At 38.8% G+C, this 72,089-nt stretch overlaps 2 pseudogenes; both read left to right on the plus strand.

Moving 5' to 3' along the window:
• The first annotated feature begins 27,226 nt into the window (after nt 1-27,226).
• On the plus strand, nt 27,227-28,671 carry LOC149209611 (asparagine--tRNA ligase, chloroplastic/mitochondrial pseudogene; annotated as a pseudogene).
• A 3,176-nt stretch (nt 28,672-31,847) lies between these two features.
• Nucleotides 31,848-33,733, plus strand: LOC149209612 (asparagine--tRNA ligase, chloroplastic/mitochondrial pseudogene; annotated as a pseudogene).
• The last annotated feature ends 38,356 nt before the right edge of the window (nt 33,734-72,089 follow it).

Consider the following 72,089-nt stretch of genomic DNA (forward strand, 5'->3'; position numbering starts at 1 on the left):
GCTTCCTTACTAGCTTCAACAGCACCATGATACTCTACTTCTGTTGAAGAAAGAGAAATGGCACTTTGTTTCTTGCAAGCCCATGTAATAGGTCCAGAACCAAGAGTGGAGACATAACTTACAGTAGACTTCTGATCATCAAGGCCACCAATCAATCAGAATCAGTGAAATCAACCAATAGAGGGGATGATTATGCACTGTAATAAATCCCAAACTTAATTATACCTCGAACATAATGAAGTATTCTTTTAGCTGCTTTCCAATGAATTTCATGTGGGTTTTGCATAAACCGAACAATAAGGCCAACAACAAAGGAAAGGTTAGGACAGGTATGGGTTAGATACAAAAGTTTTCCAACAAGCTTATGGTATAAGGTAGAATCAACTTCAAGGGAAGTATAAGTGACTGAAATTTTGGCTCCAGAATGAAAGGGAGAAGGGGTTGGCTTATAGTGTTCCATGTGAAAGTGGCGTAAAAGATCACAGGAATACTTGGAATGGGAAATGGAAATACCTTCTTTCTTTTGCAAGACTTGAAGACCATGAAAATAATGAAAGTCTCCTAAGTCTTTCATTTCAAACTGCTTTTTAAGGTTAGACTTCACATGGTTTATAAGGTTTGGATCACTACCAGTAAGGATAAGATCATCAACATAAAGAACAAGAATGATAAGATACTTACCCACTTTCTTGGTTTAGACAGTATTGTCACAATGACACCTAGAAAAGCCAGTATCTAAAGAAAGCTATCCATTTTGGCATACCAAGCTCAAGGGGCTTGCTTGAGACCATAAAGGGATTTCTTAAGCTGACATACAAGGCTGGAGTCTGTTTGTATAAAGCTAGGAGGTTGTTCCATATAGATTTCTTCATGCAAGTCCCCATGTAAGAAGGCAGATTTAACGTCCATCTAATGGACTTCCCATTTGAAAGAGGCAACAAGGGAAAGAACAAGGCAAATCTAGTTCATTTTGGAAATAGGGGAGAATGTTTCAGTACAGTCAATGCCTCAACTTGTGAAAAACCCTTAGCAACAAGATGAGCTTTAAGTTTATCAACTTTTCCATCTGGTCCAAACTTGGTTATGTAAACCCATTTGCATCTAACAAGTTTTCACCCCTTTGGAAGAGGAACAAGGTCCCATGTATCATTTTCCAATAGTGAACGATATTCTTCATTCATAGTTGTGTCCAAATTTGGATGGCTAGAAGCTTTTGCAAAGGTGTCAGAATCATAATTCACTAAAGCTTGAGCCAGTAACGAAGAGGCTCCATCGAAGTGAAAACATGTATGACGATGATTTGTAGGATCACCCGCAAGAGCACTTGCTGCATCTTAAGTAGCACAAACCCATTTTGGAAGCTGAGGAGCTGAAAGAGGATCCCGAGAAGGTGGGGGAGGATTGTCATCCTTATTGTCATCATCTGGAGAAGGAATATTTTCAGAAGTAGAAGGGATAGAGAGAGGTGGCACATCTGCCAAACTAAGCTCGTAGGCCGATATATTTTCAGCAAATTTACATCTCTTCTAATGATAACATTTTTGGATTTAGGTTGAAGAAGTCTATATCCTTTTACATCTTCAGAATATCTAACAAAAATACATTTTTCACTCTTAGGTTCTAAGGCTTTATGTTTCTCATCTGGAATATGGGCCCATGCTTCACTTCCAAAAACACGAAAGTGACTTACATCTGGTTTAATTGAGCTTCATGCTTCTTCGGGAGTGATATTCTTTAAAACCTTAGTAAGAGTGTGATTTACTATGCAATTTGCACAGTTAATTGCTTCTGCCAAAAATTAAGACTAAGTCCTTTAGATTGAAGCATACAATTAGCTATTTCCTTTAAGGTGTTATTCTTCCTTTCAGCTACACTATTTTGTTGTGGATTATATGGAACAATATGTTGCAATTGAATTCCATGCTCAGTGTAAAAGTTGATGAATTCGTTGTTAAAATATTCTCTGCCATTACCACATCTTAGCTTAAGAATTTGATGTATAAATTGTTTCTCAACAAAGGCCGTAAAGGCCAAGAACATGTTAAAGACTTCACTCTTGAGTTTTAAGAGATATACCCAAGTGCATCTGGAGAAATCATCAATGAAAGTTAAGAAATACTTGTAGCCAAAGAATGAAACAACTGGAAGCAGACCACATAAATCATTATGCACAAGCTGTAAAGGGGTTGAGGCATGCCAAGAGGCATGTTTTTCAAAACTATCCTGATGATGTTTTTCGAGTACACATCTGAAACAAACACTATCTCTACAAGGTACCATAGGAAGACCTGTCACTATATTTTCTTTACATAGATTTTGAAGGGAGCAATAGTTTAAGTGACCAAATCGTTCATGCCAAAGTTTGTTCACTTCATCATTATGAGAAACAAATATCGAGGGAAGAGTTTATGACCCAAAGTTGTTAAACTTATATAACCTTGTAGAATCATCAGCAATGCCAGTAGCTAAAATATGTCTAGGATCTCTTAGGTCCTTAATTACAACATCATGAGGTGAAAATTCAACAGTTTTACCTTCACTTGAATGAATTATCTGATATATAGATAGAAGGTTGCAGGATAAGGTAGGAACACATAATACATCATTAAATTGACCATTGTCTAGAAGAATAGTTCCAGTCCCTACAACACTAAGAGATCTATCATCACCAACATAAATATTTTTGGTGTTACAATCATTTAAAGAAGAAAACATGGCTTGGTTTTCTGCCATGAGATAAGAAGCTCCAGAATCAATGAGCCACTCATGAGAACGAGAAAAAGAAGATACATTTAGTGCATAACTAGACCGAAATGCTTGAAAACCACATGCAGAAAATGCTATTCCTAAAGATGAAGTTGAAGTTGAAGAGTGCTCCAAATGGATGTTATGCTTCTTCATGGATGATTCCAAGACTTCCATCTTCTTAAAGAATTTGGATTCTAAGTGGCCATCATGATTACAAAAGTTGCAATGTCTATCAGTCTTATTCCCTTTGTTTTTATTTTCCTTATCATTTTGTTGAATTGATTTTTCATTTTGAGACTAAAATTGCTTAGAACCATTGCTTGATTTAGGACCATTATTTTTAGGATGTTGCTTCTTAGGATTCTTTGAATTTGGTTTCTGCTGGGCTATTAAGACTTTCTTAGAAGAGTTACCAAGATTAAGAAGACCAAGATGTAATAGTTTTCCTTGTTCTCTTATTAAAGAATCACAAAAGACATCAAAAGAAGGGGACTTGTAGGCTTGTCCTTAAGAAATAAAGACTTCTATAGTAGAATGGAAGGTGGAAACAAACACAGAGTAGGTTGATCCTAACTTAGTAAGAATGGAATAGATAAGGTTACCATCTTCTTTCTTGACCTTAACACCTTCCAAGATAAGTATAAGGGTCTTGAACTTGGAAAAAAATATTTAATTGAAGAAAAACTATAGGGATCCAATGTAAACAACTCATTTTCAAGTTGATTGGATCTAATTTCATTTTTAATTCCAAAAACTTTATTGAGTTGTTTCATTGTTTCATCAGGGGTATCAAGTTCTGCGATATGGATTCTAAGTTCTAGAGAAATAGACATCTCTATCAACCCATGTTCTTATTCTTGCTTATTTTCCCATTTGGATAATTTATCTTCATCTTTAGGTTTAGATTCTTGGCTTGAGGCTATTCTATAAAGACCTTTACTTCTAAGTAAATCCACAATGTAGAATAACCATTGGAAGTAGTTGGTGTTGTCAAGAATAACTAGGCATTGAATTTCCATTTTAAAAGAAACTGAAGCTGAAGATGCTAAAACTAAGTGTTCCAATGGAAATATCTCAAAAAATTGGGTTGATTAAAAAACAATGGCTTTGAAAATGGCTTCCAGATGAAGAAGTTATGACTTTTTGAAGAAAAGTTGTTGAAGATGCCGACGAACTATGTGAATGATAATATTATATTAAAAAAAATCTCCCCTCTCCCTTTCCAAACTTAATCTAATTAGCTCACTTTTTAAAAAATGTTATTTTATGTGACCCACTTTTATAAATAAGTGAAAATCACTTTTACAATGGTACTTTATGAACTACCCACTAAATTGTAACTTAAATAAAAAATAAAGTGACTTCGGAATTATAAGTGACTCAATTTTTATAATGGGTGAGAACACTTTCACATAAAGTAACTTTAAAACATAAGTTACATGTGTTTTTTGAAAAAGTAACTCAACAAAAAGAAAGACTTAAATAAAAGATAAAGTGACTTATTATAAGTGACTCACTTTTTATAATGGGTGAGAACACTTTTACATAAAGTAACTTCAAAACATGAGTTACATGTTTTTTTTGAAAAAGTAACTCAACAAAAAGAAAGACTTGAACCCAAGTCCTCTATTCTTATAAAATAACTTTGGACCAAGTGAGCTAGTTTAAAATGTTAGTAATTTTTGGACAGGAGGAAGGGTTTTTTTTTTTTTGGCTCACTACAGCTTTGGACTACGTGCTTAGTTGAAAAACCTCTTTTTGTCTACAAAAAAAAAAACCACACAACCTAAAACGAACATACAAAAGAAATCCAAGCCTTACGGCTTAAAGTTATATTTGCTCGGAAACTAAATATTTTCCTCAATGTTTTTGATTTTTCGAGATCACACTAAGGTGCAACAGAAAACAATATACACATGAGAAAATCCTTTCTTTCTGTTTTTTGGTTTGACTCGATCACACAGAGTCACAGGGCAAAGAGCATACGCAGAAATGAAAGGTAAAGATCCAGTAATAATTTTTTTTTATATAGGACTATAAGCAAATAAACACTGTATACCTCCAGATTTTAAAAATGACGTAGCTAGGGCTACCAAAAACATTTTCGCATGAAACAAAAGGGGTTCCTCATAGGAATAGATGCTTCTAACACAATAGAGTATTTCTCTTGGCCTGAAAGCAATCAGAAACAATAGAGCTATGAAACGACAGTCGGATGTAGTTGTACCGCCTTTGGATTTGGATCACCAACAGATGCGACATTTGAATAGCTCTGATACCATGTAGGAATTTACAGGGTGAGTTCCTTAGATAGAACACCAAAGGAAACTACTCACATACAGATCATAGATTGGTACACCAATATTCTTGATGTGGTTAAAACCCTCAAAGAAGGAAACATTCCACAACCTGAGCCAACGCTGCCACTTTAGGCAATTTATTAATGTAAAAGAAAGAAAATTTACATAAGCTTCTCCCATGAACGGTCACCTAACAAATGATCCTCCGTGCTCTTTAAATAGAGATCATGGACCAATCGGGTGTTAAGCTACTGATCAAGTGTCAGTAATACTGAGGAAAAAATGAACCGTTGGATCACTTCATGTCTAGAACATATCATGACCGTCAGATTGTAAGTTACAAAAAATAAATACTAAAGAAACACACTTTACCTAACTATACACTAGACCAAGTTGTACTTAATTATTTCCTATTTGTCGGAATATCCCAGAAAGGAAAAGTTTTATTAACTGGTTTCTATTGTGATTTCGAGCTCTCATACCATGTAAAAAATTAATAGAAATTTTCTACTACTGATGAATTTGCACTGAAAACAAGAGATTACAAATTTCCTCTACAATTCTGCGAAATGGAAATCACAATTTAGAAATACATGCAATGAAATGCAACCATCAAAACCACAAGAACACAATGATTTTACAGGGGAACCCAACTAGGAAAAACCCCTTCGTTTCTTTTCATTAATCAGATGAGAATGGGAAACTATTACAATCTCTTGCTTCAATCCTGAAGCACACCCTGCACTATAAACCTGTTCTTCCACTAATTGTCCCTCTCTAGACAACACTTGTCCAATTTAAGGCCCCAGTTTCCTCCTATTTTCTTGTGCAATTCAGGATAAATTAGGCTCCTAAATAATAGGGTAATTACCTATTTCCTTGCATAAATCCCGAGGAATTGATCACATACATCAATGCCAAGATTGTACACTCAAATAATATACAATTTATAATTACAATGTCCCTTTTCCTCCACTCCAACTAGGCAATTCAAATTCCATGCATGTATGGGCTATTTTTAACTGATTGACTAATTTAACTGAGAGATCATTGAGCTAACAACAGTTCTACTACTCAACTAACCTTCAACCGACTCAACTAATGACTTGAGCTCAGTTAAATGAGTTCAATTGAAAATAACTGAACTAGATTGCCAAATTTAGCAATCACTACATGCACAACTCTAATCCAAGCCTATAACTTGAATTTACTGAGTTAACTAGTAGACAAGGCCATGTCACTCTAGCTAACTGCCATCCAAGCCATCTTATTGATGTGGAAAATTGAATTACTCAATTTGACTAAGGCACAAGTCAAACTGACCTTTTCTTGCTACAATTTCTAACAATCTATGTTTATATACTTTTGAAGTACACTACACTATATGTGCTAGGAGATTAACTTTTTAATTTGAATGATAAAGAATAATTCTATCTATTAGAAGCAAGAAACAAATGACCAAAGAATAAAGTGACAAATCTTAATCTAAGAAGTAGCGATAATAATGAAATTCGACTTATGAGATGAAATCTAAGCACACACACTTGTTCATGAAAGTAAAGGCAATAAAGATGACTATTTCAATTATCGAAAGCAAGGATAATCTATTTTAAGAAAGCGATAAACTTCGAATCTAGGCAAAACAATGAATTCTTAATCTAATATAGGAAAACAATAAATCTTATCTAACCATTTAAACCAATGAAACAATAAATTAGTTTTAGGAAAGAAATTTAACTTTTGCTCTATGAAAGGTAAAGACAATTTACATTGTGAAAGCAAAAACAATTATTCTATGAAGGAAATGACATTCTATCTAAAGAAGAAATGAAAATTATCTATGAAAGCATTTAATTCATTCTAAGACAGCAATACAACTAACTATGAAAGTAATGAAACTCATCTTGGGAATTTGAGAACTATGAAACAATTTTGAAATCTTCAGAATATGTGTGTGTAGAACTTAGAATTCATTCATTATTAAAATTAAAAACCATGATATACCTATAAATGTTGTGAAATTACACTAAGCTATGCAACAAAATTGAATATGCCTATGAATGTGAATATAGATGAATGGCTGGCTCATTCCGAAGGTGAGTAGAAATGAAAGTGACTGTAACGAAGAAGAGGCATTCGACCTAAGGCGGACAGCGGAAGCGAGCAGCTAGGGTTATTACAAGTTGTAGACACTGTTTCTAATGGAGGGCGGTAGAGGAGGGAGCTCGACTCCGTCTTATAAGGATGCTGTAACTAGTAAAGGAAAAACATGGGTGGTGAACAACAAAGGTTTTGTAGATGAAAGGAACAGGGAGATTGAATGAAAAGGAGACAGTTGGGACCAAGACCAAGGAAGATAGTGGCACAAAGGACAAGGAGGAAGAAGACAAAAATCAAGGTTCAAGAGACAAAAAACAAAAGGGACCATGCAAACCAAAAGCATAAATCACTCCTAGAGTAATATTAAATGATCCTGCTTTGTAGGTGCACATGGAACACATGGGGACCTATGCCATAATCTATAAATTCATGGGACTATGGCTCACTGAAAAACCTTTACAAATGTGGATCAAATATCACTAGAAACCGAAAGGAAGTATTGACCTACATCTTGGGTCAAAGGGATTCTTCACAGTGGTGTTCTCAAACATCGAAGATAAAGACAGAATATTCGAAGGAGGACCCTAATTCTATGCAGCAGTCAGTCTCTACATGAGGCCTTGGATGATGAACTTTGTCCCTGAGCGGGAGACTTTCACTTCGGTTCTAGTTTGGGTAAGGCTCTATTCTCTACCTCTTGATTATTGGCAAACTAAATCGCTGGCTACCATTGGCAATAAACTAGGGCGTTTTTTCAAAGTTTCTGAAGCCACAAGAAGAGGGAAATATACCTCCTTTGCAAGGATATGTGTGGAAATGGATCTATCAGGAGCTCTTCCGGATGAAGTTATTTTGGAAGTTTTTGATGAAGAGTGGGTACAGATAGTGGACTACGAGAATATCCCATTCAGATGTCGTAGATGCCATGAGCATGGACATCTGTTCAAAGACTGCCCTCTCAGTAAAGCAGACAACAAAAGGAAACTCAATACAATGAAGGACTCAGAAAGCTTTCAGAGAGTGGCAAGTAGAGGAAAAGGAGGAAAAAAGGGGCTAAAGCAACAACATAACGAGGCGCAGAAGGTCAGTCAGAACAAGTTTCAAGTGCTGGAAGAGAATGAAGAAAACACGAAGGAAAATCAATCTCAGGAAGTAGGTCCTAATGAAAAAGAGAGAGAAGAAAACAACACACAAACTCAAGATATTGGTTATCAAAAAGAGACGTCGATGAGTGAAACAGAAATGGAAATGGACCAGGAGATGACCCAAAGTGAAATAGATCTGGAAGATCATGAACTACAGGAAATTCTAGATAAGGAAAACCTGGATCTAGAAGGATTCTTAAAGCAGGGAACCAAGGAGGGAATAGATTCTCTACCTCAAGAAGAATGCAACAGAATACAACAGTTGTTTTTATGGAAAACTGAGGAAAGAGAGTTAGAGAAAGGTAAAAATATTCACAAGCAGGAGCACAGAGGTGTGAAAACTATGAAATCAACTCCAAGATTAGCAACTAGAAATCCAGGAAAGAAGAGGGGTAGGAAAAAGCAAAATGAGCTCTTGATGGAGTGTGGAAAGCTAATGATAGATTCGGGTAAGATGAAAGATCTAACCAGTTACTCCTTCAAAAATCTTTAATTATGAAGTTCATATCTTGGAATATCAGAGGTCTAGGTAGTAAAAGAAAACAAAGAATGCTAAGTAACAGAATGAAAACAACAACACCAGATATAATCTTCATTCAAGAAACAAAATGCTCCATTCAGAAATTAAAACAAATCCATAGCAAATGGCTTAATAGATTTGAGTTTCTTGAAGTTAAAGCAGAGAACATAGCAGGAGGCATCCTCACTCTTTGGAACCCCCAAAAAGTTAGCATAATAGATGCGGAGGCATCAAGAAATTATTTATCAGTAATTATTCAACCAGTGGGGGTAGTGGATACCTTCCTGGTCACAAATGTGTATGGGCCTCAAAGAATAGATGAAAAACTCAGATTCCTAAACTCCCTGGTAGATCTTAGAAGTAGACATGAAGAAATACCTTGGGTCATAGGAGGAGATTTTAACATGATTAAATCTCTTTCGGAAAAAAAGGAGGTACCAGATTGCTAAGAAAAGACTCAGAAAAGTTTCTATCCTTCACAGAAGACATGAAACTGGTTGACTCAAAAATGCATAATGGCATTTTTACTTGGAATAACAAAAGAGGAGGTGAGGCTCAGGTAGCCTCCAAGTTAGACAGATTGTTGATCTTAGAGGAGCTATTGCTCGCCAATAGGGAAATAACAGCCAGAGTTCTCCCTTTTGGAGGCTCTGATCACTGGCCGATTCAATTAGAAATCAAGGGGATTGATTCTCCCAGGAATAGACCCTTCAGGTTTGAAAATATCTGGCTCTCCCACCCAGATTTCATCAGCAACATTGAAAAATGGTGGGCCTAATATTTGCAGATCCAGGGCACAAAAATGTGCCTCCTACATAAAAGACTTCAGCACATAAAACTCGGACTCAAAGAATGGAACAAGAAGGATTTTGGTAACATTTTTGTGGACAAAAAATCAGTGGAAACCAAACTACAGGAACTCAATCAAGCACTGATCTCAGATGGTTTTGATAAAGTCAAAAGTGAGCAAGCTGATAAACACCATCAAGAATGGGAGAATCTATGCAAACAGGAGGAAATCTTTTGGAGAAAAAAGTCTCGAATTCAATGGCTCAAAGAAGGGGAACGTAATACAAAATTTTTCCATAGATCCACCATGGCCAATAGAGCTCACAATAGAATCTCTTCATTATTGAATGAGGAAGGGGAGCTTCAGACCTCTCATAATAATATCGAAGTTGTGTTGGTACAACATTTTAGAGGCATCACTAAGGAAAACAATCCTAACAGAGAACAACACATCAAGGAAATTACAAAAAATATGCCTAAGCTGGTATCAAGAGAAGCCAATTTTAACCTGAATAAACTAGTAATCGAAGAGGAAGTCCGTGAGGTTATAAAAGACATGAAAAATGGCAAAGCTCCAGGACCAAATGGCTTCAATGTAGACTTTTTTAAGGCCTGCTAGAACATTGTCAAACAAGACATTCTAAATGTTGTGGAGGACTCCAGAAGGAACAAGACTATTTTGAAAGCCCTAAACACCTCCTTCATCTCCCTAATCCCTAAACAGGATTAAGCCCTGACTGTTGATAAGTACAGACCCATTGCTTTATGCAATGTGGTATACAAGATTATTTCCAAGGTTTTGGCTAGCAGACTCAAACCTCTGCTTCCCTCTTTAATTTCAGGGGAACAATCTGGTTATGTAGAAGGCAGACAAATCCTAAATAACATTATTCAAGCCCACGAGGTAGTTCACACACTAACGAGCAAGAGGCAGGCTGTTATGATCATGCAATTAGATATTGCCAAGGCATATGACAAGGTAAACTGGATCTATATCAAGAAGATCCTTACTGCTTTTGGGTTTGATCACAACTGGGTCAGATGGGTTATGGCTCTGGTTACTTCTTCCAGCTTTTCTATTTTGGTGAATGGCTCACCCTCTGAGATCTTCACTCCTTCTAGAGGACTCAGGCAGGGAGACCCTCTCTCTCCCTTTCTCTTTATCATCATGATGGAAGGACTGGGCAGGTCCATTAATCAGGCTAAAGCCTTGGGTAAGATTAAGGGCCTCCAATTAACGGAGCAGGGTCAGACAATGACTCACCAACAATTTGTGGATGATACCATGCTGCAAGGAATCCCCACAGTCAAAGAAGCTTTAGCATACAAATAAATCCTAAATGACTTTGCCTTGGCAACAGGTATGGAAGTTAATCTCTCCAAATCAATTTTTTTTTTCTTTAATACTAACATTGCAATTCAGAGGAACATCTCCAGGATTCTGGGATTTCAAAGGGATTCCCTCCCTTCAAAATATTTGGGAATTCCCCTTACAGCCAGACCTTTGCACAAAAGTATATGGGAACCGGTGCTCAACAAGATGCAAGACAAAGTCAAAAAATGGACTATCAGATCGTTGAACCTAGCTGGTAGGTTGATTTTGACAAAGTCTGTTCTTCAATCTATCCCTATTTTCTTTTTATCAGCCCTCCCAGCTCCCAAAGGTGTCTTACAACAATTCAGAAATATCTAGAGATATTTCCTTTGGGGCAAGGAGGAAACAAGGAAGAAATGGGCCCTTGTGTCTTGGGATAAAATCTGTAAACCCAAGAGCTATGGGGGTTTAGGCTTAGATGATCAGGAGATTCTGAGTAAAGTTTTAGGAGCCAAGCTCTAGTGGAGACGGGTTAAAGAACCAGAAGCTCAATGGGCTAAGACCTGGAAAGAAAAATATGCAAGCTTGTGGCAAACAAATGATCTTATTAGAATGTATGGAAACATAAAAGGCTCTTACATCTGGAATAAAGCCTAGGAAAGCAAAAGCCTAGTACAAAACAATAGTTTCTAGGAAATCAGAGCAGGAGATCTAGCTCTCTTCTGGGAAGACAAATGGCAACAAGAACCAATGTTGTTAAAAGAGGACTTTATGAGCCTCAAGCAGGAAACAGACTCCCAAGGATTAATAAAAGTTAAAGATTTCTAGAATCTTCCTCATAACTCAGGAAAGTGGAGAAACTGGAAAAGCATAGAATGCAGAGATGACAGAGCCATAAAAATAAAAGCAGAGGCAATCATGAGTATGTTAAAACAAAGGAAAATCTTGGTAACAGAGGGGTAGGATCAGTTAAGATGGGGCCTCAATAAAGAAGGCACCTTTAATCTTAAGGAAGCAAAAAGAATTATTCTGAACCTTGATTCTTGTGTACTGGAGAAATCCTGGCAACAACTTTGGAGCCACCAAGGGTGGATGAAAATCAAGCTTTTCATGTGGTTAGTTCATCACAAGAAAATTTTAACTTGGGAAAATATTCGGAAAAGAGGTGTTATTGGGCCTTCTAGATGTCAGCTATGTGAAGCTCAAGAAGAAACAATGGAGCATATTCTCAACAGTTGCACCTACACCACCTGGTTGTGGGATTCTTTTGCCACCATTTTTCAACAGACAAATAGAGATAAATAAAGTATCATTAATACCCTAAACAAGTGGAGAAGAAACTTTTTGGAGAATGAGCTCATTAATTTGGCCTAGGCCTTTACGTCAAGCTTCATCATCTGGAATGTTTGGAAAGAAAGGAACAAAAGAATTTTCAAGGATGGAAAAACTATTCCTCTTCACCTGCTGGATCTGATCTTGAAGCAGATTAAGGTGACAGTTAGCACCACTGTTCACAATTATCCAAGAACCCTCCCACAGAAAATGAAACAAGAACACTCAGGAAACTAAGAATGCAAGATATCATTCCCAATGGACTAAGCAGAAAAGAAAAAGATTTGGAAATGGAAAAGGAGTTCTGGCATCCTCCACCGAAAGGGTATCTGAAATGCAATATTGATGGGGCTTCAAAATGCAACCCTGGAACAGCTGGTTATGGTGGGGTGTTAAGAGATGATGTAGGAAACATAATCTTTATATTTCACTGCCACTTAGGTAACGCCACCAACAATATGGCCGAGTTAATGGCCTTAGAGCAATGTCTTGAGCTACTTAAACTAAACCATAGCTCCAATGTCATTATAGAAGCAGACTCAGAGATCTCCATAAACACTATTAAAAGAATCAGTTGCGGAGCTGCGCCGGAGAAGGTCTCAAAACATTGGAGACTAATTCAAGTGTACAAAAGAATTCAAAAACATCTCTTGAGTCTATGAACTATTAGTTTCAGCCATGTTCGATGAAAATCCAATAAACTAGCGGACACTCTGGCCAACCAAGGAGTTTTTAATTCAGATTGCAGAATTGAGATGAAATGGCAGGAGATGCCTTAGGGCAGATTAAAAGCTCTTTGCGAGAACAAGCGACTGAGGACAGAGAAATTTTTAAATATTGGGCTAGTGAAAGGCATGGAATGATGACTTCTAAGCAAGTTCGATCTGAGTACTCTAGTAGATACCTCGAAGAAGGGCAAGCTCAGAATGGTCACATATTACCCTGGTGTAAGTGGACCTATCCCCCTTTTCTTTCGGACTGCAACTCAGGGTTATTTTCTCAGTCTGCAGCAGTCTTTGATGCAAGCTCCGAGGCATGCTCGCATAGGAAGGGCAGTTAGAATTGTCCGGTGGAGGCTACTCCCCTACTTTCCTCTAATGGAACGGAAAACCAGGTTCTAAGCAGTTACCCAGTGATCGCTTGGTTTCGAAGCGGTAAGTGGTTTTAGAATTTTGGGAGTGATCCCATTAGTCTCCTAACGCATGGACAGGGAGGGGTTAAGAATACCACCCTCCATTGTGCATTAAAGTTTGGAGATTTGGGCTATGCGAAATTTCACCACACCGTTCGATCTAGCAGTCAGAATCAACGGTCAAAATTGAACGTGCGGTTTTGTGGGGCCATCGGTCTTATCAGGCTTGACGCGACAGAGATGTGGGGAGTTAGCGAAGTTGTACATTAATTTTATGAATCATAAAGTTCAACCTAAGGTATTTTATGAGAGGATAGAATAGTATGATGTTAAGGGTAGGGGAAAATTTATGGCAGAAGGCCCTTGGTTTTCTTGAGTCCATGTTGGAGTCAGGTTTTTTGTACATGCTGTAATTTTATTTCTAATTTAATGAAATAGAAGGTCCGACTCTTGCTTCAGCAAAAAAAAAAGAATATAGATGAATGAAAATGGAAAAAATTAGACAAGTAAATGTTTTTGTACTTTTTAATTTTTATTTTAGTTGAAGTACTTGATAGACCTGTAAAACCAAATAAGGTACTGAGAAAAAACTACAAGTTGAAATGATGAAAAACAAAGCAATTGAGATAAATAACGAAACAAAGCAAAACAAAGTAAAAAGAAAACTATACTACCATTCTTGTAAGCAATAAGGGGCCCTCCTTGCGATGCATGAGATTTAGAAATGCTCAAAAAAGTTGACTATTCACTGGTGTAACCTTTTCATCAAAGTGTAATGGTAAAAAAAGACAATATTTTATATTAAATATAGATAGTGCTTACATAAACATAAAGTTTCAACATTGATAAAAGATAAGAGATACAAAATATGATCCCTCTTGCTTTTCAATGAGTCATATTTATAATGTCTTTTCAATAGCCAACTGAGAAAACGTTTGCTAGAAATCTGTGTAGATAAATGATGAATAAGTGTCCTATTTCTATTGAAGATTTAATCCCTATAATTCGCTAATGAGTAAGTGAATCATATAAATCTTTCTTGGCCACACCATCATTTTTTTGTTGATCTTTTACTTCCTAAATATTTATTCTCGCTCGCTTGAGGTTGATCCAATGCCAAGTAGTCTTGATACATGTTCCATGCACCACACAATGGTTGATCAAGTGTTTGGCTATGTGTTAGAGGGAAAAGTTCCCAACTACAATGATTAGAGTATTGGCTTGTTCAAGGTCTTAATTAGACCTCTTTTTCATTTAAATTGATTGTATAGTCTTCGGAACAAAGGCCCGATTTCCTATTCTAACTTAAAACTAATGTGAGAAAATGTTATAATTAATCTAAATTAGGGAAAATATATGACATAAATTAATATTTACAATTAACTACAAAAAATATACAAACTGTTGTGTGTATGAACGAGATTTGGCCTAGAAGACCAGAACAATGAGTGTGGGGGGATGGGGAATTCATTTAAACATAATATTTAAAAGAAAACATTATGTTTGTTTGAATATGGCTGGAATTTGGGTCCAGCTAACCACACAAGATACTTTTTTGAAGACTCCCTTTCAAGAGCCTGGTAATGATTGATTTATATATATATTTTAGATTTTCATATTAATTTGCATGCAATATAATGAAACAAATGAACTAAAAATAAATATATCTCAATAGTGAGAGCAAACTAGAATACTATTGTTAGAATATCAGTATTTACCATCAAACTTAAAACATGAACATATAATAGATATGTTGTACTTGAATAATTTTGATAGAAAAAATATACTATAACATATCATAAGAAATATTAATCAGAATATCCTAATATTCAATAGAAATAAATATGTAGATAAGTTAGAGGATGAGTACCAGAGACATCAATTAAATAATTAAAATGATTGCACGATATCAAATGCATAACTCAGGAACACATTCAATTTTGAAATTTGGTCTTCAAAAAGCTTAAAGTCAAAATATGATTATAAAATGCAAGTCTTGAGTTTGAACAATTTTCGACCCTTACACCAACATAATGGGTCATATAAATAACAAAATGAAAATAGGATAAGATATGTTTCTTAGCTAAAGATAGAAAATCTCCAAGATTTTCTTCAGAAAATAATAATGCTAAAAATAAGATCCAATTTTTATTAACAAAATCTTTCTCCTAGAATGTGGTGGGCCGTTTTAATATTCTTCTTCATCTTCATAATATTTATCTTCTGTAGGCAAAAAATTCAGAGCAGTCTCTTGGATGAAGGTTACCCAATCTGTGAAAAATGTGTAATTATAGAGAAATGAACTAGCAAAAAATGATTGACGTTAACATGACATCTGGTTACTAAATTTTGAACATATATTTTCCTTCTTTTTTTTTGTATTTAGTAGCAAATTTGGAAATTAATTTAATCTACTCAAACGTAAATTGAAGGAAATTCTGAAATTCCTGTAGGTTCCATATTTTTATTGATTTTATTGTTTTATCATGTTCTACTATTCTTTCCTCAACTTCTTGTTGATTTATAATCCCCAGTACAACTTTTCTTAAGGGCCATGAGCTAGGTAAATCAAATTCTTCAATGATATTAGATCTGGAATCCTAAATTGAGTCACGATGTTGAATGGCTCTTTTAGTCCATTCCTGAATTTATTTGGAATCAGATTCTCTTTGACTTAAAGAAGAAAACATTAATATTTTATCTCTTTTGGAAACTTTAGGAATATGTACAGGGTCCAATTGTTTTTCCCAATCTAGAACTAATATGAATATTTCTTTGATGTTTTTTCTTATTCAACGAGATACTCAATTCTATCATTTAGATTCATAATTTCTTAATAAAATCTATAGATTTTATCTAGCTGTTTGTATAATTTGACCTAACTTTTTTGTAGTAGTTGGTTAACTTGCAAACCTTGTTGTCTAAACATACTCATGCTCTGATCAATATCATGACTATGTTTTACTTGAATTTGAAGAGTTCCAATCTGCTGATTTAATGTTGTAGTCATTATCTCAATATTACTATCAACTTCTTCTTTTATAATTCAGATTTGATCATCATGACAATTCCTTAATTCTTCTACTTGTTTGACATGCCTGATTTCTAAATCATTTAATTTTCTTTGTAATTCATTTTTCTAGTTTGTCCTTTTAGTAGAAAAATATTCTTTAAGTGAGGCAGAATGAGCCTGCCATTGCTCTTCACCAAAAACTTTACTTCTCTCCAATTATGATTATATTTCTTTAATCCTTTGAAGTTTTCCCTCATTGTACTGAAAATTCACTAACCCGATGTTGTGTGTAATTCACGAAAGCTCCAAGAGCTTGTAATGATTATTCAACCCTATTATTTTGATCTAGGATCTTTACTTCATTGATGTTTGCCATAATTACATAAAAAAGTATGTAAAAACTATATGCCCAAACACATAAAGAAGAGGAACATAAAAGAGATAATAAATACAATGCACACAAAAATTTGATAACAGAGTTTGTCCAGTGTGGACTACATCTCTGGGCCCTACTTCAAAAGTGGGGAGGCATCTTCATTCATCTCAACAAAATTGAAAATGTGTAGATGGAAAAATATATCATTATACCTCTAATATTGGGAGTGACCTGAAAATGGGATGCTCAAATCCTGAAACAGACTACACTAGTGAAATCCTCTCGAAATTATGAGTAATTTGAGTATAAACTTGACTATATTTTGTTACCTGCAACTCTGGCCCTTCAAATAATCTTAAGATTCCACAATAGATTACCTATAAAATATTCCTAGAATATTCCCCTAGAATATACCTTGTCTCAAAAAACATGCCACAGGGTTCTACCCTGCCCAAGTTCTGTCACACACAAGGTTCTAAACTGTATTGGTTTCGCGACCTCCCACCGATCCTCCTCCCCGAAGCATGGGATAACGATTGGTTTTATATTTCTGGGCCGACGAACCTAACAAGGTTTCGCCAGTCGATGGATTGGTTGACACATATATGTATAGGCATTGCGGTTTGGGTGGTCGCGAGTTCCAAGCTTGTAAACCCCTTTTAATATATGACTATACACACACACACACACACACCCACACACACACCCACACACACGTTTTCATTGAACCATATATGGTTGGGGGTTTGGTGGGTCTTCTAAGTTGGTGGCTAACTAATCCATTGCCACTTGTCTTTGCTATAGTTAGTGCTGACTGCCAACAGTGTTGACCCATGACCCCACATTTTTTGTAACTATCAACAGTCTAATTGTTAATCGTTCACCAAGTGTCAAGTTGGGGCCAATTTGGCCACACATTTGGTGCCATGTGGCACCATTTAATTGGGACACGTGGTCCCATATCATTGGGCCACATACCACACCATTTCATGCTCAGTCAGTCCCAATGTCTTCCAAATGTCTGCCATGTCAACTATGGGTACCTCCAATGATGTCTATACTGGATAACTGGGCTTCCACGTGGTAACTTGTGGGAGTGCCACATGGAACCCTAAGGTCCACCTGCAAATTTTTGTTGTTCTTAGTCACAAACTTCACATGGGCATAACTTTCACATATAATGTTAGATTAAGGTGTCATTTACATCGTTGAAAATCTCTTGTCTGTTGGATTGTGTTATATTCTTTCCACGACTAGCCCACGTAGTTAACTGAGGGGTTAGAGGGGGGGCAGAGCCCCCCCTTCATTGTGCCGGTTGCATAGCGAGGGGGTCACAGGGTGTTTGAGCGGTGTAGGTAACCCCACTCTATGGGGTCTGGGGCAGTGCCTTGAAATTTTTTGTTTTTGGACCCTATATTAGGTTGGGCGGACCTACCTATGGTTTTGTGCATGATTTTTTGCGCATGGTTTTGGACGCGATGGTTTTCGGTCCATGGTATTGGATGCTTCAACATGTATAAATATGTATTATAACATTGAAAGGAACATAATGAAAAATCAAGCTGGTAATCCCAGTTTTGGGATCCAGGGGAAAATATCTGTGTATATGTGTTTTATGTGTTATGCTCCCGCATTGCTTATTTTCTATGTTTTAGAATTCGTATGCAGGTAATTTCTGTATGGGGTTAAAACCTACATCGTTGAGTTGTAAGATTTGATGTTGGTTTCACTAAGATATGAGGACTACAAATATTTAGCCTTTTGAGATCCTCCTCGATCACCTTTATATCACCTTATGCTTGCCAACTGAACTCATAGATTGTTTCAAATCGATCTAATTTTCTCTTATTTTTCCTCTTCACAAATAATTTTGTTTGTAAGTTGAAATAATATTCATTCAAAGAAGGAAAAATTTCTGTTATTGGTTCAACCTTAGAAATAGATTTGAAAATAAAAGAACGTAATTGGATATTTGTAGAAATAGGGGTCAAATAAGCTTTAGGGGATGTCTCAGGAATAAAAAGCTTGAAAGCTTTCTTTAATTTCTCTATTGACTCATTTCCCTTGTCAGGGTTGTCCAACAATGTTGACTAAGGAGTATTTTTCTTATCTTTATCTTTATTAGTATCTGTTGAAAAAATGTAGCAGGAAAGACTCAATTTGACTTAGCCTTGGTCAAATTGAGAAAATTCAAAATTTCCACATGTTGATGGTGCTGGAATCTCCCAAAATTGTAAGGGGATCTCCTTGGTGTGAAGTTCTAATTAGACATCACACCGTTTAGTGTAGGAGTCCCATCTGGTCGTATGACCCGAACATCGTTGGAATGGTTTTCTAAGAAGTGTGTTGGTTACAATGGGACATAAGATAATATAATGCCTCTTTGGGGAAGCAAGAATGTGAGCTTTGTGAGATTCTAAATGTAAGGTGTATGACGACAACTTCCGCAGATGGTGAGGAAAATGAGCCACCAGTTAGAAAAGTAATAGTAGTATCCTAAAGGGGGACTTGGGAATAAAATAAAGACTTGTTGAGTACCTAAAGATTAGTCCACATGATAACTTCCATTCAATAACAACCATAACTAAGAAATGAAATAGTTCATTAACCTAGCATGTAAATAAAACAACATATACCATACACATAACCATAATAGTCCAACTATATTGGAATCTGAGAGGAGGGAGAGCGGAGCGATGGATGCATCTCACGGCATTAGGGTTTCCACAGTCAGCGTTGCCGCAGCTCTGGAAGGTCTGCCCTGCTCACGAACGGCCAGAAGCCTGAACGCTGGCCACTCTATGCTTGAATCTTCCCTCTCGCCTTGGGACGGATTCGCTAAGGGAAAGGATTCAAACGTTTCAAGATACAGCAAGAAGAGCTCGCCATGCTACCCTTTCTTCTGGGCGCAGATCGAATCCCTCAAGGCGGCACTAGCCTTTAATCCAGAGGTTCTCAATATAAAACAACCGATCCTCACCCAAACCTGTCTTGATGCGCTCCCCTCTGCGAACGCATTGCACAAGCCTGGCAGATCCATCTGCATCTATGGAAAACAGAGACGCATGGTGGCCATGCCCCATTTTAGCAAGGAAAGGATCCGATCTCATGAGCCAGGGTTGATTTCAAATGACAAGGTCGAAGATCAAGTTTGTGGAGGGAATATGGACCTGGATCCGCGATGTTCAAGGATTTCTCTGCTCTCAGATGCGCAGATCTGGTCTTCTTTCACCCTGACACAGCGCTTTTACAGAGGATCCACAGATCCCTTTACGGCAGATCCGAGTTGGGGTAAAAAATATTTCAGGCAGAAGACTTCTGCTCTCCTGCAGCCCCCCCTGTGTCAAGAAGCGGAAGACTCAAAAGACTCAGGCCCCAAGCTGCTCCAGAAATCTTCTGAAGAGTCCTCTGCCCCCTTTCAGATTCAAATAACACAGATCTCTGGCAAAACCGTCATGCAATGGGTAAACCCTACAGATCTGGTTCAAAATCTCAAAGCAAACCTGGAGCACAGGCTTGGGATCCCCTCAGCCCTTCAAAGACTTATCTTCCAAGGTAAACAGCTCGAAGATCCTCTTCCTCTCTCTTCTTACAGTATAAAGAGCAATAGCTCTCTAGTGTTTTCCTTTCGTTTGAGAGGAGGAGCAGCAGGGCAATCCTCTTCTGCTCCTCCAAACTCCTACAAAGCTGCTGTTCGCCCTGAGAAGCCCGCAACCCCGGAACCTCCCAAACCCAAGCCTTTTATGGTTGACAAATTGGAGGAAGTTCCCTCTGTTGAGATATCTTACCTTGATCTTGAAGACGACACCCAAAAATTTGCTGAAAGGGCCATCATCTGCAGATTCAATGGGCTCTGGCCGCGCTCAAAGGATCTGTATGATTGGATCAAGGACAATTGGACTGATCGCTGCAAGGTTTACTTCTGTGCAAAGGGATACTTCATAGTACTGTTCGATGACCTCGAGCACTGCTACAATGCCCTTGGTTCATGGGTTCAGCTGGCCTCTTCCTAACTCCATGGTTTCCAGACTTTGACCCAGCTTCAGCAGTCATCACTAAAGCCCCTGTATGGATCAGACTTCCAAATCTCCCAGTTCACCTGTGGCGCACAGAAGTATACAAGGAAATAGGCAATGCCTTGGGTAGCTTTTTAATAGGAGATTGCAAGAGAGAGCGGCAGGGTCTCTATACATACGCCAGAGTTTGTGTGGAGCTTGATTTAAGAAAGGGACTGCCGGAGTACATCAATCTCAAGATCAAGGACTTTGTCTGGACCCAGCTTCTAGAGTACGAAAACACTGCCTTCCGATGCCGTTGTTAGACTCCGTCTCATATCAGACATTGATTCTTCTTCAAAACAGGGTTTTGAAGAAGAAATCAATGATATGTTGTTTAAATTTGTGTAATTTATTTTCTAGCTCCTCAAAAGGCAGCAGCAAACTTCAAATTCCTATCTCTGCAAACGCACAAACACAGTTCAAAGCATCATCAGCAAATCAAAGTCTGGCAATAAAAAAAAATCAAATCAAAAATTCCGCTCCTTCATCCATTATTTGTGGTTCTTGCTCGCATCACTTTGATTTTAACACTTGCATATATGAAGGAATATCATATTTATCAAAACAGCAAGAAGCTAAAAGAGGATGAAGATTAAATTTGGTCAATGGCGAAATAATATCTTAAGGTACCAGAAACAGGGGGAAACAGAGTGCAGTTGATGGTGGTGGTGATTGTAACATCCAAATAAGTGAATCTGAGATTCCTGTGATCTTCAATATTTCAAGAGGACTTTAAAATCATATGCGAGAGTCCTTCTCCTCAACTTTCTATAACTGTCAGGCCTTATTCGATGGACAGTGGACTAAACAATTCGAATATATCTGTAGAGTTATTAGTGAGATGCTTGCCTGGGTATCTATACAAGGCTTCAAAACTACATATTCGACCAGATGGGGGGGTTGTCAGAAGAGGATCTCCACCCGTTGCAATCAATGTTTTCAGATCAAACAAACTCCAAGGCTCGAAAGGGGCGTGTAATGGTGTACAATCTTGTTGAAGCGACTCATGAATTTCTCTGTGAGATTATACCCAACGATCAAGCTCATCATCAGAGTTCAAAGGCTTCATGTTCTGTTGTACAGCAAACGATGGATGGATGTCTGAATCTGCAAAGATTTCCGGGGAGGATTTATTTTTCACCGGAGGACCTGAAGTGTAGAGGTAACAACGAATCTTGACTACGCTGCCAAAGGAAGATGTGCTTGAAGCTGCATCTCTTCGCTCATTCTGAGGATCAATAGGTGCTACTTTGTGAGGGAACGTATGCTTTACTTGGAGCTGCGTCTTTTTTTGGAGGATCCATGAGAATGACCGTGTCTTTTTGTGTCATTATGGTCGAAATCACAAACAATCTGCAGCTTTTGCCCCTGATTATGCTAGTTCTTCTCATATCTAAGGCTGTTGGTGATGTTTTTAATGGAGGATTTTATGAAGAGCAAGCTCGGCTGAGAGGCATCCCATTGCTCGAATCGAGGCCAAAACAGTACATGCGCAATATGATTGCCAAAGAAGCTTGTGTAAATCAAAACTGGTCTAATGGCACATCAATTGCTTCTGTTTCACATCAGATAACTTCAGCTCACTAAAATGCAGAACAACACCGATTGAATACATTAGAAGGGGCAAACCAGATGCAGGTTTTGCTTTATTCGAGTCAGAGTCGTTAAAGTGGCCAGGTTTTGTAAAGTTTGATGATGTAAATGATGGGTCCTGTCTTTCAAATTTGCAGTGTGTGATGGGTTCTGATATTGAGGGATATGATAAGCTTGAGTCTGGCTTGATCACAACAGGGGCATCTATCTTTATTGATGGTGTTTTAGTAGCCAGTACAGGCTCGAAGCAGAAGGTGGAATTGAGGACAACAAAACTTGTTTTGATTGGGAGCTGTGATGCTGCCACATTTCCTGTTCAAAAGAAAAAGCAAGTAGAGAGTATCTGAGAAATGTAGCACATATGCGGCCTCGAACAAATACATTTGGTGCGGTTGCCCGAGTAAGAAATGCCCTCGCATATGCCACACACAAATTTTTCCCAGGAGATGGGTTTTGTCTGGGTTGCTAGTCCAATAATCACTGCTTCAGATTGTGAAGGTGCCGGAGAGCAATTTTGTGTCACATCTTTGCTTCCTAGCTCTAAGGAGGATGTGGGCTCTCCAATTAGCATGATCCCTAGCACAAAGGATGGTTATGTTGATTGGGCACAGGATTTTTTTTGGAAAATCAGCATTCTTGACAGTTTCTGGACAGCTCAATGGAGAGACCTATGCATGTGCTCTTTCAGATATATACACGTTTGGTCCCACATTTCGAGCAGAGCAGTCGAACACTTCACGTCATTTAGCTGAGTTCTGGATGATTGAACCAGAGCTTGCTTTTGCCAATCTGAATGATGACATGGCTTGTGCAACTGTCTATCTCCAGTGAGGTTTATTCCGGATAATTGCAAAGAAGATATGGAATTCTTTAATACCTGGATTGAGAAGGGGATAATTACATGTTTAAGTAATGTTGCAGAAAAGAAATTTGTGCAATTGACATATACAGATGCAGTTGAACTGCTTTTGAAAGCAAAGAAAAATTTTGAATTCCCGGTGACATGGGGATGTGACTTGCAGAGTGAGCATGAGCGTTATATAACAGAGGAAGCCTTTTCTGGTTCACCTGTTATTATAAAAGATTATCCCAAAGATATAAAAGCTTTCTATATGTGAGAAAATGCGGATGGGAAGACTGTAGCAGCTATGGATGTTTTAGTTCCAAGGTTCCTCCTGCTGTAATCTCGGTAGAACAGCAGCGTTGGAGTATTGATGAAGCAACATGCCTTGATGTACTTCGTTTGGCTATAGAATTGGATGCCGACTATGTTGATGTGGAGCTCCAGGTGGCATACGATCTTGTTTTTGATGCTGTTTACACACCAAAGTTACTAGACTCTTACGAGAAGCAGAAGAGTGCCAAGGGTAAACGTGTAGTCTCAGTGCTATTCAAACGACGCCAGAACAGCATAATGGGATTCGATTCCTATTTCCCAGATTTTAATCAATGCTTCAACAAGATCTGCGCTCTATATGGCTGCCTTTGTCATTCAAGCAAACTGTACCATGAGTATGCCGCGTGGCATGTTTGTGATTCTGTACTTGTAGCACATTTTGCCACCGTCAAATTTCATGTGGTATTTTTAAGCACTAAGTCCAATCCTCATTCATGTCACCAAGACAACAACCGCAACAGATTTCCTATTTCAAGACCGCAGAAACCAAAAAGAGAGGCGCTCCAACATTTATGTTTTTATTAGTTAATCAGAAGATTTTTAGGGAGATGGTACTGTTTTATGATAAAAGGCTTTTCTATTTTCGATTTTTTTTGTAATTTCAGTTTCAAACAGCGCCCTGATTGTGGGGTCGAGCTGTTGCTTTTTGGTTTTTGTTTTAGTTTAGTTTTATGTAATGTATAAAAAATATAGATATAATTTTTAGTTAGTCAGAGAGAGAGGAAGAGGAGGAGAGTTTTTTCTGAGCGCTGGGAGCTGCTGGAGAAGCAGAGAGCTTTTTATTGTACAGTTTTATGACAGAGAATTTAATGGAATTTCACAGCTCTGTTTGCTGAGTTTCATGTGGTATGTTGATTTAGCATAAGTTTTTCCCTTTGTCTCATATGTAATCAGTTATGTTCCATTTCATTTCATGACCCTTTCAAGCTGAACAAATGAAGTGATTAGGTAGGAATTCATAGTATTATATGCTCCTCCTATAAGTTTGTTCGCATTCGATGTTTTCTACTGTTTAAGGAGGATTCAGAGTTATTGTCTGCCCTCCTTAGCTCCTCACCAGTCTTGCCATCCCATTTGAAACCAGATTTGGTGTTAAATTGCATGCCTACCTTGCCTCAGTTGATAACCTGTGTAGTCATTATATTTCTCTGTTTGAAGCTGTGATCTTGCCCATGCAGCCCAGAAAAGCCCCGTCATTCCATCAAAAAACCAAAAATCATCAAATCAAACCCCCTATCAATTTACTAGCCTAAAATATTTATTCTTAATTGGTCAGCCTAATCATATTGAAAGATCTATTGAATCTGACCCGAGAGAGCCTTCTCATACCTCGTAGGGCTAGCTACGAGGTGAAATGGTTTGATGTAGCCTTGAAGGTTTACCTTTTCAGCCTGAGGTGAAATCTCAAGCGCTAACATATTGGCGACCATACTGGGGAAGAACAAACTTGTCTGTTGATTGATGTGTTTGTTTCACGAGTCTTAGACGGAGCCTGAAGTTATGCCAGAAGCCTTCGAAAACGCTCTTGTTTTACATCAGCGCAAGTAGATAAATGCTGCTTCAGTCTATCTCCGTGGGATTTGTGAACATAGCGCTTCATTGACACTTTACCCCAGTACATATATCAAGTTCAGATCTGATTGTTGATAGTGGACAACGATCAGACACTTGAAAGGCTGAATCATTCACCTGGCGACTCCAACTCGATCCAAACATTCCAGTGCCTGTTGATATGTTCATGCAATGGTAGGGTATGTGGCAGACCCTGCACTTTGTGAAGTTCTAGATGGAGTTAGAGAGATGTTAGTGGATATTGAAATTAACGAAAAATTTTTCAGTATTTTCTTTCAATGTGTGAAATCTCCGAAGCTTCATCTTGAAGGCAAAACTAGATTTTATGAGTTAGTTGTTGAAAGAGTTGAAAATGAAATTCGGTATATCGATGAGCAAATTCAGTCTTATGATTTCCAAGACCCTAAAAAGTTTTTGGAAATCCTTCCTCCATCGAAACAAGCAATAACAAATTTGCCTATAGAGGTATACATTGACAATGTGCAGCTGGAAGTATGTATTGCAGAGTTGGGGCAGCCAACAGAGGCCGGTGTCCGTGATCCTATTGCGGCATATATGGACATATTTTTCACTCTGATGGACAGATCAGGCTGTCTTTTCCGTGACCGGGCTCACCATGTGCATGAAGGGCTGCCAGCAATTGCATCTGTGACTTCGTGGCAGCATTCTCAAGCGGCTTCATTTCCAGGTTTACTTGAATGGTTAATTTGGCATTTTAGCATTACTTGATCTATTCTTTGTACAGCAGATTAGAATAGATTATGTACATAAATAAGTAGCCACAAGGGCAGCATCTTGTTTCAGTTGGCTTTTAGTTTGTTTGAGTTCAGTTTCAGTGTGAAAATAAGTCTTCAGCTGTGTTGATTTGTTGGAAAGATGACTCCATTGCCCAATGAATAAAGCACTGGTCTGCTCTCCCAAAGTTCTGCAGTTCTTGGCACCTCCAGGACGCTGCAGCTGCCATCCCAAATGGAGCCAATGTTAGACTCCGTCTCATATCAGACATTGATTCTTCTTCAAAACCCTGTTTTGAAGAAGAAATCATTAATATGTTGTTTAAATTTGTGTAATTTATTTTCTAGCTCTTCAAAAGGCAGCAGCAAACTTCAAATTCCTATCTCTGCAAACGCACAAACACAGTTCAAAGCATCATCAGCAAATCAAAGTCTGGCAATAAAAAAAAATCAAATCAAAAATTCCGCTCCTTCATCCATTATTTGTGGTTCTTGCTCGCATCACTTTGATTTTAACACTTGCATATATGAAGGAATATCATATTTATCAAAACAGCAAGAAGCTAAAAGAGGATGAAGATTAAATTTGGTCAATGGCGAAATAATATCTTAAGGTACCAGAAACAGGGGGAAACAGAGTGCAGTTGATGGTAGTGGTGATTGTAACATCCAAATAAGTGAATCTGAGATTCCTGTGATCTTCAATATTTCAAGAGGACTTTAAAATCATATGCGAGAGTCCTTCTCCTCAACTTTCTATAACTGTCAGGCCTTATTCGATGGACAGTGGACTAAACAATTCGAATATATCTGTAGAGTTATTAGTGAGATGCTTGCCTGGGTATCTATACAAGGCTTCAAAACTACATATTCAACCAGATGGGGGGGTTGTCAGAAGAGGATCTCCACCCGTTGCAATCAATGTTTTCAGATCAAACAAACTCCAAGGCTCGAAAGGGGCGTGTAATGGTGTACAATCTTGTTGAAGCGACTCATGAATTTCTCTGTGAGATTATTCCCAACGATCAAGCTCATCATCAGAGTTCAAAGGCTTCATGTTCTGTTGTACAGCAAACGATGGATGGATGTCTGAATCTGCAAAGATTTCCGGGGAGGATTTATATTTTTCACCGAAGGACCTGAAGTGTAGAGGTAACAACGAATCTTGACTACACTGCCAAAGGAAGATGTGCTTGAAGCTGCATCTCTTCGCTCATTCTGAGGATCAATAGGTGCTACTTTGTGAGGGAACGTATGCTTTACTTGGAGCTGCGTCTTTTTTTGGAGGATCCATGAGAATGACCGTGTCTTTTTGTGTCATTATGGTCGAAATCACAAACAATCTGCAGCTTTTGCCCCTGATTATGCTAGTTCTTCTCATGTCTAAGGCTGTTGGTGATGTTTTTAATAGAGGATTTTATGAAGAGCAAGCTCGGCTGAGAGGCATCCCATTGCTCGAATCGAGGCCAAAACAGTACATGCGCAATATGATTGCCAAAGAAGCTTGTGTAAATCAAAACTGGTCTAATGGCACATCAATTGCTTCTGTTTCACATCAGATAACTTCAGCTCACTAAAATGCAGAACAACACCGATTGAATACATTAGAAGGGGCAAACCAGATGCAGGTTTTGCTTTATTCGAGTCAGAGTCGTTGAAGTGGCCAGGTTTTGTAAAGTTTGATGATGTAAATGATGGGTCCTGTCTTTCAAATTTGCAGTGTGTGATGGGTTCTGATATTGAGGGATATGATAAGCTTGAGTCTGGCTTGATCACAACAGGGGCATCTATCTTTATTGATGGTGTTTTAGTAGCCAGTACAGGCTCGAAGCAGAAGGTGGAATTGAGGACAACAAAACTTGTTTTGATTGGGAGCTGTGATGCTGCCACATTTCCTGTTCAAAAGAAAAAGCAAGTAGAGAGTATCTGAGAAATGTAGCACATATGCGGCCTCGAACAAATACATTTGGTGCAGTTGCCCGAGTAAGAAATGCCCTCGCATATGCCACACACAAATTTTTCCCAGGAGATGGGTTTTGTCTGGGTTGCTAGTCCAATAATCACTGCTTCAGATTATGAAGGTGCCGGAGAGCAATTTTGTGTCACATCTTTGCTTCCTAGCTCTAAGGAGGATGTGGGCTCTCCAATTAGCATGATCCCTAGCACAAAGGATGGTTATGTTGATTGGGCACAGGATTTTTTTTGGAAAATCAGCATTCTTGACAGTTTCTGGACAGCTCAATGGAGAGACCTATGCATGTGCTCTTTCAGATATATACACGTTTGGTCCCACATTTCGAGCAGAGCAGTGGAACACTTCACGTCATTTAGCTGAGTTCTGGATGATTGAACCAGAGCTTGCTTTTGCCAATCTGAATGATGACATGGCTTGTGCAACTGTCTATCTCCAGTGAGGTTTATTCCGGATAATTGCAAAGAAGATATGGAATTCTTTAATACCTGGATTGAGAAGGGGATAATTACACGTTTAAGTAATGTTGCAGAAAAGAAATTTGTGCAATTGACATATACAGATGCAGTTGAACTGCTTTTGAAAGCAAAGAAAAATTTTGAATTCCCGGTGACATGGGGATGTGACTTGCAGAGTGAGCATGAGCGTTATATAACAGAGGAAGCCTTTTCTGGTTCACCTGTTATTATAAAAGATTATCCCAAAGATATAAAAGCTTTCTATATGTGATAAAATGCGGATGGGAAGACTGTAGCAGCTATGGATGTTTTAGTTCCAAGGTTCCTCTTGCTGTAATCTCGGTAGAACAGCAGCGTTGGAGTATTGATGAAGCAACACGCCTTGATGTACTTCGTTTGGCTATAGAATTGGATGCCGACTATGTTGATGTGGAGCTCCAGGTGGCATACGATCTTGTTTTTGATGCTGTTTACACACCAAAGTTACTAGACTCTTACGAGAAGCAGAAGAGTGCCAAGGGTAAACGTGTAGTCTCAGTGCTATTCAAACGGCGCCAGAACAGCATAATGGGATTCGATTCCTATTTCCCAGATTTTAATCAATGCTTCAACAAGATCTGCGCTCTATATGGCTGCCTTTGTCATTCAAGCAAACTGTACCATGAGTATGCCGCGTGGCATGTTTGTGATTCTGTACTTGTAGCACATTTTGCCACCGTCAAATTTCATGTGGTATTTTTAAGCACTAAGTCCGATCCTCATTCATGTCACCAAGACAACAACCGCAACAGATTTCCTATTTCAAGACCGCAGAAACCAAAAAGAGAGGCGCTCCAGCATTTATGTTTTTATTAGTTAATCAGAAGATTTTTAGGGAGATGGTACTGTTTTATGATAGAAGGCTTTTCTATTTTCGATTTTTTTTGTAATTTCAGTTTCAAACAGCGCCCTGATTGTGGGGTCGAGCTGTTGCTTTTTGGTTTTTTTTTAGTTTAGTTTTATGTAATGTATAAAAAATATAGATATAATTTTTAGTTAGTCAGAGAGAGAGGGAGAGGAGGAGAGTTTTTTCTGAGCGCTGGGAGCTGCTGGAGAAGCAGAGAGCTTTTTATTGTACAGTTTTATGACAGAGAATTTAATGGAATTTCACAGCTCTGTTTGCTGAGATTCATGTGGTATGTTGATTTAGCATAAGTTTTTCCCTTTGTCTCATATGTAATCAGTTATGTTCCATTTCATTTCATGACCCTTTCAAGCTGAACAAATGAAGTGATTAGGTAGGAATTCATAGTATTATATGCTCCTCCTATAAGTTTGTTCGCATTCGATGTTTTCTACTGTTTAAGGAGGATTCAGAGTTATTGTCTGCCCTCCTTAGCTCCTCACCAGTCTTGCCATCCCATTTGAAACCAGATTTGGTGTTAAATTGCATGCCTACCTTGCCTCAGTTGATAACCTGTGTAGTCATTATATTTCTCTGTTTGAAGCTGTGATTTTGCCCATGCAGCCCAGAAAAGCCCCGTCATTCCATCAAAAAACCAAAAATCATCAAATCAAACCCCTATCAATTTACTAGCCTAAAATCCTTATTCTTAATTGGTCAGCCTAATCATATTGAAAGATCTATTGAATCTGACCTGAGAGAGCCTTCTCATACCTCGTAGGGCTAGCTACGAGGTGAAATGGTTTGATGTAGCCTTGAAGGTTTACCTTTTCAGCCTGAGGTGAAATCTCAAGCGCTAACATATTGGCGACCATACTGGGGAAGAACAAACTTGTCTGTTGATTGATGTGTTTGTTTCACGAGTCTTAGACGGAGCCTGAAGTTATGCCAGAAGCCTTCGAAAACGCTCTTGTTTTACATCAGCGCAAGTAGATAAACGCTGCTTCAGTCTATCTCCGTGGGATTTGTGAACATAGCGCTTCATTGACACTTTACCCCAGTACATATATCAAGTTCAGATCTGATTGTTGATAGTGGACAACGATCAGACACTTGAAAGGCTGAATCATTCACCTGGCGACTCCAACTCGATCCAGACATTCCAGTGCCTGTTGATATGTTCATGCAATGGTAGGGTATGTGGCAGACCCTGCACTTTGTGAAGTTCTAGATGGAGTTAGAGAGATGTTAGCGGATATTGAAATTAATGAAGAATTTTTCAGTATTTTCTTTCAATGTGTGAAATCTCCGAAGCTTCATCTTGAAGGCAAAACTAGATTTTATGAGTTAGTTGTTGAAAGAGTTGAAAATGAAATTCAGTATATCGATGAGAAAATTCAGTCTTATGATTTCCAAGACCCTAAAAAGTTTTTGGAAATCCTTCCTCCATCGAAACAAGCAATAACAGATTTGCCTATAGAGGTATACATTGACAATGTGCAGCTGGAAGTATGTATTGCAGAGTTGGGGCAGCCAACAGAGGCCGGTGTCCGTGATCCTATTGCGGCATATATGGACATATTTTTCACTCTGATGGACAGATCAGGCTGTCTTTTCCGTGACCGGGCTCAGTATGTGCATGAAGGGCTGCCAGCAATTGCATCTGTGACTTCGTGGCAGCATTCTCAAGCGGCTTCATTTCCAGGTTTACTTGAATGGTTAATTTGGCATTTTAGCATTACTTGATCTATTCTTTGTACAGCAGATTAGAATAGATTATGTACATAAATAAGCAGCCACAAGGGCAGCATCTTGTTTCAGTTGGCTTTTAGTTTGTTTGAGTTCAGTTTCAGTGTGAAAATAAGTCTTCAGCTGTGTTGATTTGTTGGAAAGATGACTCCATTGCCCAATGAATAAAGCACTGGTCTGCTCTCCCAAAGTTCTGCGGTTCTTGGCACCTCCAGGACGCTGCAGCTGCCATCCCAAATGGAGCCAATGTTAGACTCCGTCTCATATCAGACATTGATTCTTCTTCAAAACAGGGTTTTGAAGAAGAAATCATTAATATGTTGTTTAAATTTGTGTAATTTATTTTCTAGCTCCTCAAAAGGTAGCAGCAAACTTCAAATTCCTATCTCTGCAATCGCACAAACACAGTTCAAAACATCATCAGCAAATCCAAGTCTGGCAATAAAAAAAAATCAAATCAAAAATTCCGCTCCTTCATCCATTATTTGTGGTTCTTGCTCGCATCACTTTGATTTTAACACTTGCATATATGAAGGAATATCATATTTATCAAAACAGCAAGAAGCTAAAAGAGGATGAAGATTAAATTTGGTCAATGGCGAAATAATATCTTAAGGTACCAGAAACAGGGGGAAACAGAGTGCAGTTGATGGTAGTGGTGATTGTAACATCCAAATAAGTGAATCTGAGATTCCTGTGATCTTCAATATTTCAAGAGGACTTTAAAATCATATGCGAGAGTCCTTCTCCTCAACTTTCTATAACTGTCAGGCCTTATTCGATGGACAGTGGACTAAACAATTCGAATATATCTGTAGAGTTATTAGTGAGATGCTTGCCTGGGTATCTATACAAGGCTTCAAAACTACATATTCGACCAGATGGGGGGGTTGTCAGAAGAGGATCTCCACCCGTTGCAATCAATGTTTTCAGATCAAACAAACTCCAAGGCTCGAAAGGGGCGTGTAATGGTGTACAATCTTGTTGAAGCGACTCATGAATTTCTCTCTGAGATTATTCCCAACGATCAAGCTCATCATCAGAGTTCAAAGGCTTCATGTTCTGTTGTACAGCAAACGATGGATGGATGTCTGAATCTGCAAAGATTTCCGGGGAGGATTTATTTTTCACCGGAGGACCTGAAGTGTAGAGGTAACAACGAATCTTGACTACGCTGCCAAAGGAAGATGTGCTTGAAGCTGCATCTCTTCGCTCATTCTGAGGATCAATAGGTGCTACTTTGTGAGGGAACGTATGCTTTACTTGGAGCTGCGTCTTTTTTTGGAGGATCCATGAGAATGACCGTGTCTTTTTGTGTCATTATGGTCGAAATCACAAACAATCTGCAGCTTTTGCCCCTGATTATGCTAGTTCTTCTCATATCTAAGGCTGTTGGTGATGTTTTTAATAGAGGATTTTATGAAGAGCAAGCTCGGCTGAGAGGCATCCCATTGCTCGAATCGAGGCCAAAACAGTACATGCGCAATATGATTGCCAAAGAAGCTTGTGTAAATCAAAACTGGTCTAATGGCACATCAATTGCTTCTGTTTCACATCAGATAACTTCAGCTCACTAAAATGCAGAACAACACCGATTGAATACATTAGAAGGGGCAAACCAGATGCAGGTTTTGCTTTATTCGAGTCAGAGTCGTTGAAGTGGCCAGGTTTTGTAAAGTTTGATGATGTAAATGATGGGTCCTGTCTTTCAAATTTGCAGTGTGTGATGGGTTCTGATATTGAGGGATATGATAAGCTTGAGTCTGGCTTGATCACAACAGGGGCATCTATCTTTATTGATGGTGTTTTAGTAGCCAGTACAGGCTCGAAGCAGAAGGTGGAATTGAGGACAACAAAACTTGTTTTGATTGGGAGCTGTGATGCTGCCACATTTCCTGTTCAAAAGAAAAAGCAAGTAGAGAGTATCTGAGAAATGTAGCACATATGCGGCCTCGAACAAATACATTTGGTGCAGTTGCCCGAGTAAGAAATGCCCTCGCATATGCCACACACAAATTTTTCCCAGGAGATGGGTTTTGTCTGGGTTGCTAGTCCAATAATCACTGCTTCAGATTGTGAAGGTGCCGGAGAGCAATTTTGTGTCACATCTTTGCTTCCTAGCTCTAAGGAGGATGTGGGCTCTCCAATTAGCATGATCCCTAGCACAAAGGATGGTTATGTTGATTGGGCACAGGATTTTTTTTGGAAAATCAGCATTCTTGACAGTTTCTGGACAGCTCAATGGAGAGACCTATGCATGTGCTCTTTCAGATATATACACGTTTGGTCCCACATTTCGAGCAGAGCAGTCGAACACTTCACGTCATTTAGCTGAGTTCTGGATGATTGAACCAGAGCTTGCTTTTGCCAATCTGAATGATGACATGGCTTGTGCAACTGTCTATCTCCAGTGAGGTTTATTCCGGATAATTGCAAAGAAGATATGGAATTCTTTAATACCTGGATTGAGAAGGGGATAATTACACGTTTAAGTAATGTTGCAGAAAAGAAATTTGTGCAATTGACATATACAGATGCAGTTGAACTGCTTTTGAAAGCAAAGAAAAATTTTGAATTCCCGGTGACATGGGGATGTGACTTGCAGAGTGAGCATGAGCGTTATATAACAGAGGAAGCCTTTTCTGGTTCACCTGTTATTATAAAAGATTATCCCAAAGATATAAAAGCTTTCTATATGTGAGAAAATGCGGATGGGAAGACTGTAGCAGCTATGGATGTTTTAGTTCCAAGGTTCCTCCTGCTGTAATCTCGGTAGAACAGCAGCGTTGGAGTATTGATGAAGCAACACGCCTTGATGTACTTCGTTTGGCTATAGAATTGGATGCCGACTATGTTGATGTGGAGCTCCAGGTGGCATACGATCTTGTTTTTGATGCTGTTTACACACCAAAGTTACTAGACTCTTACGAGAAGCAGAAGAGTGCCAAGGGTAAACGTGTAGTCTCAGTGCTATTCAAATGGTGCCAGAACAGCATAATGGGATTCGATTCCTATTTCCCAGATTTTAATCAATGCTTCAACAAGATCTGCGCTCTATATGGCTGCCTTTGTCATTCAAGCAAACTGTACCATGAGTATGCCGCGTGGCATGTTTGTGATTCTGTACTTGTAGCACATTTTGCCACCGTCAAATTTCATGTGGTATTTTTAAGCACTAAGTCCGATCCTCATTCATGTCACCAAGACAACAACCGCAACAGATTTCCTATTTCAAGACCGCAGAAACCAAAAAGAGAGGCGCTCCAGCATTTATGTTTTTATTAGTTAATCAGAAGATTTTTAGGGAGATGGTACTGTTTTATGATAGAAGGCTTTTCTATTTTCGATTTTTTTTGTAATTTCAGTTTCAAACAGCGCCCTGATTGTGGGGTCGAGCTGTTGCTTTTTGGTTTTTGTTTTAGTTTAGTTTTATGTAATGTATAAAAAATATAGATATAATTTTTAGTTAGTCAGAGAGAGAGGAAGAGGAGGAGAGTTTTTTCTGAGCGCTGGGAGCTGCTGGAGAAGCAGAGAGCTTTTTATTGTACAGTTTTATGACAGAGAATTTAATGGAATTTCACAGCTCTGTTTGCTGAGTTTCATGTGGTATGTTGATTTAGCATAAGTTTTTCCCTTTGTCTCATATGTAATCAGTTATGTTCCATTTCATTTCATGACCCTTTCAAGCTGAACAAATGAAGTGATTAGGTAGGAATTCATAGTATTATATGCTCCTCCTATAAGTTTGTTCGCATTCGATGTTTTCTACTGTTTAAGGAGGATTCAGAGTTATTGTCTGCCCTCCTTAGCTCCTCACCAGTCTTGCCATCCCATTTGAAACCAGATTTGGTGTTAAATTGCATGCCTACCTTGCCTCAGTTGATAACCTGTGTAGTCATTATATTTCTCTGTTTGAAGCTGTGATCTTGCCCATGCAGCCCAGAAAAGCCCCGTCATTCCATCAAAAAACCAAAAATCATCAAATCAAACCCCCTATCAATTTACTAGCCTAAAATCCTTATTCTTAATTGGTCAGCCTAATCATATTGAAAGATCTATTGAATCTGACCCGAGAGAGCCTTCTCATACCTCGTAGGGCTAGCTACGAGGTGAAATGGTTTGATGTAGCCTTGAAGGTTTACCTTTTCAGCCTGAGGTGAAATCTCAAGCGCTAACAGCCGCCATTGTCACCTAACAGGGCACCTGCATAGCTCCTGCCCATCGCTGACAGCAAGCACGAAAAAGAGCTTCTTCGCACATTCCAAGCCCAAGCGTTGGGCTCCCTGTCCACCGCCGCCAGCTGGTAGCTCAAGTTCCCCAAGTATGGAAAAGGAGGAAAGCGAGTCAGAACCAGATCAGACGCCTCAGCCGATGGACCCGCCCTCGGAAAATATGGAGCATACCCATGTCTCAGCAAGCTCCCAGAAACGTCCCCATGAGACTTCTTCCTCTAAATCAGAGAAGGAGTCCCCGAAGATAGAGAACTCCAGTCTTCAAGTAGTTCTAGCCCACTCGCACCATGATGGCTGGACAAAAGTCAACAAAAAGAAAGGGAAAAAACATTGTGGTGTAGTTACTGTCCCGCTGGGGTAATAGCATGATAGCTAGTCTCTGCTCTCGAATATTCTGATGTAGCTCTAGATTGTTTCTTTCCTCCGAGGCCGAGATTGATGAATCCATCTTTTCCGGTCTGTCGGTTTTTTGCTTTTCCTGTAGCTCTGAGATTGTATCTTTCATCCGAAACCGAGGTTGATGAATCCATCATTTCCGGTCTGCCGGTTTTATGCTATTCCTGACTGTACTATATTTTACTTAATAGATTTAGTCTTTACCGATAAAAAAAAAAACCATAATAGTCCAACTATATACATGATACATGTATGAAGGAAGACTGGCTCATTGATTTTTTGATAATAAGTGAGAGATCCCTATTACACTATTCCATGAGTTAATCACTATATCCAATAGTGGAACACGAAGCCACAACTTGATTCTCCAAAGAATAATCTATCTCCTATGTAATACAAGAGAAGCCAAGTCTAAGCCTCCCCCAAAAAGCCTCTTGCTTGAGTTATGAGGATATGCTTATAACAAATATAATGACCCTTGAGCTTCTCATGACTATTTGACTTCTATGACTATTCATATTCTAATATGACTCATTACATTCCAATGTGTGGTCATTCATATTCCACTTTTGTCCCTTGTACTTCATTACATAAAATTTATTACATAAGAAAATTTACACATGAGATGGTGGCCTAATAAGGAAAACCTGCTAAAAGACAAAACTCATCAAATGGATAGATCGTGTGCTTCTTCATGGAGTTCATTTGTGATATAAGTGTGGCAGGATCTGAACTCCTTTGTGATGACTTCGATCCAATTTGGAAAGTATCTTATGCAGCGCACCCTCACCTCTAATGCTTCTGATAGTAAGTTCTTGGAGCTTGACTAAACATTATTCCACAACCACAACAACTTCATGTGCACTTTGACTGGTGCAAAGGCATACTATTGAATAACATCTTTGGTCACTTCCAAGTGTTCCTGTTCTGTTACCTACTTGACTTGTTTAATGTAATCTATAATCACTTGAAATACGACCTCCCTAACTCTGATTGCTTCAAGAGATCTAATGGTAGACATCCCATGCTTCTGTGTAAGAGATGCCACCCATTATGTAGCCAGTTATATGTAGCCATAGTGTTATCCAACTGTGCTCCGAAATGTGAATAATTATGTAGGTGGAGTCCTAATTTCACTCTATCTATTTCTACAGAGAGCATATCCTTATTTTCCAAATGCTCTGGGGAATTTGGATATTTGGTAGTCCACTCTTGCATCTTGTCAACTGCTCTAGTTGCTATCTTCAAGAGTTTCGCCACTTCTTGTTCATTTTTCTGAATGCCAATGAGAAGAGACATGACCTACTATATAAGTATCATATAATCATATAGTTGTTCCATAATATCCTCGATTGGTCACAATTCATCTAGCATGGTTGATTTCCATTATGCGATGTTGGATTTCTATGATAACAACTGTTGGTTCTCCACTGCAAGATGCTCTACGTGTTGCTTCATCGTAGCAAGTTATTTTCTTTTTCTGAAATTCTCGTTTATCAAATGCTTTGAGTTATCTGGTGTCCTTGTAGCGAATGCAACATTCGTTTCCATAAATTCCCTTGTATTTCTTCTAGCGTTGGAGGAGATCACCTTTTTCGTCACTACTAAGACTGATTTTTGAGGATCATTGGGAAAGTACTTATGCCTTTTCTGCATGATCCTCTTCTTTAGTTGATAAAATTTTGTTAAAATTGGAAACTAGGGAAACTTCCACCTTAGGAAAACTGTTAGGACTCTAGACACCACATATCTCCACAATGGTATGATATTGTCCACTTTGGGCCTAAGCCCTCATGGATTTGATTTTGGGCTTTACCCCAAAAGGCCTCATACCAATGGAGATATTTTTCCATCCTTATATACCCATGATCCTCCCCACTTCTAGTCAATGTGGGACTTTGGTCGTATACCCAACAATCCTCCCCTCGAACAAAGGACCATCGAGCCTCCCCTCAAACGATTATCCATCCGTCCACTCTCTACCAACCAGGATTCTCCGCTCCAATGCGTTGGAAGCACACACCTTACATGGTAGCACCACCTGCCTCGAGAGCTTTCTCTATCCCAGGTCAACTCCTCTTCACCGTGTTGGGACCAGGACACGTCCATGAAGAATTTGGAGCACACCGCCTGTCTAACCGAGCTCATCCACGGATCCCATCGTGATATTACCAGGGCCAACCACCTTTGTTTAGCATTCCGAGGATTCATCCACTTGGCTAACTTCGGGGCATGGCTCTGATACCACTTGTTAGGACTCTGGACACCACATATCTCCACAATGGTATGATATTGTCCACTTTGGGCCTAATCCCTCATGGATTTGTTTTTGGGCTTTACCCCAAAAGGCCTCATATCAATGGAGATATTTGTCCATCCTTATATACCCATGATCCTCCCCACTTCTAGTCAATGTGGGACTTTGGTCGTATACCCAACAAAAACTGATATAATGGAGATGATTATTGCATTGGATTCCTCTTTTTGAGAGGTACAATTTTGATATAATATAATCTCATTCTGACAAGTGGAAATGGGATTTTGAATTTATTCTTTCTCATGGAAAAATTGTCAAGGTTGACCTCAATCAAATGTAGGCTCATGAACCACAATGGATATGTCTTCTCACCCTCAACGAATTGTCTCCTCACCCTCAACGAATTGTATAAATAGGAGTGACCCTTCTCTCATTTGGACATCACTCATCTCATCACATCATCTTCTCTCTCCTCTCTTGATTGGTTTGTACAACTTGGAGGCTCTCTTTTTCACATGTGTGGAAGGAAGGCAGATTTTGGACTGGTTTTGGAGGCCGAAAATTACAGAGATTAGGGAATCGTTGAACAATGTTGACTTGGGAAGTTTGACCTTATGTTGAATTCTGCCTTGGGGATATAATTTCAATCTTTGCAAGCCACATTCTTTGGCATGAAATTTGAGGTGATTGGGGACTATTTGACCATGTTGGCTACTACATTGAATTTATGATTTGATCACAGAATTACAACAGACTTTGACTAGGTTGACCGAGTTTGTTTTGGGTTGAATTTGACCCTCACTAGAGGCCGCATTCTTCTATTGTTGATCAAGCTTATTGGAGGTTTTTTTCGGGCAACTTTGACCACCATTGACTTTCTGGTTAGGGTTGCATTGACTACTGATTTGGTAGATCTATTTTGGCCATGTATTTCTGACATTTGTACTCTCTCTCTCTCTCTACTGAACTATTGAAGAATAATAAGAAGATTTGATCAAAGGGTTTCCCCATAATGAGGTTTATCCCTAGCATCAACCACATCTTGTGTCCTCTTGTCTTGGCTTGTATTCTGAATATTTTTTTATGTTCTATATGCATTTATTATTGATGTGTATAAGTTAATGTGATTGCTACTAAAGATAATTGGAAATGGTCATTGGGATGATAAGAAAAATTGAAGTAAATTGTCCTAAAGCATAGAACATACCATTGTTATCTAAAATTAACTTGGTATCAGAGCTTAGGTGAAGACAAATCCCAAGCGAGAGTGAAGAAAAGGAATCACTAAGGGAAGCTATTAGACAAGGACTTGGAACAAGTCCCAATGACAATTACATATTTCTTCAAATCCGAGGACAATATTAAGGACAAATACGACTATCATGGATGGAATGTGACTTTGGAAGATAATGATACCATGGAATATGTCTAAGGAAGAATAGCAGAGCCTCCTTCAAATGCATCCGCCATTGCACAAACCAAGTACAAGAAAGGTGAGGTCAAAGCTAAGAATATTATTGTTGATTCTATTCATAAGCCTTTGGTTGCCTATATTTCTGATTTCGAAACATCTAAGGAGATGTATGAAAATATGGTTGGCATATTCAAAGTTAATAATGCAAATCAAGTTCTCTTTCTCAAGAACAAATTGAAAGACATCAAGATGGATAGAGGAGAATCCATCCAATCCTACTTCATGAGGATCACCGAGATCAAGAATGATCTTCTATCTGTTGGTGAAGTCATTGGTGACCTGGAGCTCTCTCTTATTACACTTGGGGGCCTTACAAGAGATTGGGATGTGTTCAACAATACCATTCTCAATAATGACATGATTTTGGGATTTGATGAATTGTTGTCCAGATGCACTCAAGAAGAAATAAGGATGATGGAAAGAGAAAATCCCTCAAATGGAAACAATCCTACTGCCTTCTCCTCTCATTCTAAGAGAAGGAACAATGTTGATCCAAGGAATCAAGAAGAAGGGTTCAAGCTGGGATTTAAAGAAGGAAGAAAAGGAAGGTTCTTTAATTGTAACATGTTTGGCCACTTTGCTAGAGAGTGTCCTCACAAGAAGGATACTCCAAGAGATGATGAAAATAATAACAACAAATTCAAGGGAAATGGAAATCAAAGGAACAATAGGTTCAATAACAAAGGAAAGAGGAATGCTACTGCCGCTCGAAATGGAAGTGGTTGTCCTCCCAAGAAGTCTAGAAACTCCAGGTATGATGGAGTTAATGTTGTAAAGCAAAAATAACTCTATCTTATTTCTTCCCTCTCCACTGCCTCTCCCCTGGATACATTGGACCATTGGTTGATTGATAGTGGTGGCTCAAGACACTTCACTGGATACAAGGAAGTCCCCTTTAACTTGGTTGAAAAGAAGATGAATATGGAGATTATGCTCGGGGATAATACCAATTATCTCGTGAAAGGAATTGGGAATGTTACTCTTCACTTAAATCAAGGTCAAACTCTTCATCTGCAAGAAGTGATATAAGTACCTGATCTGAAAAAGAACTTGGTTTCTATTTCTGCAATGGAATACAAAGGTTTTAAGGTGACATTCATTGATGGGAAGGTTTGTGTTTGGAAAAGGAACCCAAGAGATGAATTCACTCTTGGATTCAGGGTTGAAGGTCTCTATCAGGTTGGAGGAAGTCCGTTGGGAGCTATGACTTGTGATACTTCTCTTCAATCCAAATTATGGCACTGAATATTTTCTTACCTTCGTTTCAAAGCGTTACCTGATATAAGGAAGATGGTCATAGGGATTCCCGAAGTAAACTTAAATGATGAAGGTGTTTTTCAGGGATGTGAAGCTGAAAACATACAAGGGGACCATTCCCCTCAAGTGAGACTCAAACCACTTATATTCTTCAATTTGTCCATTATGATCTATCATGTATGTTCCCTGTGATATATTTGGGTGGATATTTGTACTGTTTTATTTTTGTGGATGACTTCTCTTGCAAAACATGGATCTATTTCTTAAATAAGAAGGATGAAGTATTCAAATGGTTCCACTCCTTCAAATCTTTGGTCAAGAATCAAAGAAGGAAGAAGATCAAAATATTGAGGACTGATAATGGGACCGAATATGAGTCAAATGAATTCAAAGACTATTGTAGATAAGATGACATTAAGAGGGAGAACACTACCTCATATACTCTTGAAGAAAATGGTGTTGCCGAAAGGAAGAATCATACTATCATAGAAGCTACTCGTGCTATGTATGCCCAAAATCAATGCCCACATCAACCTTTGGACTTCAAGACACCTGAAGAATTTTTTACTGGTAAGAAACTTGATGTTTCTCATTTTAGAATTTTTTATTGTCTCGTATATTTTCATGTGCCCAAAGAGAAAAGAAACAAACTAGATGCATCTGGGAAGAAAGGAATGTTTGTCGGCTACAGTGAAACTTCAAAGGCATATAGAATCTATGTGGCTAGTCAAAGGGAAGTGGAATTAAATCATGATGTCACTTTCGATGAAGATTCCACTCTTTGAAAGATCCAAGATCTTCTTATTCCAAGGAAGGAAAATGATGACGTTGATGGAGAAAAGAAGGACAAACCTTTGTTCGATGAACTAATGTCCGATGTTGAAGGTCTGATGGATCCCATTGATCCACCTCCTAGTGAGTCCTATACTTCAAGAGAAAGACCTTTGTGGCTCAAAGATACTCTTGAAGATGTTGATAAACATATTGAACTGAGGGGGATGTTTCATGAAAGCAAGAAGTTGAATAGGTACCAAGGGTGCTTAGTTTCCATGAGTACCATTGTACAATCTGAGCCTTGTACATTCGAAGAAGTCATGAAGTAACAAGTTTGGAAGGATGCAATGAATGAGGAATATGAGTCAATCATGAAGAATGATGTTTGGGATGTGCTTCCTAGACCCAAGAACAAGTCAGCAGTCACTTCGAAATGCCTCTCCAAGATTAAACATGGAGATTATGGGAGTGCTGAGAAATTTAAAGCCATATTTGTAGCTCGAGGTTTCTATCAAAAGGAAGGAGTAGAATATGATGAGATATTTGCACCAATTGCATGATATACCACCATCCATTCAATCATAGCCCTAGATTCCTTGCAAGGATGGAACCTACCTCAAATGGATGTCACAACCGCCTTCTTGCATGGTTCGATTAAGGAGGAAGTATATGTGGAACAACCTAAGGGGTTCAAAGTTCAAGATCATGAGACATATGTTGTGGGGTGCTAATAGGTGTCTTTTAAAACTCCTAATTGCCTCACATTAATCATCAACCTGGGAAAGTCCTTTTATTCCAAGAGTGTACACAATATGTGCAAGCTATGAATCCAAAGAGTAATGTTTTTTACAATGAAGTATAAACCTATGATACAAGAGTAAACAGATGCATTTATAAAACTCAACTTGCAACTGTTAAAGGAAACATTACATCTAAGCATCAAGACTTTATCTTCAACTGAAATCGTAATCAAATCTCAAACAAGCAATTGAATTAATAATAGCATCAACTGAGAGTGTAGTAGCATTAACCAATCTCTTCGAGCTGATTCTATCTAAATCACACTCAATCTCAATTAAGCGATTCAAATGGAAATGATGTCAATCGAGAGTTCAGTAGTATTAACCAATCTCTTTCAGCTGATTCTATAATAACCACACTCAACAAGATTCAATGCTTTAATTGATAATCAATTTAATCTATAGTAAGCATAAATGGAATCAAATGACAAAGCTGCAAATCAAATAAGGAAAGTAAAGTAACTTCAATATAGGAAATTGGCAAATAGCAAACAAGATAAACTCACAGAGAATGGAAAAGCATCAAACCAATCAAACTTGCATGAATTAGAAAGATATAACACAAAGGATAGTAGTTTGATGCACCAGAGGTCGGGCCCTTAGCTACCAGCGAATACCGCTGAGCTACTTCAGAGAATACGAATGAACAACAACGTAAATTATGTATTAACCATTGAACTCAATCCTCATTACAATATGGTTTTGTTCCTCAAAAGCACTAGTCTGTAAATTAAAATTACAATTTGAAATAAATAGAGATTGATTGATTGGTTCCCTTTTCTCCTACAGTTTTCACTTTTATAGTCAAAAAGGGTAAAAGATAAATGTGATCCCTCAGGATCGGGAGATCCCAAGGGATTCACAACTGAATGCTATCTTTTGACATTCTTCGTGTTTAGCATTGATCCTCCTGATTCGTCCTCCAGCCTGTCCACAACCAACGTGCCTTATTCCTCCTTTGTTAGTTTACGTTGTTCCGTATCTAGGGAACAACAACTGTTCCTTTCATTGTTTTTCTGCATAAAAAGGATTAAGAGTTAGTTATGGTGGCTAAATCTTAATCAAGAGTAGTTCATTCATTTCTTATCATAATCCATCAATATGTTAGCGTATCAAGGTACGAAAGAGATAAGAAAAGAGGAAAAAGGCACTGTAATTGAGAGTAAATACATACCCATTGCATAACTCAACATACTCCCCTGCTTACCCTATTTCATGTCCTCATGAAAAGTAAATAGTTCTTATGCAATGCAGTTAAAGAGTAGGCTGGAGAGAAAGCTTCAAAAATTGGCCTAAAGCCATGATGTTGAGCCAGGAGTGCAAAGGTGGGCCTTTCTTTTCCTTCAGGAAACTCGTAGTCAACCCGATACCCTTCACGAGGATACCAAATAATGGGACTTCGAAACCGAAAAAATAAGATTTCTATAGGTGATCATCCAGGCCACAACAACTTTAAAATTCCTATAATTAAATGGTTCCCTTTCTTTCACACTAATAGTGGAGATCATCCATCTGAGCTTAGATGTAGTCAGGGATCTTTCTTGAATGGAGAGGAAATATGTTATTCCTTTCTACACAATCTCCTTATGTATGGGCCTTAAAGTTTTAATCACGCCCTCTTGTGTCATCAACTTTTTATGGTTGGCAAACATTTGTAAAGGGTTTTTAGGTTCACTCCTCACCCAAAGATCCAATCCATGTTCTTGTCTTTGAAATGCATTATAAGCTTTAAACCATTTGAGTTGGTTAACTGCAAATGAGATAAAAGCCTGGAATTGAACGTCTCCAAAAAAAGGATTAGGGTTCTTTTCCACCTCGTTTTCTAATATGAAATTGTGCAGATAGAACTCACAAAGAAGCCTCTGGACCTTTGCACCATGTTGCTTGCAGAAATTTATAAAATCTTCAATTATCCCTATTTCAATTGGTTTACTAGCTCTTACGACTTTGATTTTCAATAACAGGTACAGTTCTAATAAGAACAAGGCATAATTGGTGGTGGGAAACCTACATGTCATGACATCTAAATACAGTGAGAAGATGGTGTTTGTTTGACTCATGACTCTGTCTAGCTTGAATTTTACCTTCTCCAACTTTTCTTTCGCCTTTCTATACCTGTTAAAGGTCTCGCTCTCCGTTATAGTTAGTTACCTAAGTTGTTTTTGCAGCTTTTGATATCTCTGCAGGGAAACTGTCTCTTGTTCATATCATTCCAAAGTGAGCAGACTTGTGCCAATTCCCGTTGAAGATTTAGTAAAATAGGGTCATGGTGCGTCAGAATGTCTTTGGCTTGTATGTCTGTCTGAGTGCCTATGCTACAAGAGGGGATATCCTCTGTCTGAGTGTCTGTGCTACAAGAGGGGATATCCTCTGTCTGCACTTCTTTATTGTGGGAGGTCCAAACCTCCATTTGAGTAGCTACATCTACTAAATCTGCATGCAATCCTACTTGAGTGGCGATTGTTCGAGTAGGTATGAGCTCAGTTTGAGTCCCTGTAGCCCTACCTTCACATAATTCCATTTGCACGGCCACATTGGCTACCTCAGGGGTATTTTTCAGAGTTTTTCCCATTGTAATTTCCTTTATTTTTCGTCGGAGCCTCTTGACCATCTTACAAAGCTTTTGGTGTTCTTTTCTTAGCTTCTTCAATTTCTTTCTGGCTCTGTGCTTCTTCTGAGGAGTAACTGGTCTGCTAATAGTCTCTTTAATAGCCTATGTCTCTAAAGAGCCTGGTTGTTCACCCTGGCATTGATCCAGTAAGACCATGTCTCCAGATTGATTATCAGACTCCCGAATAACCTATGTGCCTGCTTCCTTTTCTTGGCCTGTGACCTCTGCGTCTAGATCTTCTTGTTGTTGATCATGGTTGATTTCCACTGGGAGTGTGTCACCAGATTGGTTCTTTGACCCTTGAATAGCCTCTCTATCTTCCTCTTCTTGGTTTGCATCTTTTGGGGAAGACAAAATTCCGGTATAACCATAATTCCCTGGAGATTGGGCTTCTCCTAAGTTAGGATTAAGCAGTTCTTCAGGCTACATGTAGACGTTCATATTATCCAGGACCTAGGCCATCCCTGCCTCGAAGTCCTCCAAAATATCATCTTGAGAACTCATATTTGGTTTTGGAAATGGCCACCATTCATTTTCTCATTCATCATCGGAATGCCCTGCTCCTTCTTGCACTGAGTTGGGTCTATCTCCTCCCTCAGGTTCTGATTCAAGCTTATCTTGTCTTTCTAACTCTGGTTGTAAGTCCTGTACATTTACCGGACTAGATGATTCTGTTGATTGACTAGTGTTTCCTTGAGGATTTTCAGACGTTCCCCGGTATAAATTTAACCTTGTATATCATCTATGCTTGTGAGGTCTGCTTCCTGATGGGGAAACCCTTTTTCTTTTTGGAATAGGGTTAGGTGTTGGCAGGTTTTCACCTCTTTCGAGGACCGATATGAGATCATCCCATGTTGATTGTTGTTGGGCAAGGTTGTGACTAACTATTAACCTGATTAGACAATGGTGGCTAACTACTGTCTTTGGGTGTTGAGACCATCTCAACCTCTCGGCAGTGTCATGCAATAATGAATTCAATAGTGTAGGCAAATTAACAGAGCATTTTTGTTTTAAGACTGCTAAAAGTTTGAGTTGCCACAACCTTACCATGTCTCGACGCCCATCGCAGGTAATATAGTTCTAGACAATTCATGCCAATTCTCGCCATGGCCCAATATTAAAGGTTCTCGTTGCACTGTTTTACCTCCCATGATGCTTGATTTCTTCCTGGACTACAAACGATTAGTGTAGTGGAGAAAACACAGCAACGAGCAGAGCCGAGAGATGGAACAACAAGTAATTGTAACAGCTCTGTCAGGTAATGTTTTATAAAAATAAATACCATTAAATCGAGGACCGTTATAATGCCACATGCTCTGTGATTATGGGATGTCATATTATCCTACAAAATCCAATAAAACGATGAAAATGCATGCATGAGTGTACTAGAGGTGCTTGCCCCCTCTCGAAATTAAAGGTCACCTACGACTGAATGGACGAAAAGATGACGTTTTGGTGGCGAAGAACAAGGGTGATGGATTGGGCAGTAAAGGTGGAAGAGTACGTATATTAATGAAAGGATTATAAAAGGATACTGGAGTAATGAAGACGAGGTGTGTAACAAGAATTATTAATAAGTGATAAGATGTCGTGAGGTGATGCGATAAGTAAAAAGGAAGGCATGCATAAGAGGTGATACCTTACCACTGTTATTGCACTTGAAAATGATGTGATTGATTTAAAAAAAAAATTAACTTATGCATCAAGGTTTAAGGTAAGGTAAGTTAGGGAAATAATCTCTCCATAGAAAAATAGCAAAATAAGAAGAGGGCATTGTAATAATTATTGATGTAGGAAATAAAAGTTCAATACCATAAGCAGAGGTTCTGCTACCTACAAGCATCCATAGCCTCGAAAGAGTTTATTTTTAACCCTTAGGAGCCAAGATCCTCTATGTATAGTTGGGGAAGTGCATTATGATGTGCACAGTAGAGATCAATGTGCTGGCATGGCGACCAGATAAACACATTGCCATTCACTAGGAAGTAGCAAAAGTGGTAAGGCCGGCTCGTGATTAGACCTCCTATTCCAAGGATTATGTTTCTTGATGCATCCATTGGATCATATCCCTGGTGTGGTGGCCATAGTGGGAATGCCACTTCACCACATCCTTATGAATATGGTAGGCTGGCTTGTGATGAGACCCCCTATATTCCATCTTTAGACCAAAAAACATAAAATTGTTAGTGAATTATATATATATGTATATATATATATATATATTTTACACTCCCCATTTTATATATATAGGGTGGCTCAGTACTCCTTAAGAGTAGGGATGGCGGAAGAAGTTTAAACATATCAATAGAAAAAAATATACCCATAATCTTATTAATAGTAAGCAATGAGAATTATACTAGAGGGAGTAGAACCAACATGGTGAAGATAATCAATCAGTATCATTTATAGCAGAAATGAGGACAGTAAAGTGATATAAATAATTATGTCCTTTCTCTTTCGATCATCACAAAATCTTGTTAAAGATAATAATGTTAAGGATATTCACCTGCTTCAATAGAGTCCACACTTGTTGTCCTCATATATGTATTGTACTCTATGCCATAAAGAGGGAAAAAAATGAGTTGGGATGGGCTAGGAATGGTCATGCAAGGGGAAGAAAGGTTTGTTCTAAAAAATAGTCACAAAGTGCTATTCCCTTGGGGAAATAGCAAAAACACTCGAAAAAGTGATGTTCCATTTAGGGAACAACAGAAAAATACTTGCAGAAAGTGTTGTTCCTTGTAGGGAACAACAAAAGAAAACACACGAAAAAGTGTTGTTCCCTTCAAGTAACAGCAATTGTTCCCTGTAGGGAACAACAAAAACACATGGAAAAAGTGTTGTTCCATTAGGGAACATCAAATGAAAACACCCGAAAAAGTGATGTTCCCTTTAGGGAACAACAACTGTTCCCTGTAGGGAACAACAAATAAACACACACGAAAAAGTGTTGTTCCCTGTAGGGAACAACAAATGAAAATAGGGAGAGAGAAAAAAACACAGACAACAATCATCCCTATTGCTCTAAACAACAGAAGGGCTATGATACAGAAGAAAGAAAAATAATAGAACAAACAGGAAAAAACAATTGTATTTACAAGTCTAAAAAAAATCACTTTTTTACAGGACTGGTGCTGCTGAAGAGTTGCCTTCTGCAGCAAGAATTTGTATCATAGAATCTTCGCGTATCTGTTGGCAAAAGGATTCCCTTGTAAGCGGTTTATGGTAGAGGTGTACCCAATGCCCATTTGCTTTAAAGGAGTAGCCAGACCCATCAATGGTGGCCAATGTAAGGGTGCCATTATCGTGTACTTCTTTTATCTCGTAGGGACCTAACCACCTAGTTTGGAGTTTGCCCGGGAAGTCTTGGAACTTGGAAACGTAGAGAAGCACCCAGTCCAAAAGGTAATACCCTGTAAGAAAACGTCCCCCAGGGGTAGGTGGAGGTAGTCTTATCTCGGTCTTCAGGCCATTCAGAAAAGAGAAGAATTTTTTACCTGCCAATGTGTCTAGAACCTGGTCGATAAACGGAAGGGGAAAATGGTCTTTTTGCATTTCTTTGTTAAGATCTCTGTAATGAATGCATATACACCATTTCCCATTCTTTTTGGGAACCACTACTATTGGAGAGAACCATTTACTGTCAGATATAGGATAGATAAAATTCACATCTAACAGTTTCTGCAATTCATCTTTAACGATATCCTTTAGGTGAGGGTTCAATCTACGCTGAGGTTGCTGAATGGGTCTTGCATATTTTTTATTGTAGATGTGGTTCATACATAGTTGAGGGTCAATCCCTTTCATATTTGGGTAATCCCAAGTGAAAGCCCCTTTATATTTCCTAAGGATTTGAATAAGCTTCCGTTGCTGGTCATCACTCAAGTTTTTGTTAATGTTAAGGATTTTCCTTGGCTCAATTTCAATAGGTTTTCTATTATAGATAGTTGTTGTTGGTATTGTTTGGTCATTGATATCTTTTAAAGGATCTTCTTAAATTTCATTATCAAGGATTGCTTCAATCATGTGACATTTTAGATTAGATACGACAGCAGGGTGGTTAATGTAAGTGTTAATAATATCATCTTCTGTTTGGTTTTTAAATTCAAGAGCATCTGCTATAGTTAATGGTGATCGAATATTTTCGGTTAAATATGTTACAAGCTACTTCCTAGTTTTTATTATGGTTAGGTTTGGCTGAGCTGGAGGGTATAAAGCTAGGTTCTTCACATCATTCCCTCTAGTTATAGTCATACTGCCTATTCAGCAGCTTATATAAGCATCTACAGTCACTAGCCAAGGTCTTCCTAATATTAGAGGATGTCCATCTAGCCGGTTTCTAGGATTAATAATCAAAAAATCTGCTGGGTATTCCCAAGAATCTATAGACACCATCACATCCTGTAATGTCCCTTCTGGTTTAATAACTGAATGGTCAGCAAGTTCCAGCAAGGTCATAGTTGGATCTAAGGCTGTGATGCCAAGTCTCTCACAAGTTGTTGTTGTGAGAATATTAATGGATGCCCCTAAATCGACTAACGAATTAGGAAAGGAGCATCCATTCATTTGTACTGTGACAGTAGGGTTTCCTAGATCTTCATATTTCACCGGTTCCTCTTTGCCTAATAATTGATCAGACAAAGTTCTAACTACATGGACAGTTGGTGTTGGCTTTATTTTCCTCGTAGACTTTTTGGCACACAATTCCTTAATGGTTTTTGCATAGATTGGAATGTCTTGAATAGCCTGGAGGAGGGGTATTTTTACACAAAGATTTTTTAGTTCTCCCTGTAGAAATTTCCCATGTGTAGAACAAACCGATATATGCAATGTCCTAAAGCATAATACTTGTTCTACTTATATAAAACATTAAGCGGAAGCATAATTGAATTCATGAGCAACATCAAGTAGAGACATGCATAGCTAATCAAGAGAAATCAATCACACATAACACAAAATATATCAATGGGGAAAGCACCAGCATAAAACCCCAACACTGTATTATCAATCAAGTGGAAATCCTCTTCAACATACAAAAAGAATCAGCTCAATAGCTATCATGCTCTCTCTGTACTCTGATGATCTTCAATCAGAAGATGAAAATCATGGACTACCTAGGCCTCAATATATAGGCCACAAGTCCTCCAATCTCCTATAATATATCCTTCTTTATGCAGGGAATACTTACTGGAAATATCCAAGCATCTGATAGTACAGTGTCCCACATCTGATCTCAACTGGGTCTCTGACAGAACTGACATCCAACAGTTATCCATGAGTGAATCCTCAGTTATCTAAAATATTAGTTGTCACATGCATGCAAGCATTAACAAACTATATTTTATTATTTAACAACTTGTTAAAATAATCTAACTAGACTTGACTAGTTAGAACTAAGTCAACTGATTCTCTCATTATAGAACTCATACTTATTCCCTCAATCAGTGGAGGAAATTAATGATAAATTCCTCAATCAGTGGGACAACTCATGTGCATGCTCACAAAGACTTCAAATTCAAATTTCCTTAACTAATTAACTCAACTGAATTAATTAATTAATATTTCCAACTGCTATTAAGATCAAAATTAATTTTACTTCCTATAGATAGACTAAGGACTGCTATAAATAGGAAGGGACCCAGAAATGCTATTTTTAGAACTTTCTATTTTTAGCAGTTTCACCTCTCACCCAATGTGGCCAATGACCTCACTGGCCAAACTGCTATTTTTAGACATGCTATTTTTAGCAGGTTTATTTTTAGCACATTCTAAATTTAACGTTTCTTGTTGCACATTTTTCAACACTCCCTCTCAACAAGAAAGGCTTCCTCTCGAACCCGATCATGTAACTCTGGAATGTTCTGCATGCAACACATCTACCCGGTCCACTTGCTCCAACAACACTTGGAACAAAAACACTCCCAACTGACCACTCTGTTGGGCTAGGAACCTACTATGATGCTGAAGCTCTACCTACTACTGACAAGTGCTCCCTCTCTGACATCTGCGCTACTGCAATGTCTCCATGCATCTCGCACCATTGCACACCTATCTGTGCCACCTAGCACTGTGCAAAACACTTGTGCCTCTTGCATTGTTGCAGCCTGCTAGCTATGCGCTGTCCTGGGATTCCCTGAACTGTCGCTCTCTCTGCTGCTCCATCTGCATCTGTCTCTACCCAATCAGTCAGTTCTTGCTACTCCACATCGGGGCTCCTGTAGCAAGGTCTCATCCAAGAGGTTGGGTACCTCAAGGATCCTACCCCTCCTCCTTTGGGACAATCACTCTAGATCGCCCCACCTCCTACCTATAGGTATGGCTGCATGTGATCCCTCAGCCCACCTGGCTCGATTTTTCCCCCTACTGGAGGTCTCTGCATGAGTATATGTCTCTACTCGATCTCCACTCAGCTTCCCCTGTTGTGGCTGCTCCACAACCTCTTGAAGATGTTGCACCAATCGTGGCTCCTCCACAATCATCTGAGACTTCTTCTGGCTCTGCATGTTGAGAGGTAATATACCCTCCCTCTCAACCACCAAGTCTCTAACCTTTGCTTTGCTCCTCAAGGCTTTGCATGCATCTTGTACCTCAAGTGCATACAGGTTCTTAGCTAGCACACCAATCTATTTCCACTTTCCCGCTGTCACGAAAATTTCTAGAAAAGGAGCTGATTTTAAATCAACGATATCTCCCTCATCCGAACTCCGATTCAGCCATTTTTTTTTTTTGATTTTGGGTACTTTTCTGCAAGGAATCCAAATCTACTATTTATTTCTGAAAATTTTGTACAAAAATTTTCATATCTTTTCTGCAAACTCTCGGCCCAAAACTCAAAACTTTGAAATATCCTCTCAGTACACTGTTCTTGCTTGATCACCTGTGCTCTGATACCATGTAGAAATTTCCCACCTGTAGAACAAACCGATATATGCAATGTCCTAAAGCATAATACTTGGTCTACTTCTACAAAACATTAAGCGGAAGCATAATCAAATTCATGAGCAACATCAAGTAGAAACATGCATAACTGATCAAGAGAAATCAATCACACATAACACAAAATATATCACTGGGGAAAGCACCAGCATAAAACCGCAACACTGTATCATCAATCAAGTGGAAATCCTCTTCAACATACAAAAAGAATCAGCTCAATAGCTATCCTGCTCTCTTTGTACTCTGATGATCTTCAATCAGAAGATGAAAATCATGGACTGCCTAGGCCTCAATATATAGGCCACAAGTCCTCCAATCTCCTATAATAGATACTTCTCTATACATGGAATACTTACTAGAAATATCCAAGCATCTGATAGTACATTGTCCCACATCTGATCTCAATTGGTTCTCCGACAGAACTGACATGCAACAGTTATCCATGAGTGAAGCCTCAGTTATCTAAAATAATAGTTGTCAACTAAGTCAACTGATTCTCTCATTATAGAACTCATACTTATTCCCTCAGTCAGTGGAGGAAATTAAGGATAAATTCCTCAATCAGTGGGACAACTCATGTGCATGCTCACAAAGACTTCAAATTCGAATTCCCTTAACTAATTAACTCAACTGAATTAATTAATTAATATTTCCAACTGCTGTTAAGATCAAAATTAATTTTACTTCCTATAGATAGACTAGGGACTGCTATAAATAGGAAGGGACCCAGAAATGCTATTTTTAGAACTTTCTATTTTTAGTAGTTTCACCTCTCACCCAATGCGGCCAATGACCTCACTGGCCAAACTACTATTTTTAGACATGCTACTTTTAGCAGGTCTATTTTTAGCACATTCTAAATTTAACATTTCTTGTTACACATTTTTCAACACTCCCAAGAGATCGAAGTCGGGATATTCGATTGGGCGAGGTATAATCAATATTTCTAGGAATGGAGGAGAAGAGGTAATTATCTGTTCATGACTTTTCTGCTTGACTGCATTTTCCCTTTAAGGTGTTTGTTCTACAGTCAATGGCTTATTTGGGTAAGGTTCTTCAAGCTGCATATTTTTATCGTCCTCTGGTGTGATTATTCGTCCACACCTCAATTTGAGTTCATTACATTCTCTTAACTCAGTTTCCAGATCCAGATCTTCAATGATTTGTACCGATTGGACTGGTCTATTGTTAGGATTTGGGTTGGGTTGGGCTGGGAGTTGCATTGGATTGAGGATTCTGCTGCAACGTATAAGGTGTTGGTAGTGTGGGTCGAGGTAGGGGGACTATCCCTACTGGCTGGTTTGTGGGTCTTTGCCAGCTTGATTGCTAGTTTTGGTTTTGTGAAGTGGAGGGGGACCATTGAGATGGATATGGGTTGTTCTGCCAGAATGATGGAAGGTAAAAGGGATTTGGCCAACTATTGTTCAGATTTGATTGATTGGACCAAGGTGGCATGGAGAATGCTTGTGGTGGCCAATTAGGAAAAGGTGGTTGGTTCTGCCATGTAGCTCTTGTATATTGCTGGGAGTTATATTGTGAAGGCTGAAATAATGAAGATGGGTCGGTAGGCATACTTGTTTGCCGTGCCTACCATTGGCGACATTGGTTTAACAAGTATACTGGTTCTGCTTCTTCCTCTGCTTCCTTTAAGACTGTTTTTAATCCTGGGAGCGATGGACAACTTTCTGTGGCATGTTCCTTAGTGCATATGGCACAGGTCTATACCATATCTAGTGGGCATTCTTTATGACTATGTTTCTTTCTGCATCGAGGGAAAAAAATAACCAGGTTCTGCTCTGCTTTGACCTGCTTCTGCTTGGCTTGCATGATGTCTAATTGTGTTGTCAAGGTTCCCAGGATATCTGTTTTGAAATCTTCCAGCAGGTTTCCGATTTCAGCACGAGTAACGCTTCCCCCAGAGACTTTGTTGTCCCTGGTGATCACATCGCGTTCATCTGGTTTCAGTCTTGCGCTACCCCTCGAGCACGTGATGCATAAATCAATAATATTAGCATAGTATTCTTGATAAATATCACCTTTACCCATGATATTTAGTGTCTCTATCCACTGGTCTTTCATCCCTTTAATCATCGTGGTTTTTAGAACATTATCAGGTAGGTTTGCATAAGGAGACCTTGGGAGGTTATATTGGAAATGCTCCACATATTCTTCCAAAGTTTTGCTAGGCTTTGCTACCATTTGGAATATCTCATCTTTTAGTTTTCTAGATCTGTAATAATCTTGATATTTTTTAGGGAAGGCAGTTTTCATTTGGTCCTAATCATTGATGGTGCCTCTGCCTAGTCCCATAAACCAACATAGGGCTGCTCCCTTTAAAGTGGAGGGAAACAACTTCAGTTTATGGGGGTTGGTGGTGTAATCATAACCCCTACATAGGACATCGAATTCAAATAGGAATGCATCCGGATCTTCTGAAGTGAGTCCATGAAAGTTGGGAATATTTTGTAATGGGATAGATTTCATGGGGGCATTGACAGTTGTGTCAACAATAGGATACTGTAGTGTAGAGGTCTGGGTGGTTGTGGATTATTGGCCATTTGGTCAGAAATATACCAGTATCCTTCTGGGATCTCCGGAGCTGGAGAGTTGTTTCTAGGATGCCTAGAAGAGGTGGAAATGATTTTAACAACACTCCCTTGATCTGGGACACTGGGTGTCCTCTACTCAATTACTGCCCAGGAGATCTTGGTTCTGCTGATTCAACCTCTCATTTACTTGTTTCTCCTTCTCCTTCATAGAGGTTGCAAGAATTCCCTTCTTGTGAGGGAATTGATTATGAATTTTCAATATCTTGAAAACTCTGTTCAGTCCCTTCAGTTTTACCGTCAACCTCAGCGTAGGCTATAGATGGTGATCCTGTGGCCTGAAGGGAGACAATAGGGTGTCTAGAAGCAACAGTTCGGGGTCCTACTGATGGCTGAGACTCAAATTTCCTTATGATTTTGTCGATAAAAGTTGATCGTCCAAGGTTCACTGGTCCCTTATATTTTTGAGGTTTGGGATGTTGGATTATATCGTTTTCTAGTCTTTTCTTCTTAGTCAATCATGGAAAAATTAAAACGCTTATTTCTACCTTAAATTCCTAGCAATTCTGCTAGAAAGCAGGCGAGGGAGTAGGCATTTTACTTGTTCCTTACGCAGGTTCTTACCTTCTATTTTTAATACCAAGTTCTCCCTTACTAGACAAACATCAAACATCTACTTCACTTCTATGCAATTGTGTTGAAAGTTGGGTGAAGGAGCAAGCACTTTACTTGCTCATTACATAGATTCTTACCTCCCGTTTTCAATACCCAATTCTTTCCCAGCGGCAATTATCAAATAGACATCACACTTTGTAAAATGGCAACACTCTCCCCAGCAACGGTGCCAAAATGTTGGGTGCTAATAGGTGTCTATTAAAACTCCTAATTGCCTCACGTTAATCATCAACCCGGGCAAGTCCTTTTATTCTAAGAGTGTACACAATATGTGCAAGCTATGAATCCAAAGAGTAATGATTTTTACAATGAAGTATAAACCTTTGATACAAGAGTAAATAGATGCATTTATAAAACTCAACTTGCAATTGTTAAAGGAAACATAACATCTAAGCATCAAGACTTAATATTCATCTGAAATCGTAATCAAATCTCAAACAAGAAATTCAATTGATAATAGAATCAAACGAGAGTGTAGTAGCATTAACCAATCTCTTTGAGCTTATTCTATCTAAATCACACTCAATCTCAATTAAGTGATTCAAATGGAAATGATGTCAACCGAGAGTTCAGTAGTATTAACCAAACTCTTTTAGCTGATTCTATAGTAACCACATTCAACAAGATTCAATTCTTTAACTGATAATCAATTTAATCTACAATAAGCATAAATGGAATCAAATGACAAAGCTGCAAATCACATAAGGAAAGTAAACTAACTTCAATATAGGAAATCGGCAAATAGAAAACAAGATAAACTCACAGAGAATGGAAAAACATCAAACAACTTGCGTGAATTAGAAAGATATAACACAAAGGATAGCAGTTTGATCCACCAGAGGTTGGGCCCTTAGCCACCAGCGAATATTGTTGAGTTATTTCAGAGAATACGAATGAACAACAACGTAAATTATGTATTAACCATTGAACTCAATCCTCATTACAATACGGTCATGTTCCTTAAAAGTGTTGGACACAGATTGTCATTGATGTCAATATGGAAATATTAGAGGAGAAGACAGAGCCAAGAGGAATAGCAAAACAGAGCCATCGGAGCAGATGGAGATGAGAGGAGAAAATATGCCACAGATAACACTATTGAGAGCCATCAGAGGAGAAAACACATATATATGCATGCATTTAAACACTATCGGGAGTCCATAACACTATCGGCGGAAAAAACCATGCATATATGTGTTTAACACTATCAGAGGCGCCAACGGAGGCCAAGGCATCTATATAGGAAAATACACTATCGGAGGCAGAAAGCGGACCTGAATATTTTATGAATAGGAGCATTGAGTCCTATCGGGTCCGGCACACTATATCGCATTGGCACTTCGGGAGCAGGCACTACAATACGTCAAGTGGACCATTGTGATCGCCGATAGCGATTATCACATCGGGAATTCAGAGCAGAAGTCATACAGTGGTAAGCGGCCCCTTTGCGATCGCTGATAGTGATATCGCATCAGACCTCCGCCAAGGGCAACCCCCGATTGCGATGAACTGTTGCAGACCCGACGAGTATATCAACTACTGCTTAATATCATATCGCATCCGCAGCGATTGCAAGTCCTAAAGGGATGGCGCGGAAGATGCATAAGGTTTATCGGGTGGGGAGAGCAGGCTTAAGCGGTAAGTGGTAATGCTTGCACCTCCCTTGGGAGTCAAGTGGTATTTGTACATGGGCTCGCAATTCCATTAGAACTGTGATGCGTGGCGGCAGGGAATAGTTGAAAACCGCTTTATCGTGAGTTAATGTGCGGGCGGTTCGCGGGATCAGGAGGAGCGAACATTGTTGGATCGCCTGATGAATGATCGGATGGTAGGTTTAACTTCACGTTTTTTTTTTACTGATGTGACAGGAGAACGGCGGAGAAGTTTAACATCGTCGGATCGCCTGATGAATGATCAGACGACAAGTTTAACTTCACGTGTTTTTTGACTAATATGACGTGGCATGTGGGACCTCTATATGGCTATAGCCTCATTTATATGGTTTCTGTGAAGTAATAAGTCTGTGAATAAAAGATTCTCCGACATATATATTTTTCATATACAAGTCGGCCTCTCCTCCCTATGAACATGTCCCTTGGTGATAGGAAGAAGTCATATATATATATATATATATATAGATATAGATATGTATATATATATGTGTGTATATGTATATATATATATATATATATATATATATATATATATATATATATATATATATCTATATCTATATAGATATAGATATATATATAGATATATATATATATATATATATATATATATATATATATATATAGATATATATATATAGATATATATATATATATATATATAGATATATATATATAGATATATATAGATATATATATATATATATATATATATATATATATATATATATATATATATATATATATATATGTTGAAACGCTTCATTTCTGGAATTGATCTCGGGCATCTATATTACAAACAAATAACAGTTCACGACTCGTGAACTTGAAAAGAAAAAAAGGGGGACCTCTCTGTTATTTTTTTTTCTTTTTAATAAGCATCATTCCTGTTGTAATTCGGCCCCTCTTCCTCTTGAACATGTCTCATGAAGCATTGGTTAATTCGAGCGTAGAGGAAGCTAAAGCGAATGGAGGAGGGAAGCTAGAAGGTCGAGCGAGTGTTGAGGAAGCCGAAGTTCAAGCGAGGGAGAAGGAAGCCAAAGAGCCAGTAAGTAAGCGGAAAGGAATGGACAAAGGCATGAGAATGTATAAAATAGTAAAAACAGAGAACTGTTGGTGTTGTTGTTGTGGTGAAGAACTAGAGGGTGAGGTAGTAGAAGCAGTAGAGGCAAAAGAGGCAGAAAAAGCAGCGGAGGCTGTAGAGGCAGTAGAAGCAGCAGAGGCAGGGGAGTAGGAGTGAGTGAACCTCAGCTGAATAGATTGTAACAACATACTAGTGTATACCAAGATTGGGTTGGAGCCCAAGAGGTTGGAGCCTCGGAACTGAACAGGACTGAAGTCATTGGGGGTAGGTGCTCCTAAGTGCAGAACCACTGCAAAACATAGTTGGTGCTTTGGAGGTTGGAGCCTCATGGAAGTCCAAGTTGGAGCTTGGAAACTATTCACAATAAGATTTATAATTATATTGTATTTATTTCATTGCACTGTCTTGAGTTTTAATAAAAGCATTAATTCCAGTTGTTGATTTCTGTGTTTTGTGTATACATATACATATCTATATATGTTTTTGGCAATCACTAGAACAATTTAAAAAAAATAATAAGAAATACTGATTCAACCCCCCCCTCTCAGTATTTCCAACAATTGGTATTAGAGCAGGCTTCTTCATACTAGCCTAACAACTTGAAGAAGGATCCGCAGCCATGATGAGAAATCACGAAGCATCAGGAATACCTCCTTTGTTCGATGGCACTAACTTTGGTTTCTGGAAGAAAAGAATGACCTACTACTTAATGTCCCTTGGACCTGAAGTCTGGCATTTTGTTCAAAATGAATACCAAACAACTTCCACTCTTCCAACACACCCAGACGAGAGGAAATCCTACATCGCAAATGCAAAGGCCATGAACTCCATCACTAGTGGAATCACTGATTCCGAGTTTACAAAAATCATGCACTGTACCTCTGCCAAAGAAATGTGGGAGAAGCTAGTTGGCTTGTACGATGGAGACTCAAAAGTAAAAAAGGCAAAGCTTCAAACTCACAAAAGACAATTTGAAAGTTTGAGGATGGAAGATGAAGAAGATATTGCAGGATACCTCCTCCGAGTAGCTGAAGTGGTAAATTCCCTGAAAGGATTGGATGAAAAAGTTGAAGAAAGTACCATCGTTCAAAGGGTATTAAGGTCTCTTCCAGACAGATTTGACTCCAAAATAAGCACTATAGAAGAAGAAAAGGATCTAGATGCCCTCAAAATAGATGAACTCCATGGAATTCTCACTGCCTATGAAATGAGGAAAGGTGGCCCAAGTTCCAAAGATGCAACATTCAAGGCCTCAAAGTCAAAGAAGGGGAAATAAAGGAATGACTATAGTGATGAGTCAGATGTGGAATCCGAATTGGCTCAATTTGTACTAAAGCTGAAGAGAGGATCTAAGCTTAAAGGCAAGTATCCTCTTATTTGTTTTAAATGTGGTAAAATAGGTCATTATGCAGCAAAATGTCCTCATAAACATGACAGTGATGATGAAGGAAATTCTAAAAGAATGGCACACAAAAAGAAAGGGTTCAATAAGAAAAACTTCTTCTCCAAGCAAGATGAGTTTAATGAGGATGAGTTTATGGTCATCAAAAAGAAATCAGATGAGGAAAGTGATCCTGATGAAAGCCAAGAAACATTATTCATGGCACTCGCAGATGATGATGACTTAGGGCTGGAATGAAATGTAGATGAACTATTAATTAGCGCCATTGAAGAAAATGAAAAACTATGGAACAAACTCATTTCTCTCAAAGTGGAAAACGAGGAAATAAGAAAGAGAGAAGATTTCTTGGAAGCAAAGCTTAAAGAAAAAGAATAGACTTGTGAAGAACGTGAGGCCGAAATAGTGTCTCTAAGAAAGGAGTTGGAGAAAATTAAAAAGGGCTGTAAAAGCTCTCAAATACTTGAGACTATTCTGAAAAATCAAAAACCTCAACATGACAAGTCTGGAATAGGTTTCAAAGGAGAATCCTCAAGCACTAAGAATAGTGTGAAAAGCTATGCCGATGCACTTTCCTGCAATCCAAAAGATGAAAATGTATGTTATCAAAAGTGCATCCCAGATCCCAAGAATGAAGAGAGAATTACTCCAAAGAAGAATGTGGAGTCGAATCATGGACACTACAGGAAATACAAACCTGTACTCCACCAAGGGCCCATCACAAATCCAAAGAATGAGGGAGGAGTAATTCCCAGGAAGGAAATCGACTCAAACCATGGTTGCTTCAACAAGTACAAAACCATCTTTCTTGGACACTGCTTTCACTGTAAAAACTTCAATCATCAAGCCAGAAATTGTATGGCTCGCAGAAGTGGAAAGACAAAGCTAAAGGACCGAATAATCAACTCATATGCCCCCAAAAGGCAGGGACAAATCAAAACCTTCAATTCATTTGATCCCTTGACCAAATTTTATCTAATTTTCTCTTTCTGCTACAATAATGGACACTATGAACAAGACTGCCCACTCAAAGAAAGAAAGACGAGTAGCAAGAACTCCAACATGGACAAGTGCAGCCTGGCTCTATATGCTAAAAATAATGAAAACCAGTGGTTTGTAGATAGTGGGTGCTCCAGACACATGACATGAGATAGAAGGAAGTTTGTCTCATTGAGAAAAAAGGAAGGGAATGTGTCCTTTGGAAGCGGATTTGGTAGAATTGCAGGAAAAGGAACAGTTACTCTGATCAATGGAAAAGGAAAAGCTCAAGATGCTCTGCTAGTTGACAGACTCAAACACAACCTCCTGAGTGTTAGCCAAATCTGTGATCAAGGACATAAGGTTGTTTTCAGCACCAAAGATTGTGAAATAAGGAACTCTGCCTCAGGGAAACTTGTGGAAAAAGGGGTGAGAACACCAGACAACATTTACATTTTGAACAAGATTCAAGAAAATAAATGCTACTTGAGTCAGACAGATGAGAGTTGGTTGTGGCACAAGCGACTTGGACATACAAGCTTCGAAAATATGATCAATATAAGCAAGATCAAAGATGTACGAGACATCCCAAGGCTATTCAAACCAAATCAAGCAGTATGTGGTCCATGTCAACATGGAAAGAAAACCAGAATCAGCCACAAGACAAAGGAGTTCTATACATCGAAGCCCTTGGAGATCATCCATGCTGATGTGTGTGGGCCAACTAGAAATCAAGCACTCCAAGGAGAAAGGTACTTTGTGTTATTTGTTGATGATTATACTAGAATGATGTGGATATATTTCATAAAGTATAAATCTGAAACTTTTGAGTGTTTTAAGAATCTAAAAGCCCTTGTAGAAAATGAAAAAGATTCAAAAATTAAGTGCCTCAGAATAGATAGAGGAGGAGAATTCACATCAAACATGTTTAGTGAGTTCTGTAATATTCATGGAATTAAAAGGGAATTCTAGGCTGTCAGAACACCTCAGCAAAATGGGGTAGTTGAAAGAAGAAATCGATCAGTCCAAGAAATGGCATGAACAATGTTATTAGCAGCAGACTTACAACCTAGATTCTGGAGAGAAGCAGTAGGGACAACTGTCTATACATTAAATCGAACTCAATTAAGATCAAATTGTGAAAAAACTCCTTATGAGCTATGGAAAGGAAGACCTGCTTCGGTGAAGTACTTCAAGATCTTTGGAAGCAAGTGCTTCATAAAAATAAATGATGGCTCACCTAGAAAGTTTGATTCTCGAGTTGGTGAAGGGATATTTCTTGGATACTCTACACGAAGCAAGGCTTACAAATGCTACAATTATCAACTGAAGAAAATAGTGGAAAGCATTGATGTAAAGGTTGATGAAGATCTTCCAGAAAGGGAAATTGAAGAACATGGAGATTACTCTCTCATTTACGAATAAGAACCTAAAGAAGAAGTAATAGATGAGGAAGAAGAAGAAGAAGAACGGGAAAGAGAACCACCTAATACCCCTTGAAAGACGAAGTATGTCTAAAGACATCATCTAGAAGAGCAGATCATTGGAAATAGAGATGAAGGTGTGCAGACCGGAAGAAGGATATCAATCACACCCAAGAGAAAATTCATTGCCCTCCTATCTATGATAGAACCAAAAACATTTGCAGAAGCAAGTAAGGATCCTCAAGAAATGTCCCAAATTGAGAAGAACAAGACATGGGAGTTGGTACCTGGTCCAAAGGACAAAAACATAATAGGAACCAAATGGGTGTTCAAAAATAAAATGAATGAGGAAGGACAGGTTATCAGAAACAAGGCAAGACTTGTCTGCAAAGGATATTCACAAATTGAAGGAGTTGACTTTGAAGAGACATTTACACCAGTGGCCCGTATGGAAGCTATCAGGATGTTCTTGGCATTTGCTTGCTCAAGAGGATTCAAAATCTATCAAATGGACGTGAAATCAACATTTCTAAATGGGGAACTCAAGGAGGAAGTCTACATGGAGCAGCCAGAAGGTTTTGATCTAACAGCAGGAAAGGACTTAGTTTGTAAGTTGAAAAAGGCTTTATATGGGTTGAAACAAGCTCCTAGAGCTTGGTATGCAAGACTGGATCACTATCTACAACAACAAGGCTTCAAAAAGGGAGTGGCTGGAAGCAATCTATACATAAAGACAAATCAAGGTAAGTTACTAGTTGCTCTTGTTTATGTCAATGATCTGATTTTTGCTAGTAATAATGATGAAATGAGCCATGAATTTTCTCAAAGCATGTCAAAAGAGTTTGAGATGTCAATGATAGGAGAGTTGTCCCACTTCCTTGGACTTCAAGTATCTCAAACCAGAGCAAGATTATGTATATCTCAAACCAAATATCTAAAAGACATGCTCAAAAAATATGTAATGGAGGACTGTGCACCCGTGAGCACACCTATGACCACAAACTGCAAATTGAGCAAAGATGATGACTCCCCTCTAGTAGATGCAACTCATTACAGGTTAATGATTGGAGCCCTTCTATACTTAATAGCTACGTGACCAGACATAATGCAAGCAGTAGGAATGGTGGGAAGATTTCAATCTGCTCCCAAACAATCCCATTTATTAGCTGTAAAAAGAATTCTCAGATATCTGAAGGGAACTTTTGATTTCGGTCTTTGGTACCCAAAGAACTCAACACTGACTGTAACTGCATACACTAATGCTGATTGGGCTGCAAGTATAGATGATCGAAAAATTACGAGTGGAAATGCATTCTTCCTAGGAGACTGTTTGGTATCCTGGCTCAGCAAAAAAGAGTCATCCATATCATTATCCACAGCCGAAGCTGAGTATATTACTGCAACAGACTGTTGTACTCAGAAACTATGGATGAAGGAAGCTCTAAAAGATGTCGACATATGTACAGATCAACCGATTACCGTCTATTGTGACAACACAAGTGCCATCAGTCTCAGCAAAAATCCTGTGATGCACTCAAAAACCAAACACATACCAATCAAGTATCATTTCCTCCATGAGCAAGTAGCTGAACAAAACATCGTCCTGAAATATATTAGTACTAAGGAGCAGATAGCTGATATTTTAACGAAACCTCTTCCTCGAGAAGCATTCAAACATCTGCGTCAAAAAATGGGGGTTATTTCTTTATCATCACTCAAGTGCATTCATAGAGATGTAGCAGGACAGGGGGAGTCCATATGCATTCCTTTGCCATTGATGTCAAAGGGGGAGAGAGCAAAAGAATATTGCCATCAATAACAAAGGGGGAGATTGTTGGACACAGATTGTCATTGATGTCAATATGGCAATATTAGAGGAGCAGACGGAGCCAAGAGGAGCCAAGAGGAGCAGACGGAGCCAAGAGGAACAGCAGAACAGAGCCATCGGAGCAGATGGAGACGAGAGGAGCAAATATGCCACAGATAACACTATCAGGAGCCATCAGAGGAGAAAACACATATATATGCATGCATTTAAACACTATCGAGAGTCCATAACACTATCGGCAGCAAAAACCATGCATATATGTGTTTAACACTATCGGAGGCGCAAACAGAGGCCAAGGCATCTATATAGGAAAATACACTATCGGAGGCAGAAAGTGGACTTGAATTTTTTATGAACGGGAGCGTTGAGTCCTATCGGGTTCGGCACACTATATCACATTGGCACTTCGGGAGCAGGCGCTACAATACGTCAAGTGGACCATTGCGATCGCCGATAGTGATTATCGCATCGGGAATTTGGAGCAGAAGTCATACAGTGGTAAGCGGCCCTTTGCAATCGCCGATAGCGATATCACATCGGACCTCCGCCAAGGGCAACCCCTGATTGCGATGAACTGTTGCGGACCCGACGAGTATATCAACTACTACTTAATATCATATCGCATCTGCAACGATCGCGAGTCCTAAAGGGATGGTGTGGAAGATGCATAAGGTTCATTGGGCGGGGAGAGCAGGCTTAAGTGGTAAGCGGTAATGCTCGCACCACCCTTGGGAGTCAAGTGGTATTCATACACGGGCTCGCAATTCCATTGGAACTATGACGCGTGGCGGCAAGGAACAGTTGAAAACCACTTTATTGCGAGTTAACGTGCGGGTGGTTCACAGGATCAGGAGGAGTGAACGTCGTCGAATCACTTGATGAATGATCATACGACAGGGTTAACTTCACATTTTTTTTACTGATGTGACAGGAGAACGATGAAGAAGTTTAATGTCATTAGATCGCCTGATGAATGATCGGACAATAGGTTTAACTTCACATGTTTTTTGACTAATATGACGTGGCATGTGGGACCTCTTTATGGCTATAGCCTCGTTTATATGGTTTTTGTGAAGTAATAAGTCTGTGAATAAAAGATTCTCCAACATATATATTTTTCAAATACAAGTCGACCTCTCCTCCCTATGAACATGTCCCTTGGTGATAGGAATAAGTCATATATATATATATGTTGAAACGCTTCATTTCTGGAATTTATCTCGGGCATCTATATTATGAACAAATAACAGTTCACGACTCGTGAACTTGAAAAGAAAAAAAGGGGGACCTCTCTGATATTTTTTTTTTCTTTTTAATAAGCATCATTCCTATTGTAATTTGGCCCCTCTTCCTCTTGAACATGTCCTGTGAAGCATTGGTTAATTCGAGTGCAGAGGAAGCTAAAGCGAATGGAGGAGGGAAGCCAGAAGGTTGAGCAAGTGTTGAGGAAGCCGAAGCTCAAGCGAGGGAGAAGGAAGCCAAAGAGCCAGCGAGTAAGCGGAAACAAATGGACAAAGGCATGAGAATGTATAAAATAGTAAAAACAGAGAACTGTTGGTGTTGTTCTTGTGGTGAAGAACTAGAGGGTGAGGTAGTAGAAGCAGCAGAGGCAAAAGAGGCAGAAAAAGCAGCGGAGACTGTAGAGGCAGCAGAAGTAGTAGAGGCAGGAGAGTAGGAGTGAGTGAACCTCAGCTGAATAGAGTGTAGCAGCATACTAGTGTATACCAAGATTGGGTTGGAGCCCAAGAGGTTGGAGCCTCAGAACTGAATAGGACTGAAGTCATTGGGGGTAGGTGCTCCTAAGTGCAGAACCACTGCAAAACATAGTTGGTGCTCTGGAGGTTGGAACCTCACGGAAGCCCAAGTTGGAGCTTGGCAACTATTCACAATCAGATTTATACTTATATTGTATTTATTTCATTGCAATGTCTTGAGTTTTAATAAAAGCATTAATTCCAGCTATTGATTTCTGTGTTCTGTGTATACATCTACATATCTATATATGTTTTTGGTAATCACTAGAACAATTAAAAAAAAATAATAAGAAATACTTATTCACCCCCCAGTATTTCCAACAAAAAGCACCAGTCTGTAAATTAAAATTACAATTTGAAATAAATAGAGATCAATTGATTGATTCCCTTTCCTCCTACAATTTTCACTTTTATAGTCAAAAAGGGTAAAAGATAAATGTGATCCCTCAGGATCGAGAGATCTTGAGGGATTCACAACTGAATGCTATCTTCTGACATTCTTCTTGTTTAGCGTTGATCCTCCTGATTCGTCCTCCAACCTATCCGCAACTGACGCGCCTTATTCCTCCTTTGTTAGTTTACGCTGTTCCATCTCTAGGGAACATTAGTTGTTCCTTTCGTCATTTTTCTACATAAAAAGGATTAAGAGTTAGTTATGGCGGCTAAATCTTCATCAAAAGTAGTTCATTCATTTCTTATCATAATCCATCAATACATTAGCGTATCAAGGTATGAAAGAGATAAGGAAAGAGGAAAATGGCATTGTAATTGAGAGTAAATACATACCCATTGCATAACTCAACACATGTATGTAGTTTGAAGAAATCCCTCCATGGGTTGACGCGAGCCCCTAGGGCTTGGCATGAGAGGATCTATAAATATCTTATGAAGCTGGTATTTACAAGAAGCAATGTTGACCCAAACCCATACTTCAAGGTTGAAAAGGAAAAAACTCTCATTCTAGTTCTTTATGTGGATGATCTCTTTCTCACAGGTGATAAACCTCTCATTCATCAATGCATGAGGGAGTTGGCTTCTAAGTTCGAGATGAAGGACCTAGGATTGATGCATTATTTCCTAGGGTTGGAGGTCTCGAAAAAGCTAGGTGATATTTTCCTTTCTCAAGGAAATTACATTCTGAAGCTACTTGAGAGATGTGGGATGGTGGATTGCAAGTCCATGAATACTCTGATGGAACTCAAATATAAGAAGCTATGTGGAAGTGTTGCTGGGCTCGGGTTAGCGAATGATACCGAGTATCATCAACTTATGGGTGTCGTGATGTTTTTTTTCAACTTATGTCCTGAGATATGCTTCTTTGTGAACACATTGAGTCAATATATGGTAGAGCCTCATCACATTCATTGGATCGTTGACAAGAATATCTTGAGATATCTCTGGGGCACAATCCACTATGTATTGAGATACACTTCTAGGAATTTCAGGCTATATGGATATACATATGATGACTAGGCTAGTAGTGTGGTGGATCGTAAGAGCACATCTAGATGTTGCTTCTCTTCGGGGTCGGCTTCTATATCTTGGATGAGTAGGAAGAAGAAATCAATTGCACTAAGCACTGTCGAGGTCGAGTACATTGCTGCAAGTATGGCCTATTATGAAGCAGTTTGGTTGAGGAAGCTCTTCAATGAGCTATTTGAGAACGTGTTAGATACCACAATGATCTTCTATGACAACTAGAGTGGGATTCGTCTATCAGAGAATCTCGTGTTCCACGACCACTCTGAGCACATTGATATTAGGTACCAGTTTATCCGAGATATGGTACAATGAGGAGAAGTTAGGCTCCAACATTTTAGAACAAATGAGTAGGTTGTTGGCATTGTCCTAAAGCCTTTGGGGATGGTAAAATTCCCGAGAGAGACTGGGGGTACTTCTTGGAGCTAGCTATGAGAAACCATAGGGTGAATGGTTCACCTTCCCCAAGTGGTGTGCTAGATACAAGGTGAGTGGTTCACCTTCCCCTGTGATACCCAATTATGGTGGACATATGTGTAGGGTGAGTGGTTCACCTTCCCATACCTAGACACATTCATGCCGGGTGAGTAGTTCACCTTCTCCTACAATTTACATGTGCATAGGATAAGTGGTTGTGGTGAAGTAAAATTATAAGTGCGGACATGAACAAATTCCTCTAGCTCGATAATGGGTCTAGCCAAAATAGATACATTCTATGGAAGATTTCCTTAGTTTAGAATCAATCAAGAGGGCCTACCTCTTGGTCGCTTATCGTGCTTGATGATGACCTCACTTTCTCACTCCAGCAATCTCTCGCTTCCTCCTTCAAGCTCCTGAAACGAGTAAAAACAACAGCACACAAACATAATAATAGACAAATTGCAATTCAACCTACTTAATGAGTCAAGAAGCATCAAGATATGAATATGTAATATTACAGAACATGTAGGAAATCAATCAATAGTTCCATATATTAGTATCAAATAGAGGTTACAACCATTCATCTTAATATCATAGTCTTCCTCTGACAAGACCAGGTTCCCACACACTCCTGCTAGCATTCCATGATGGTTTCAAACAACAATAGTTTAGAGACTCTTCCCTTTAGGCTTCACTCCAAACTAAACGCACTTCTCCCTCACACAACTAGATGGCTATGACTTGTTGACCTAGGTTGTCATTGATGCCAATATGGCAATATTCTGGATACTAGAGGATGACATGAAGCCAAGGGGATGCAGAGCAGATTCATGAAGAGACAAGAGAAAGGCCATTAGGATAGCCAAGACATAAGCAAAGAGGAGTTACCTAAGGAGGCATATCAAAGCATATTACAGGATATCAGAGCAAGAGAGGCATTCATATATGCAAGGAGGTCTTTGAAAGACACTACCAAGTGAGAGGAGCCACATTGGACTAAAAGGAGATGCAGGAGGAACCATATAGCAAGGAGGCATATCAGAATCATCATGAGCCATCGGAGGAGCAATGGATGCATTTAACATCAAATAGAGGACACAGAGAGCCATCAAAGCAAACATGAGCAGACAGAGTCACCAGAGGAGCAGATGGAGAGGAGAGGAGCTAACAAGAGCACAAAGCACCACCATCGGAGCCATAGAGGAAGCAGACAGAGCTAGAGGAGCCAAGAGGAGCACACAATAGGATCCAAGAGGAGCCAAGTGGAGCACACAAAGTGATGTAACACTATCCACGGCATAAACATGCATATGGCGGCAAAGACTTAGACTCATATGCAAATACACTGACGGAGTGAAAAAGGCAGAGTTTATATTGTATGAGCAGGTTATGTTATCGGGCTTGTAAAACCCATGTATGCATGCTTTAACAGCTGTTGAACACTATTGAAAAAGTTGGAGAAAAGTTTCTGAAACATCGATACTTGTAAAAAAGTTGTCGATACACCAGTTTTTGCATTGCTGAAACACCAATTTTGGCGTTGCTGAAACACCTCCATGACGACATTATATTTCGGCGTTGCTGAAACACCTCCGCGACGACATTATATTTTCATGACACCATCAATCGAAGGTAAACATGAGGAAGCTGAAGTGAATGGAGGAGGGAAGCCAAAAGGTTGAGCGAGTGTTGAGGAAGCCAAAGAGCCATTGAGTAAGCGGAAACGAATAGACAAAGGCATGAGAATGTATAAAACAGTAAAAACAAAGAACTGTTGTTGCTGTTGTTATTGTAGCTGTTGGTGTTGTCAAGAACCATAATGTATGGTAGCAAAAGTAGCAGAGGTGGTTAAGTGTTGTATGAAGTTGCTGGTGAATGCCGGTGAAGGCTGCTGTAGCTGTTGAACATTGTTGAAATACGCTGGAGGAAATAGAGGCCGTGTGAGGGTCCAACAGAACAGAAAGAGGGTGCAGCAGAATAGAAAGAGGGATGAAGGACCAACAAGACAGTAGGCAATCGAAGGGGAGAAACAGCCAGCAGAGAAACAGTCATGCTGAAGCATTCACTGTGACAATGAGAACATAAGCTTGAACATAAAGTTGTTTTTTATACAAAGTTTAGTGTAGCTAACTGTAGACTGACTAAAGTTGTGTGAAGACATTATCAGAGAGTACAAAGACTATTGGAGACTCTGTGTGGACAGTATGGAGAGTTGTAAAGACTTCTCCATAAGAAGATTGGTTGTCATTGATGTTGTAGCATGGAGACTACAGTGAAGCTGTAAACAGACAGAACTCAGTAGAGAAGAGTTTTGAGAGCATAATATTATTACCAAAAGTGTCTTGACAAGATTCGATTGGAGTCCTTGGGGCTGGTGCCTCAGAAGTGAGAAGGATTGGAGTTCTTGGGCTGGTGCCTCAGAAGTAAGTAGGATTGGAGTCCTTGGGGTTGATGCCTCAGAAATAGAAAATATTGAAGTCCTTGGAAGTTTGTTCTCCTAAGTCCAAGATTGGTGTCTTAGCAAAATAGAGTTGGTGCTCTGGAGGTTGGAGCCTCATCAAAGTCCAAGTTGGAGCTTGGAAATTGATTGTAACCATCTATATATTGTATCCATTTTACTGCACAGTTTATATTAATAAAAGCATTTATTCTTGTTGTTCATCTTGTGTTCTGAATATATATGTTTTAGCTGGTAAAACAATAGTGGGAAAAAGAAATATTGATTCACCCCCCTTCTCAGTATTTCCAACAATTGGTATCAGAGCAGGTTCCTTCATTCAAAGCTTAACAGCTTGAAGGTCGACATTTGGAACACAAATGGCAAGGTCAAGGAAGAAAGTCTCCAATCCTCCTAAGGATGTGTCTCCCTCTACTACTAAAATAGAAGACAATAAATTTGATGAAGCTCCAAGGCTCAATGGGAACTTTAATATATGGGAAGCAAGAATGAGGAATTTTTTACAGACTCAAGGGATTGAAATCTAGAAATCAGTGATTGATGATAGCAGGATGGATAGAGAATCCAAGGAGTACAATGCAAAAGCAGCAAAGGCAATCTTGAATGGGCTACCTGATTCTGTAAAGAACAATCTAGGAAAATATTCATTAGCAAAGGATATATGTGACAAAATTCATGATCTTCACTCAAAAGGAGCACTGACCATGACCATCAATCAAGAAGGAGATCCTGAACCTGTCATAGAAGCTGAAAATGAGAATGATGACATCAAGGCTAAAACAGGCTTAGAAGATGAAGAGAATGAAAAAGATTTTGTAGAAGAACTCCTCACTAAACTTATGATTTCCATGGAAGAAATTAACAATTTGAAAGAGGAAAATGAGCAACTTAAGAAGAGAGCACTAGTTGGTAACCAAGATCAAACAAGAAAGAAAGTTGACCTCATCAAGCTTCAAGTACAAGAAAGGGATGAAGAGCTTGTCAAGCTTAAGAAGGAATATCATCAAAGCAAAAGAAAGCATCATGAAGAAGTCATATCCATGACAAATCAATTGGACAAAGCAAAGAAGCAGGAATATATCTTGTCAAGCCAACTTGAGCAAAGGCACAAGAGCTTGAGCAAACTTGAAGAAGAGATTGGTCAGTACAAGGTAGAGGTCTCCTCCCTTAAGTCTCAATTACAAGAAGCCAGGAAACAAGCACAAGGAGCTGAGAAGAGAATGGAGAGTAGTCAAGCAAAGAATGAAGAAATCTTCAAAATGAAATCAGATATCATCTCCCTTAAAATAGAAGCAGATGAAGCTACTCGTATCAAGGAAGAAACTGAGGAAAAACTTGCTAAGAAGAATATTGAGTGTGAAAGATTGGAAGAAGAGGTTGTCTTCCTCAAAACAAAGGTTGCAGGGATGAACAAAATCTTGAAGAGCTCTCAAGCCTTGGATGACATGCTCAGCTATCACAGATGTCCATTTGATAAATCAGGTCTCAGATATGTAGGTGAATCCTCAAACAAGAATGAAAATGCTTTAAACAAAAGAGATGTGAAGAAGCCAGACAGAACTGGTGATGCTCCCAGCTCCAGCAAAGGCAAGGAGAAAAATCAAGGCTACAATAGAATAGATCCTCCTCCAAGAAGAAAAGTAGATGATGTCAAAGATGCGAGAGGCAATGGTTATCATCAAACGATCTCAAGGCAGAAAGGCTTAAGAAGTACATCAAGGAAACCTCCATCTCCCAGGTACCAAAGTTCATTTTTTGGTTATTGTTATTCTTGTTAAAACTTTGGTCACATGGCAAACGACTGTAAATCATATCATAAAGATAAATGTTATGGTGCCCAACCACTCTATAGAGATAGATATTATAGTCCCCAACAATCTACAAGAAACAATTTTGCAGGAAGAAATCATGAATTCTTATTCATGAACAATGTGGAATGCTTCAAGTGTCATAACATTGGTCATATGGCATGTGATTGTAACTTAACATGGGCTCTTACACAAGCCAGAACCATGCAAAATAAGAAATTTACACAAGTATGAAGAAGGAAAGAAACACAATCCTAAAGTCCCTTGAGCTCTCCAGCCAACAACATATGTCATTGGCCTAAATTTTAACAATCTAAGCATTATGAGAAGACTCTGCCAAAAAGAGATGATGCATACAGTTAGGGGGAGCCTGTAATTCTTGATCATTATCGCTAAAGCTATTAGTGAAAGGGTCCTTATGAAATCCTTGCTGAACTATATTAATAGTCATTCCTTGATAAAGATCATTTCTCAGGAATACTCCATTGAAGAACATGGTTCTGTAATAGGGCAAATAATTATGGTGCTGATATTACAAATTTTGAATGTATTGACTCGGGAATTTAATGTGAGAACAGAGAAATTCTGGACACTAATAGAGGTAGTCTTCAAACAAACAGATATATCTGGAATGGAGTTTGAAGTAAGAGCAGCTGGCAGCATATAACAAACTGAAGCATTGCAAGAAGATGCATTTTTGCAATTGTATTTAAAAGACAGTCACATATTGGATATCTAAATCTGCTAAGAGGAAATAACTAGTTGAGATATGTACAAAAACACAAGGAAAGGACGACAATGAGTTAAGAAGAAGCACAGAGACATAAATAAATTCAGATATGAAGAAAGACGGGATGAAA

Source organism: Pinus tabuliformis, chromosome 1_2, assembly GCF_031772625.1.
Source record: "Pinus tabuliformis cultivar Carrire ecotype Pingquan chromosome 1_2, CPIR1, whole genome shotgun sequence".
Lineage (NCBI taxonomy): Eukaryota > Viridiplantae > Streptophyta > Pinopsida > Pinales > Pinaceae > Pinus > Pinus tabuliformis.